Consider the following 67,663-nt stretch of genomic DNA (forward strand, 5'->3'; position numbering starts at 1 on the left):
CCCCAAAGACTTGGTTCTCTTGTAGAGGCCTCCAGCTATACCTTGGTCAAGGATGAACAAAGGCTGGTTGTCCATTTTCAATACTCTGCCTCTTGTTGGGCCTCTATGGATTGGGCTTGCCCATATGGCTAGTCCCTTTGGGCTGGGTTGTGTTCATCCTACAAAATGGACATTAACAACACATGTTGCCATAGGTTTTCATCCCTCATGGACTTTTATTATTAGTAAATATTTTGGGTTTTCATAGACACTTGTAATGGGCCTTTGGGCAATAAGTTGTAATATTTGAAATAATAGGATAGGTTTCAAAATGCATTTGTAAATAACATTTACTATTTTTGAAAGTGATGAATTCCACATCATAAGTAATGTTCATGATTTCTAATAATCACATCACAATTTAAATGGTGAGTTTGTGTGATTGAATAGTCACCATGAGCTCCGAAGATGCGACGTAAATGATGACCACATGTTCATAGGTTTATAATATGAGATGAATATCATAATTTTCAAGATAACTTTTTGTTGAACTTTTATAAAATGATTGCTATGGGTTTTTGCCATAGTAATGTTTAAGAAACATTGTTCATCTTTTAAATCAAATAAACATGATATTTTTTGCCAAGCGTTAATATTCTCGGGCTTTTGATAAAATAGTGTCAACGTAAATTAGGCTTTTGATATTGCCAGTGAGAACTAGGTTTTTGATGTTGCCAATGAAAATTGGGCTTTTGATATTGCCAATGGAAATTGGGCTTTTTGATGTTGCTAGCGAGAACTGGGCTTTTGATGTTGCCAATGAAAATTGGGTTTTTTGATGTTGCCAATGAGAACTAGGCTTTGGATGTTGCCAACGGAAATTGGGTTTTTTGATAAATAATTTGCCATAGGTTTAAATCATGGGCTTTGATTATGGGGTTGAATCCCATTGATAAGATAGTATTGCCATGAATTTGAATCATGGGCTTTGATTATGGGGTTCAATCCCATTGATAAAATAGTATTGCCATGAATTTGAATCAAGGGCTTTTTCCAAATATTGCTAAGCATAAAAATTCTTGGGTTTTAAAAAGAATGAGATTTTAACTTGCTCAATAAATAATTATGGCTTTATAAAAAATATTGGGTATTATAGTATTTTACATTTGTAACCCAGTTTTGTGATGGAAAGAAAAAAACAATTGCGAGCTAGCATGGTAATGGTAAAAAAAAATTTAGGTATGCCCAATAATTTGTTTGTTACGTTTGAAAATAAATAGGTCTTATGATGCTTAAAAGTGATATATATAAAAAAATGTACCCTAATAGTGTATTTATTTTTTATTTTTAAAGAAGGAGGTAAGGTAACCTGGAATAATGTTTAAAATTGAGAAAGAGAACTGTAAGAAGTTGAAACCCAATAGGACATTTGAATTTATTGATTAGGATAAGAATCGTGATAAGTAAAAAATTTTGAGATTTGAACAAAAGAAAAATGATATACGTTAGTGTGGATGGAAAGGGATTTGTGATAACTGTATAGACTTTGGATAAAAAAAAATTTTGGAATGTTTTAAAGAATTTAAAAAAAATAAATAAAAAAACCATAGAAATTTCGAGATAAGAATGAGTAGTTTTTAAGTGAGGTAGTGGATTTTTTTTTTCTTTTTTTTTTTGGAAGAAGTAATTTTGTCTTTTGTTTTTTGAATAAAGACAATTGAAATATTTGAATTCAAATAGATAACAAATATAAATAAAAATCAGACATTTGAATACAAATGTGATAGCCCAAGAATGTATTGACCCCTTGTGATAAATTAACCAATTAATTAACCAAGTGAATTAATTAAGTTAATTAACATGCAATACGCGTGGTAGCACAAACAAATCACCAACTAAGTTAAATGCAGCAGAAAATAAAGTTGACACGGTGATTTGTTTTCGAATGGAGAAAACCTCTAAGGCAAAAACCCCACCGGATGAATTTAAGGTCACCACTTCTGAGAATTCACTATTATCACAAAAAGCTATTATAAGTAAAGGAATCTTAATATCTTTTACCAACTTACAGTTGAACCCTAACCCCAATACACAATTGGATTTATTCTGTAGTGACAATCTCTCCTTTTCAATGCACGGTTCCCAGTACGTGACTAACCAATTGATGTACGAATCCAAGTATGTGACTAACACACCAACTTGAGAAGGATGTTCGCTGCAAATTTCTTCAGTTCATTCACACGATAAAGATCAAGAAGCTCCTTGATTACAAAACCCTACGACGTATAAATGCAGCAGCTTCTTCAAAAGAAAGATGAATAAGGGCAAATTGTCTCCGATCACAATATGCTTGCAACAACAAGTGCAACAACCTTATGACGACCCTAAAAATAATCCTTATATATGTTTAGGGTTGTGAGAAAAGAAAACTCAAACATCCCACATAGATATGTATGAAATCAGATCTAAAAAATGATTTTTGTGAATCTCAATAGATAGGTTATCTATCAAGCATCAGGCTAAAACAGCCTTTTAAGCATCATGTTTATTGAACAAATTTGCATGGTTTTAACTCTTAACTTGAACAACATGATTCTTGAAGACTTCAACCTATCCTAGATCTACCCAATTACAAATAAAGTGTATTTTGTCAAAAGATTAGTCAATTCTAAATGACATATGTTCTTAACATGTATAAAGCATTTTGATTCTTTTTGCTTTTATCGTTCCTTGCATATTTTTCTTTTGTTAAGTATATCATGCATAGGCATATAAGAAAGAGAAAAGAAATACCCAATTATGTTAAGCTTTTGACATTGTACTTTTGCTATGTCGAAGCATACAGATGTCATTTCATGATTGGCAGCCTGGCAAGCAACAGTGATGAGATGGTTATTTATGCATTTCTCTTAAAATGTCCTTCCTGTCAAAAAGAGTGATACGAGTGTTAAGTACAAAAGATTATTTAATCTTACTCATCACAAACACGAGCCACAAAGCTCACTTGTTTAGTTGTGCATAGAGATGTTCATCTAAACTACAAAAGATACAAACTTTAGAACACTTTGTTTCAATGGCCATCCAAGGTACACAAAACACAATTGTTTTTGTATTTTTTTAATTTTTCAAATTTTTTTTATTTTTATGAAAAAAAATTAAATGAAATTGAAAACAAACAAACAAAAACATGTTAAACAAAGCAAAGCATAAAACTAGACTGACTCAAAACTAGTAAGCAAAACACACAAGTAATGTAAGCAAAAAATAGAGGGAGAGAGAGAAAAGTGAAAAATTCACTTCGAGCCTTTTTCCTTTCACACCTTGGAAAAACTTTTCCATTTAGCAAACTCTTAATCTGGTGGTGAGGGGGAAGAATTGAAATCATTCAAGTTCGAAAGGACCATGAGGGCTTTGAGAAGATCTCCAAGAGGAGCAAAAGAGGATGGAAACTGATTTTAGTTTCCCGATGAGATCATATTGTTGCTCTGTTGAGTGGCTAACCACTTATAGCAATTAGGCCGAGTATGTCCAGTCACTTCACAGTGATAACAGAGATGTTGCTTCTTCTATTTAGATTTTTAAGTACTGCCCTTCTTAGCCCTAGGGTTTTTATTCTCTTTCTTATCAAGTTTAGGAGGTGCTCCTAAGATAGGTTTACCCTTGTCTATGTTCTCACTTGCTAAAACAGTTGTCACATAATTATTCTTAGATTCAACATTATTAGCAGGTGAATAAAAAACAAGAGTATTAGAAGAAGCAATATTAGGATAAGAGAAATCATACCCCAAACCGGTTCGATTAGAAGCAGATTTCTGGAAGCTAAGCATCTCGTCAATCTTTGCACTTGAAGTCCTCTCCAACTAAGCTCTGACTTGGAACAGCTTTGCCTTAAGCTTCTTGGTCTTCTCAGCCAAGAAATTGTTTTCAAACCGTAATACTCCAATAGTCTGATTAACTTTATCAAACTTTGTGGAGATTTCTTCTCGTTCAAGCTCCACATCACTAAGCTTCTTGGTGGCCAACCTATACAATTTCTCGTACGTTTATGAGACCTTGTACAATTTTACATAGGCTGTGTGGATGTCATCCTGTTCATCCATCTTCTCAAACTTAGATTACCCCAAGTCCTCTTCTTCATCCACTTCTTCATCAATCCCCTCATTAGGATTCACAGTGGCAATGAAGGCATTCAAGGTTCCATCATCGTTATTATCCAAGTCATCCTTAGGCGAAGTGTCACTCAAGGTTGCAGCAAGGACCTTGCTTTCCCAATGGTCTTGAGATATGTTGGGTACTCTTGTTTCATGTGTCCAAATCCTTGACATCCGAAACACTTAGGTCTGGAGGGAACAGTGTACTGACCGCCTTCCTTAGCATCCTTCTTTCCTCTGCCTTGGTTTTGAACTGAGACGAACTGGACTGCTTGCGGTCTTTATCAAATCCTCTTGTATTGGCATTCTTTATGAACTTTTTGAACTGCCTTGTAATATAGGATTTCATCTTAGAATCTTCATCATTAGAAGACTCATCAATATCACTGCTTTTGGCCTTCAGTGTCATGCTCTTGCTCTTACTCGATTTCTCGATCCTAGACAAACCCAATTCATAGGTTTGCAAGTTACCAACCAGCTCTGTCAAAGGAATTTGATCATTGTCCTTTGACTCCTCAATAGTGATGATCTTGGCATGAAATCTCTCAAGTAGAGATCTGAGCACCTTTCTAACAATCTTGGATTCGGGAATGATTTCCCCAAGATTAAAGGCTGAGTTCACTATGTCCTTGAGCTTGGCATAGAACTCATCAAACGACTCATCCTCCTCCATCTTGATCTCTTCAAATCTTGTAGTAAGCCTCTGAAACTTCGAATCCATAACAGCCTTAGTTCTTTCATAGGTTGTTTAGAGGATGGTCCATGCTTTCTTTGTAGTTTCAGTAGAGGATATCTTCTTAAACTCCTCATTCATGACCGCTTTGATCTTAGCATCATCCTAATCAGCCGACGCTTCCTTTGGCTTGGTCTAGCCTATCTCCATAACTTGCCACAATTTTTCATCTAATGACTGCAAGAAAGCTTTCATGCGTACTTTCAGTATGCATAGTTAGTGCTATCAAATAAAAGAGGTATAATTAGAGATTGTCCTTTATCCATGACAAACAGAGGTCAATGGATCACACAGCAAAGATTAACCCTAATCAGAGTATGCCTGCTCTGATACCACTTGATAGGCCAAGAATGTATTGACCCCTTGTGATAAATTAACCAAGTGAATTAATTAAGTTAATTAACATACAATATGCGTAGTAACACAAACAAATTACCAACTAAGTTAAATGTAGCAGAAAATAAAATTGACACAGTGATTTGTTTTAGAATAAGGAAAACCTCTAAGGCAAAAATCCCACCAGGTGAATTTAATGTCACCACTCCAGAGAATCCACTATTATCACAACAAGCGATTACAAGTAAAGGAATCTCAGTACCTTATACCAACCTACATTTGAACCCTTACGCTAATACACAATTGAACTTGTTCTGTAGTGACGATCTCTCATTTTCAATGCACGGCTCCCAATACGTGACTAACCAATCGATGCACGGATCTAAGTACATGATTAACACACCAACTTGAGAAAGATGTTAGCTGCAAAATTCTTCATTTCATCCACACGATGAAGATCAAGAAGCTTCTTGGTTACAAAACCCTATGATGTACAAAAGTAGCAGCTTCTTCAAGAGAAAGATGAACAAGGGAAAATTCTCTCCGATCACAATATGCTTGCAACAACAAGTGCAACAACCTTAATTATGATGGTCCTTAAAATAATCCTTATATATGTTTCAGGTTGTAAGAAAAAAAAGTCTAAACACATATACATAGATATGCATGAAATCAGATCTGAAAAATGATTTTCGTAAATCTCGATAGATAGGTTATCTATCGAGCAGCAGTCAAGCGTCGAGCTAAAATTTCCTTTTAAACCTCAATAGATGCAATCTGTCGAGCTAACTGTTGAGCTTTAAAATACAGCACTTCTTCACTTATTTCTTGAACAGATTTGCATGGCTTTAACTCTTGACTTGAATAACATGATTCTTGAAGACTTAAACTCATCCTAGATCTACCCAATTACAAGTAAAGTACGTTTTGTCAAAGGATTAGCCAATTATAAATGATATATGTTCTTAACATGATTCATATATGTCCTAACAAAATGGATGGTCAGAATAAGGGTTTTTTTTTTATTTTTTTTTTTTTCGTTTTGTACGTGAGATAGTATTACTATTTTAACATTTTTTTTAGGAAAAATCAAACTGAAGGGTATGTTATTTCAAAATTTATATGAGGATATTTTGGTATACCAAAAATTGAAGACGAAACAAGGAAATCCTCTTATTAATAGTATAGATGATTCAATAAAGAAATAAAATTAAGTTTTATAATTATGATTATTCTATAACCTTTATCCTTAGAACCAATTTTGAGTGCAAATCAAAACTAAGATAAACAAAATCAAACATGTTGGATAAATCAAAATTAAATAGACTAAGCAAAATGCAATAACTAAATAACCTAGTGAAGCCAGAAACTAGTAAGAAAAAAAAAAGTGTGGAAAAGGGAAAAAAATATGAACACAAAATTATGAATTTATTGGAATACACACACTATAGGAATTACTTGTCAAAAAAGGCACATCACACGTACACAACATACACTTCTATATATACCAAAAATATAATTATCAAATTATTCTCAACCTAAATCGATATCCATAATTTGTAATAACTGAGATTGCCTTAGTAATTCGCGGTTTTGGATGAAAAGGTTTTCGTCAAGGGCCATATATGATAGCTGATTGCAATGTGAAATCGTAGATGTCTTTCCTGGTGAAGAAATATAGAAACATATATTTTTCTCCTTTAACTACTAAAGCAAGACCAAAGGTCCAAAGGTTTGAAAAGAGATGATGAGTTGAAGAGGAAAAAAGAAAAGGTAAGGGCCCTCACTGGACTCCAGTTGTCGTAGAAGATAATATTGTGAAGAAATATTGAGAAATAAAGAGAAGAACCTATTTAAGAGAAAAAGTGAGATTTGAAAGGCTAAAATAGATGGAGACAGGAAAATTGGATTTTCCCCAACCAAAAAAAACATGGGTTGACCTGCGTTACATAGGTGGCCAATTTAACCAACAATCTTTAGTTTCAAAAACTGGTAATTGCTGGATTTTTTAGATAGAAATCCTACTCTAGTTTAATATAAGTGTATGAATCTCCTTTTTGAAGACTCAAACTCCGGCACCCTTACCCCTCCCTCCCCCCCCCCCCCCCCCCCCAACCCGCATACCACATGAACTTGGACTTGTAGAGTAACCATCACAACAATGATGCACAATGATGATTGTTGGTTTAGACCTATGATCACCAATTCAAACTGACAATCATGAAATTTTCACATAATCTTCCCCAAATAGGGATGAGTTGACCTTTTTGGCTAGATATAATTTTCCTACAATTTAGGGGGATTTTTGTGGTCCAAAAGATTTTAGAAAAGTCTAAAAATTGACAATAACTAACCAAAACATCCGTGATTTATTTGGACATTAGATTAAAATATAAAATCCTAATTGTTCAAAGAAGGCATGCTTCTTGTAAAAAAATGTAGGAGGATCTTCTGAAGAATGATTCTTTTTCAAAGAGGAGGGTACAACTAGGGGATTTCTGAAATTTTTTCCTCTTTCTTTCCCATTATTCTTCTTCTATTTTTCCTTGTTTAGAAATTATTCAACCTTGAAAAGAAAATAGGTAACTAGTTCCTAGTTCCTACTTTAGAAATTAAGTCAAGTTTGCAAAGAAAATAGGTAACTAGGCAAACTATACGTAACGTCTAAATTTGATTTGAAACTTCTTCTTTTTTTGTCATGAGTTGGATGATGGAAAGTTATGTCTATGGTGTCTTGTTCAAGCCTCCTTGAATATTTTGAGAATTATATGATTGTTGTTAATGTTGCATGTTAGTTTTAATTTAAATATATATTTTTTGATAATTCAAAAGTTGGGGAGAGGAAATTTGAGTCAATGACATATTCCTTGAAAACATCAAGAATTGTTAGTGAAATAACATGATGGACTCTTAACAATTTCAATTTATAGTTATTATGCAAGATTCCTAGTTTAGGTTTCATATTTAACATATTTAGGCCTAGATTTTTCATTGTTATTCAATTATATGGATGATTAGAATTAGGGCTTTCTTATTGATATATATATAGAGAGAGAGAGTTAAAGTTACACCACTCAATATTTTTTAATTGGATGCGAATATTGACAAATCCACCGTTAGATTACATTATCTTTATATAATCTCCATGCTTGCAAAATTTCAAGGTGATCAAAGATTAATAGTCATGTCATCAATCAATTGTTAAAATTCAAGTTTTTGTAGTTTAAAAGATGAGTTATGGATCAAATGGTAAATAACATCCAATTGATATGAAAATTGGTATGCATGTTAAGAATATATAGAACATATAATTCAACGGTTAGATTTTCAAAAAGTTAATTCAATAACAAGTTATTGAGTGGTGTAACATTACTTAGAGTTATACCGGGTGTAACTTGAACCCAACTCATATATATATATGTGTGTGTGTGTATGTGTGTTTTAGATTGGTACAAACTTTGGGAAATAATAATAATAATAATAATAAATAAATAATAAGGCCTAAATGCAAAAACACCTTCTAGGACTTTAATTATTCCTTTTAACTCTTGAGATTTTTATATACACCAAATTGACCCATGTGATTAAATTTTGTTAGCTTTTTTAGATGAAAATAAATCACATGATCATTACATGAGCAGAGTTACAAATTTGTTAGCGCATGAGTCTTCTTAATGTAGTCACATGATGGTCACATAATTTTTAGTCAAAAATCATGTATGTTCTAATAACTAGGAGTAATAAGTAATACTGTTTACTAAATAAATAAAAAAATTTAAAATTTTAAAATATACTATAAATTATGGCCAACTTTTGAATTTGACAAAGGGAGATATAATTGATACCCCCATTTTGAAATTGTTGTTTAACCTTACATTATCGACAAAAACATAATTTTACAATGAAAGGGCAAAATCAACATTTTAACCGTTGGATAAATAAGATCTTAAGTAAAAACAAAATCATAAGTCTTAACAATCAAAACGAAATATCTAGTTCTTATGTTAGACCTTCAGATTAAAAGATCACGCCATCACTACTTTTCAATGGTTAATATACATTCTCATGATTAGGATTAGCTACATGTAATTATCAGTGATTAATTATGATTGATTCTTATAATTGGTTTTGAGACTAGCTATGATAGATTTTTTTTTTTTTTTTTTTTTTGAGAAACTGTGATAGTATAATTCTAACAGAATTAATTTGTCATAATTGAAGTTTCATCAGGTTGCTACCTTCCAAGCACCAAAAATTAAATTCAAGAAACAATTATGAACATTAGAAAAGAATTTATTTACTTTTCACATGCATAGCTGATTGCACTATCTGAAGCAGTAATACTAATAATATAACCCAAGGGGAAAATAAATAAATAAAAAAGCTAGAAAAAGCAGAGAAATGAAAGTTGTGTCTTTTTTTTGCACTAAGTATCTAAACCATACTTCTCCGACGATCCCTTCCAACTACTGGACACGCTCCACTGGTCGGAGTTAGCCGCCGACGGGACCCCATTTCCGCACTTGGCCACCGTCCTTACGCTCTCAATCAACGCCTCAGTGCGAGACTCCTGTGACAAAATCTCAGACAACTGCTCAGGGCTAATCACCAGCTTCACCTTCCACACCCCACTGCTATTATACCTCGGTACAACTTCTGGGTCCGAGAACCGCTTCATGATCCCTTGGTTATCGCATGAAGACATGCGGTACGGCGTGGTTACATTGATAGACGAAGAAGAAGACATGTTGTTGTTGTTGATGGCTGTGTCAGATTGCTTGGCGTTGGTGTTGTTGGCTTTGTACGGGTTGAGAGGGAGGAGATAGTATAGTTGTCCCACATGGAGTTCTTCGTTGTGGAGAAGTGGCTGTGCAAAGAGGTCTCGGCTTCGGAATATGGCGTGGCCTGGGAACTCGTTTGTTATGCACTCTACGGTGATGGGTGCGTAGAGTTCCATGATGCCACCACTTGAGGTTATTACCTTCACCATCTCTTCCATTCCTCCAAACCCTTTAAACACACAATTCCCCATTGATAATTGAACAAAGCTTGTTATACTTTCTCCAAAGAAAGATCGATGGTGGATGGATTAAAAGAAAGACTCAATGACTGATATTACATGGAATATTAGAAGATTGTTGTGAGAACATAAATTATGAGGTAACTGTGAGAAGGGTATTTCTTGAGGGTTTCTTGTGAGGCCATTACCAGCCGACACAAGTATCCCTTTCTTTGTAATCTAAAAGACCTTCACGGGGGTTTTTAGGGTGTTGTGGCCCCACCTTTTCTATACTAGGATGCATGGCACATGGACCGTTTGATAATCACAATCACGACAAATTTGAGAGAGGGTGGCAACCTATGGTAATAGGAAATAGGCATCAACGCGCCCATGACCATGTGTGAGAATCAGGGGACTCAAACCAAGACCAAAGTTTTATAGGCCTAAAGCATTGCCGCTAGACTACTTATCGATTTGGTTGATTAAATATATTAGGACTGATACAACATTCCTTTTTATTTTTTATTTATTTATGAGTGAATAACTTTTAATTCAAGTGAAAATTAATATGATAAAACAACAAAACATACAACATTATCTAGAATTATTATTTACATTATTTTTATTATAAACCAATTGTAATAGGCTATTTTAAATTTTTAGAGGAAAAAAAATTAGGAAGTATATTGCGTATTTAAATATATGATTTACAATCATAGTTTTCATTTATGCACCATTGTTTTAATAAGGTGAAAGTTGAAGTTAAAGGTGATATATGAGTTATTTTAAAACTACAACATTTACTACACATTATTATAACTATCTTATGTGATACTTATAATAAATTGTGTATTATTTTTATATAAACCTGTCATTTTTTTATACTACTCAAAATCTATCACCTCACATTTGTCGTAAAATAAATTGTGCTCAAAATCTATCACCTCACATTTGTCGTAAAATAAATTGTGATCTCATTATATATGACTTCGAATTTCTACTTTTGTAGGTACAGTGCATTGGTCAACGATTTTGGAGGGCAGATGAGAATTTGACCATACTGGTGTCGATCATGATGGACATGGGGTTGATGGTCAATTGGCAACATCATGTGTCCACAACTTTTTTTTTTGTCTTTGCTTTAAAAAGTGGACCCACTTTTTGGGTCGACTCTCGCTTAAAAAGAAGGGATAAATTAGACTTTTACGGGTTGGAGGGGCCTACCATTGATTTCGATGTGCGGATCTGTAATCGTGTGCCAGAAGAGAAGAGTTATAAATGGACAAGACAATAGTAAACGGCACACGACGCCGTTTATTAACCCATCTGGAAACCCAATATTGAGTTTACAGTTCTGTATTCAGTGTATCGGACAAGCTAGGAGAGAATAGTACAGGAGAGAATAGTGCAGGAGGAGATACTGATTAATCTTAACAATACTCCAACACGCTAAATTTCACAACTTGTTAATTTATGTAATAGTAAGTGATGAATCAAAAATTGTGAGTCCATATAAACAAAAGTAGACAAAAAGTTTTAACCATTTACAATCACGCACATTAATATATTGTGAAATTGAGTATAGAATTAAATGTGTCCCTAAAGTTATTCATCCTAATGACAATGAAAGCTCAACAATTTCCTTTGTCCCATTTCTTTAGATACCAAAGCCGGGGATTAGGCTTAGGCAATAATCAATAATGTCCTTTCCCAGCAACCTCTGATGAATCTTGTTCCGGCCCATATGCAGGGCATAACCTACGACCTTGGGGTCACCATACCCCACTGAGCAGATGGGTCAGGTGACTTGTCCAAATTCTTTAGCAAATCATGGGGCAATTACAATATAATTCAGTGCTAGCAATAATTGAGAGTTTTTATTTTCCCCTAGCTTTTTATTTTGTTGAGGGGGGGGGGGGGGGGGGGAAACTATATATTCCACACCGAACACAAGCTTCATTGATTTTGGTATTTCACATGTTTGATATATTTGTATGGGAATCCTTATTGACGTATTGTGTGTATGTATGAACTATGAAACACTCTAGGTATACATATTGCAGTCTCCTTATTATGAGGCCCCCACCGTCACTTAGTGCTTTCGGTGACACTCAAGTTCATTTTGAATCCATGTTCTTTGTTTGTAATGATGTTTTGATCAGAAAAATACATAAAAATAGTTTTGGGATGGCTGGACCTAGCTAGCACGGGGTGAAGAGGAATATATTTGTTAACAACAATAGAACTTTAGATTACCGTTTGAGATTTTGAGTACATGACAAGAGGGTTAAAAGGAATCTATATTCCATAATTACATTGGCGTTTTAAGGATCATTTCTTACGAGATGGTGCTTTCAACTCAGTACAACGTCAAATTAGACACCATTCATTATGTCTATTTTAGGCTGTAAAAATAAAGTTGAGCAAAAATGATAATGCTAAAAACACAACAGTAACAACAAAAATCATAATTTTTTTTCCCCATAAAGTGTTGATAAAGTTTGTTAGGATTAAAACAATATTATTTTAACATTATTTCATCACTCATATTACTTTTATTATACACTAATCACGTAGATCATGATAGTAATTATGAAAAATATCATAAAATTTTTATGCTCATTTTGTAATAGTTTTCTTTAACCCTAATGAACACTGCAATTAGTTGATCCATGATAGATTGGATTTTCATCTATTCCCACGACCACTATCGGTTTGAACCACGTCCTTTCACTATAATTTTAAAATTCTAGGTCGAATGAAGAAGAAGCCTTTTGCAACCACTTAGAAATTTTATATTAAACGTAATGCCTCTAAAATCTACAAAGGGACTAGGTCGTGGAAGTTATGTGTAACACAAACCTAATGGGCGACATAGTATGATTTGGTTGTCTAAGATTCGAAACACTACTTTTTATGTTTGGCCAGAGATTTGACCCGAGAAAGAGGATCAAAAAGCAAAGTTTCGGCCAAGTGCAACTAATAATAAAATAAATTTTTTTTTTTAAATCTGTTAATTATATATAGATGGAAAAAGCAAAACTGTGCACCTTGCTACAAAAGTTGCTGTTTCATTAAATTATATTATTATATATGGTAATAATAGTGCATATGTTGGAATGTCACCTTCATAAAGATGTTTTTTTTTTTTTTTTTTTTTAAGGGACTTTGGAAAGAAGAAGAGAAAAGTGGGCAAGTGCAACTACTTAAAAATTTGCTGTTAATCATATATAGATGGGAAAAGCATAAAAGTACACCTTATCAAAAAATTATCATTTCTTGAAGCTAAAGATGAGAAATAACCGTGAATTTATATTCTTTCGCACTACTTTTTCAAACATTCATATATAATATTTACAATTACATGTGTTGTTATACACATTTTAAAAGTGAAAGGTAATGTTCACATTTAAAACGTAAAAGGTAAATATATACAAAATATATTAAATAAATTATATGGGATAATCATTACTCATGTTATGATTTTCACTTTTGAAAAAATAAGTAAAAACATTTTTAAAAAAGAAAGAGGCTTGAAAAGAAGAAGTCAAAATGAGTTTGGCAAATTATTAAGTAGCATGGCCGTTCCCATCCCGAAAAATTGGGTGACGTCTCCCTCATTCGGCCCATGTTTCACATCTTTTAATATCACCATCATGAACCTGATTGAAATACATGAAGATCCAAAAACCAAAACAAATATATGCGGATATGATAATTTTGAAGAAGTCTACGTAATTACAATCTTAGAAAGTGGGACCATCTTTAAATGCATGAGATTAGATATGTCTTAAAATAGCTGCTTGTTTATCTCTACAAATATCCATCTCCTATTTTACATTAATTAAACAAAATATGACTGGTTGTTCATTCATGCATTAACAAGAACAAAATCAGATGATGGTTTTGTGATTGTGAGTAATCTTAAGAGAAATAATATATAAACAATTTTTTTTATATAGACTACGAACTATATATTTAAAAACTTAGATATTTATAAAAAAAAAAATTAAAAACCATGTACTAGAAACCACATATCAAATACTTGAAATTCTAAACCCGTTTGATAAAAGATTTTTAATAATATTATTTAAGTTTTATAAAAATATGTACAAATAAAAAAATATATAAAAATACGTCTTTCTTTTCATATTTCAAATGAGCTCTATTTTCATGCTGCTGATTGACAAGAATTTTGTCAAATTGGTTACGTCAACCTTAACCGTGTATTTCTTGTGGGCCGCATGCGTATTTATTACGGTGTTGGTTTACGGTTTTAAAAAATGACATAAGCACACTCACATCCACATAAAATATATTGATTGAGAGCAATCCGAGAGAGTAGAGAGAGAGAGAGCTAAAGCTAGAGCTAGAGCTAGAACTAAAGAGAAATAGAATAGTAATGGGAAACTTTTTTGGGCGAAAAAAAGGGGTGCATCCAGTGGACCAAGCTGATGGAATAAGAGTCCCATCGAGTTACTTAAGAATTAGAGTGCGAATGAGTAAGAGGAAACTTAAGGAGATGATGGCTCAAGTGGATTTAACCCAAGGTAACTCAGACTTAGGTGGCTTGATCATGCAAGAGTGCTTGGAAGGTAGGTTAAACGCTCGTGCTCTTTTCTATGGGATTGAGTTTTAATTAACAAAGAAAAGTACTGTGATTGTAAGTTAACAAAATAAGAATTGTTCAATGGTTTAAGTTCTGTTTTTTATTTTATATATGCACGTATGTGACGTGTGTGTGTCTGTAATTATATATTGTGTAGAGAGAGATTTATAGATTATATATTAATATGAGATTTTAGTTACGGTGGAACCAAAATAAAAATTATATTGTATTGTATTGTATTGTATTGTATTGTATTGTTGTGTGTTCATCTTCTTTAAGGGATTATGTTGATTGTTTTACTTTGGCAAAGCAAAATTGTATCACCTGCGCAGTAGAAGAAGTTCTCATATTGCTTAAGTGTACGTGCAGGTTTTTTTTAAAAAAAAATTTTATGGAACTATAGATTTTTTATTTTATTTTATAATTTGATACTTACAAAATTGGTTGATGGCAATTTGAACCATGAAAGTTTCCACTATAAAGCACTGTTTTTTTTTTTTTGGATGAATGAACTATAAAGCTCTGTTAAAACTATATAGTCGGTGTTTGCGTAAATAAAATTATAAAAAATACATAAGTAGAAAAACAAACGGTTCTTTCAGACCAAAGGTTGATCAGTTGGTCCAACTTCCACCGTTCGCTCTAGGTATGCATAATTTAGGGTGCATGATCAAATTAGAGGCTCGAAATCTGTTGAGAATTTCTTCGTCAATATAGGCATAATGAAGTTGTGAGGTCCATGGGCTTACAATCCAGTAGCAACCTTCTCCCCATATTGTCGGCCCAAATTCAATTGACTGTGTTAGAAAGCACAAAACTTAGTACAACTGGTTTATATTCCTTGAATACGCACAAGTGCAATAAAAAAAGAGCCAATTAATATATATATACACACACACAAAGATGGAGCTATTGTTGGACGTAGGAGGCAGTGGCCCCCAGATTTTTTTTAAAAAAAAATTAGTATATATATAATATATTATTTTTAGCAATTTGTTTCAATAAAATTGCACTTTGCCACCCTCAACAATATTATTGATATTTTTTAAATCTATAAAAAAAAAATATTAGCCCAACAACAAAAATTAAGCCCAAACAAAAACCCAAAACGAACACAAGCAAAAAAAATATTCAAAGCCGATTCTAACTAAAAGGGGATTTCTAAGCCAACTTATAGCAAGACACACATATAATAAAAGGAAAAAAGAAGGGGATTTCTAAGCCACTAAAAAAAATTAAAATTAAAATTAAAAAACCTAACTTATGGTAGAAGACCTCAGAATTGAGGAATTGGGCAACGGCACGACAGTAGAACAGCAGTGTAGCAAAAGTAAAGGTAAATCAATGCATCACACCTGATGCCACTGGCCAGCACCAGTCCACCGCAGCAATCAGCACCACCCAAACCTAGTAACATTTTTTTCCTCTCTCATATCTTAATCTCTTATACTTGGTTAGTTAGTTGATTAACTTAGATTTAATCATATGTGTTGATAGTGTTGTGAAGAAAATTGAAAGAGAGACAAAGCTGAGAGACTCCACCACATCCAAAAATAGAAGAAGAGATTAGAAAGAAAGAGTCAAAAAGAGAGAGGTAGACTCTAACTCCATCTTTCAACTTTCTCTTTCAATCTTTAATAAGGCCTAAATTCTTCTTCTTCTTTTTTTATAATAAATGGTGGTCAGGTGGTGACTTGTCTCTATTCTAGTGACTAACAACTGTGAATTATGTAAAACAACACAATGCCCATCACTGGTGACTCTACATAGGGTCTAGGGTGAACCTGTAACCACTCTCGCCTGGAAAAAATTAATATTATTATGTATAAATTTTAAAAATTTATGATTTATTTTAGACAAAATTTGGTAACAAACTTGGTTGTAAGCTAAGGCTACAATTTCATTCAATATTTTTTTTTTTATTGGTTGTGAATTTAATAAATCCACCATTTAATTATATTTTCTTCTTATATCCTCCATACTTGTAAAATTTCAAAAAAATCAATAATCAATAATTATGTCATCAATCAAATGTTTAAATTTCGAGTTTTTGTAGTCTAAAATTATACACAAAAAATAAGTTTATAATCAAATAGTAAATAACATCCGATTGACTTGAACCTACATGTATTTTAAGAACATAGAGAACATGCAATTCAACGGTTAGATTTGCAAAATATGTAGCAATGTTAATTTGTTTAGTGAGAGTTGTAGTTTTGTGCTACAACTTAGTTTGTAACCAAATTTTGTCCTTAAACTTTAGTCCCCTTAACAATATATTAGGTCCTTACATAAATTATAAAATAAATAAATAAATAAAAGTCCAAGAAAAATTTTATTTAACTAAAATTTTAAAAGAGATGTAGCTTACAACATTGATAATGAGACTATCATATAATGATTTCAAAATAAGAAAATTCGTAGAAGGAAATTATAAGACTTTATGTGTTTGTATGTGGGTGTTTGTGTGTGTGTGTGTTTTTTGTCGTCAATATATGAAATTCTCCTTTTATTATATTTTTACAATTTAAATTTCTTAATGATCACCTTAAAAAGTATTTCTGGAGCCGCCATTAATGCCAATGTGATGTTCAGACCATTCTATGCATTTTATTGTAGATTTGTAGTTTTGTTTGTTATTGTTTTTGTCTATTAGTGTCTTTTAAAAAATTAAAGAGATTTTTTTTAGGTAAATAATTAAAAAGATTATTTGCAAATTTAAAATTTATTGGTTATTTGTTGACTACTTGTGTGCATAGTGCTTATCTATTGTGTGTAATGGTTGTAGATTTTTTACCATATAATGACATGATAATTTCAAATTATATTTTATTTATAGATTATGAAAAAGTCAACAACCATATTTGATTTTTTCAAAAAATAAGCTTCAAATGATTTAGAAGTTAATACTAGTGGTGCAACATTGAAAATCCTAATGTCCAATTTTCATAAATAATTGCATTGTAATATCTTAAAAAACAATAATTTTGTGTATTTTTCTTTGTTGATGGTTTATTATATGAATCTTTATTTGGAGTTTCAAAAATTTTTTTTTTTTTTTGTTTATACTTTTGCCCCCTAACTCCAAGTCCTAGTGGCTCCGTCCCTATGTATAAATATATATATATATATATATATATATAGACACACACACAAAACGTGTGTGTGAAGGGTTGGTGAAACTTTTCCATCTAATAAGCAATCAACTATATACATTCATCCAATCAAAAAAATAAAATTAAAAAATTGTATACATTCATAGTATTGCATTTTTTTTTTAAATTGAATTAATTTTTTTAAAATTTTAAATGCATAAATTTGTACGTAAATATAATTGCAATGACAATTGGCATGAATTGGAGTCGTTGAATTCTAAAAATGAAAAAACAATTGGCATCAAACTATAGTTTAATTAGGACTTTTTTTTTTTTTTTACGTGAAAGAGAGAAAGTTCAATTAAGACACTAGATAAAAAATTAGAGTGCAATTAAAATCTACTTTGAATTTTTAATTGAGTTTTCACTTAATATATTACATATAATATATAATTTTTGCTAAAAAATTTTGTAGGGGTAACATCCCCAAATCAAACAATGGGCCTTGAGCCCCATATAGAGTCCAGCCACGCCCGAGGAGAAAGTGGGGCGCCAAAAGGGCTCCCGGCCCAATTCTTATCGGCCCAAACTTATTTAAAAGGAGGTCTGAGGAGGAATGTCTCCTCGAACGTGCCAAGTACGACTTAGACCTACATCCTACCAACCATAAAGAATCGCTCCAACGAGTATTAGTAGCAGGGATAAGCCCCACAAACCAAGGAGAGGGAAGAGAGTATAAGATGTCAAGGGAGAGACTACAGTTGCCACATTGAATGCAGGGCAACTACTTTTCTGGCCGCATTAATGTGGAGAAGACATGCGAACAGTGTTACCTTGGCCACTACAACTCACAGAAAGACAGGGGAGATATCCGATGGGACGGGCACTTAAGTGAAGGTCCAAATGATCAACAAGTGTAAGGACCTGATGACTTAAAGGGGGTTATATAAGAGAAGGGAATCCCCGTGAAGAAGAGGACGAGAAAAAGTGGAAGAAAGAACAGAAGAGAGAGAGAAAGACCATAGCCTTTGATCAGGAACAGAAGTACACCCACACGTCTCCTCGGACCGGGTATCCAGTGGACATGAAGGAGATATTCTTACGTTCAATCGTTGCATGGCCTAAAGTTAACTAACACTCGCTTCGTTAGGGCCAAGTTCTGTAACCCGCTCTCTACAAATTCATTGTCTAGGGCTCCTTGGGCCCGAATCACCTACCTGTTGGGCCTGGGCCCCAAAGAAAGACCTTACAATTGGCGCAGTCTATGGGGAGTACTCGTGCCTTGACAAGTGAAACTGTTAGAAATGGAAGGATCAGGTTCGCACCAAACCGGACACACAGACTCCCAACGGCAAGACAACTTTTTGAACCTCGAACGGGAGAAAGATCAAGATAAGCAACGAGAGGGTAGTGTAAACACTTCCCACACGAGCAAAATTCGCTCGAAAGGGAAAGGTCATACATCCCATAAGCGAAACGATCACAGGGCTCTACAGCAAGAAATCGACGACTTAAAGAAGAAGTTACGCCGAGTGCAACGAAAACGTCCTTCACCCGGCTCAGATACTAGCGATGAGGAAGACAATGAGTACAGGTGGAGATCAAGAACCCCTCCAAGTGAAACCTTTTCCTATGAGGAAGAGCAACCTCGCAAACACGGCCACAGAAGCCCATCTTACCAAGGCCTGGCAAACGACGCCATGAGTAAGTCCTTGGACCGCATCTCCTAGTCGCCTTTCACGCGTAGGATAAAGGGGGCTGAGCTTCCTCGGCGATTCCACCAACCAACCTTTGCTATATATAATGGTCGGACGGACCCAGTAAAGCACGTAAGCCAGTTTAACCAAAGAATGGCCGTCCATTCTAGGGACAAGGCGTTGATGTGCAAAGTGTTTCCGTCCAGCTTGGGACCTATGACGATGAGATGGTTTGATGGCCTCAAGCCAAACTCCATAAATTCCTTTAAGCAGCTGACACAGGCTTTTGATTCCTGCTTCATCACCAGCAACAGAGTCCCTCGGCCCCTAGATTCCCTCCTATCCTTGTCCATGCGAGAAGGAGAGACACTGAAGGCCTATTCAAACAGGTACTGGGAAATGTATAATGAGATAAAGGGAAATTACAATGACGTCGCCATTAGCACATTCAAGAGGGGCCTGCCGACAGAGCATGGTTTAAGAAAGTCCCTGACCGAGAAGCCGGTCACTAGTGTGCGTCAACTCATGGACAGAATTGACAAGTACAAAAGGGTCAAGGAAGACCAACAGACGGGGAAGGGCAAAGCGAAGTTTGTCCCTCAGGAGAGGAGGGACTTCAGGTCGGACCACTTTAACAACAGTAATAAGCTGAGAAGGGATTACTCGGAGCAGTCCAGATCCACTGGGGCACAGGCAGTCCATGCTGTGTTCTGAGAACCATTACATAAGGTCCTAGAGAAGGTGAAGAACGAACCGTTCTTTCAATGGCCAAGCAGGATGGCAGGTGACCCCTCGAAACATAACCAGAATCTGTATTGCGCGTATCACCAAGAGCCGGGCCACACCACCGACAATTGCAGGAATCTGAAAAACCACTTGGATCGGCTTGTCCGAGATGGAAAGTTGAAACATCTATTGCATCACCCTATTGGATGGTAGGAGCAGTCAAACATCGAAACCAGGCAAAGCACATTGAGGCCACCCATTGGCACAATAAATGTCATTCTCGCCGCACCAGGAAGGACCGGCTCCAATCCTCTCAAAGTAATGTCGGTAGGCAGGCTCCTAGCTGAAGCTGACAACAGGGAATCCAAGAGGGCTAGAGGGATGGCCACGCCCCTAATCGGATTCTCGGATGAGGACAAACGGGGAACCCTTCAACGCCACGACAATGCGCTAGTCGTCATGCTCAGAATTGGGGGATACAATGTGAAGAGGGTGCTAGTTGATCAAGGCAATGCCGTGCAAGTAATGTATCCCGACTTATATAAGGGATTAAAGCTGAAGCCAGAGGACCTGCCGTCCCTTTGATCAGTTTTAAAGGAAAAACCGTCACCCCAAAAGGCATGATTAGGCTGCCTATACAAACAGACTCGGACGTGGTAGAGGTGGACTTCATTGTGGTAGATGCATACTCCCCCTACACTGCCATCGTGGCCCAACCGTGGCTTCATGCCCTAAGGGCTGTGTCATCAACCTTACACCAAAAAGTGAAGTATCCGTCAGAAGGTCGAGTGAAAGAAGTAATAGGGAACCAGGCGATGGCCCGGCAATGCATAGTGTCAGCAATCTCGCGACGACCGAATACTGAGCCCTCCACCTCAGCCGAGAACGGCTTATAGTAATTAACAACCCCGGCCCCAGCCTCAGGTAGTGGGGGACCAACCATGGAAGTGAGTTGCGAGGATTTGGAGAAAGTTCTTGTCGGATCAGACCCAAAGAGGTTTTTTTTGGTCGGCTCAGAATTACCACCCCAAGAGAAGGAGATGCTAATTGATTTTCTCAAACAGAATGTGGACGTGTTTGCCTAGGACGCCTACGAGGCCCCTGGGGTTGACCTAGATTTCATTTTCCATCACCTTAATATTAGCCGGGCCGTAACGCCTAAGAAGCAGCCTCCTTGGCAATCGTCGAAAGAACATGCAGACACCGTGAGAGAGGAGGTTACAAAATTGAAGAAAGCAGGGGCTATCAAGGAGGTATTATACCCCAAATGGTTAGCCAACACAGTCATAGTGAAAAAGAAGAGTGGGAAATGGCGGGTCTACGTAGACTTCATGGACCTAAATAAGGCCTGCCCGAAGGACTCTTTCCCCATGTTGCAGATAGACCGATTAGTGGATTCGACCGTGGGACACCCTCGAATGAGTTTTTTGGACGCCTTCCAAGGCTACCATCAGATACATCTGACTACTGAGGACTAAGTAAAAATGGCCTTTGTCACCGTCGTCAGAAATTATCATTATAAAGTAATACCCTTTGGCTTAAAGAATGTCGGGTCAACCTACCAAAGGATGATGACCAGGATGTTTGAACAGCAAATGGGTAAGAGCATCGAAGTTTATATAGACGACATGGTGGTAAAAAGAAAATTAGTGCCTGACCACGTTAGAGATCTCTGCGATGTCTTTCGAATTCTGAGAAAGTACAGGCTGTGCCTAAACGCGTACAAGTGTTCATTTGGGGTGGGATCAGGGAAATTCTTAGGTTACATGGTGACCCACAGAGGCATCGAAGTCAACCCCGACCAAATTAGAGTTATCCATAGCCTGCAGCCTCCTCGGAACCCCAAAGAGGTCCAAAAGCTCACTAGCATGATTGCCACTTTAAACCGTTTCATTTCCCGCTCCGCGAACAGATGCAGGCCTTTCTTCCTCCTATTAAATAAGTGGAAAGGCTTCGAGTGGACTAAAGAGTGCGCTTTAGCTTTCCAGCAGCTTAAGGAATATCTGGCCCGGCCACCAATTATGTCCAGTCCTAAGGCCGACGACATGCTATTCGCCTACATTGCTGTAGCCCCTCACGCAGTGAGCTTAGTGCTTATCCGAGAAGACAATGGCACACAACGACCCATCTACTACGTAAGCAAATCACTGTACGAGGCAGAGATCCGTTACCTCCCCCTCGAAAAGGTCGTCTTGGCAATCATACAAGCCACGCGAAAGCTCCCCCACTATTTCCAGGCACATACTGTTGTTGTACTCACCCAACTTCCGCTGAAATCCATACTCTGAAATGCCGACTACACAGGTAGAACAGCAAAATGGGGGACGATTCTGGGCGCCTTAGACATTAGGTACATGCCTCATACCGCTGTGAAGGGTCAGGTTCTCGCGGATCTAGTAGCTGAATTTGCAGAGCCCACACCAGAAGGAGGGGGAGGGACGCTAAGCCCTAATGGAAAACTGATCAGCGTAATCTCTCAGCAAGAGCCCAATTGTTGGAAAGCACACATTGACGGCGCGGCCAACCAAAAGGGCTCAGGGGTGGGGCTCGTTTTGGTCTCCCCCAAGGGGATCACCATCGAAAAATTGTTGAGGCTGGGTTTCTGGCCACGAATAACGAAGCAGAGTATGAGGCACTATTGAAAGGAATGTCAATGATCCAGAAACTGGGTGGAAAATCCGCGAACATGTTCTCGGACTCAAGACTCGTTGTGGGACAAGTAAATGGGGAATTGGAGGCGAGGGATGAAAGAATACAGGAGTACCTAATCCAAGTCAAGCGCTTGCGGGCCCATTTCTGTCACTTCAATCTAGTGCACGTGTCCAGGAGCGGGAACACCCATGCTGACTCTCTTGCAACGCTCGCCACCTCCTCGGCTCAGCCACTCCCTCGGGTTATTCTCGTAGAAGATCTCTACTGCCCAATGATGGCGAGGACCAACTCAGTACGGGTTCACAACATCAGAACAAGGCCTAGCTGGATGGATCCCCTAGTACTATTCTTAAAGCACGACACCTTGCCAGAAGATAAGAACGAGGCCGACAAGATTAGAAGAAAGGCTTCTCGATTCTGGCTGTCAGAGGACTCCAAATTGTACAAGCGCTCATTCTCAGGACCATACTTGCTGTGCGTACACCCAGATGCCACTGAACTTATCCTGGAGGAATTACACGAAGGGATTTGCGGGAGTCATACGGGGGGTAGGTCCCTGTCCCATAGGGCCATAACGCAAGGTTATTGGTGGCCAAGCATGCAGAAAGAGGCGCAAGAATTTGTAAAGAAGTGCGATCAGTGCCAAAGGTTCGCCCCGAATATACATCAGCCAGGCGAAACTCTTAATCCGCTGTCCAGCCCTTGGCCATTCGCACAGTGAGGCCTAGACATCCTAAGGCCATTCCCTAAAGCAGCGGGGAACAAGAGATTTCTCCTTATCGGCACAGATTATTTCACAAAATGGGTCGAAGTTGAGCCGCTGGCCAACATTAGAGACATCAATGCCAAGAAATTTGTTTGGAAAAACATCGTCACTAGATTTGGAATCCCTCACGCCCTGATCTCGGACAACGGTCTCCAATTTGATAGTAAAGCTTTCAGAAGATATTATAGCGAATTGGGAATAACCAATAGATATTCCACACCGGCTTACCCGCAGGGTAACGGGCAGGCTGAAGCCATCAACAAAACCATAATGAATGGGTTGAAAAAGAGGTTAGATGACGTGAAAGGAAGATGGGTAGAAGAGTTGCCCCATGTCTTGTGGACATACCACACCACGCCTCGCAGGTCCACAAGGGAAACCCCCTTTTTGATAACCTATGGGGCCGAGACTGTTATACCTCTAGAGATAAACTTCCTAACACAGAGGACCAGCACATTCTGCCCCAGTGCTAACAACGGACTTCTGGAAAAGAGCTTGGACCTCATCGAGGAAAGAAGGGAGAGTGCAATGGTCCAACTCGCCTACTATCAGCAAAAGCTCAAGCAAGGTTACGATGCCAAGGTGAAGCTAAGACCCCTGGCACCCGGGGATCTGGTATTGAGGAAGGTCCTGGGTACTGCAAGAAATCCTGCATGGGGAAAACTCGGACCAAATTGGGAAGGCCCATATCGTATCACCTCCATAGTCGGCATAGGGGCCTAATTTTCAAAAGACTTGGATGAACGTGTAGTGCCACGCCTTTAGAATGTAAATAACCTGAAAATGTACTACTATTAATGAAAGTTGTAATTCTTGGCACCACACTACTGTGCAATTAACTGCTATACAATTTCAACTAAGGGTTAAACAGAACCTAAGCCTTGTCTGGCTCCTCGGACCACAGGCTTGAGGGAAATTAACTACCGTGCCATTTCAACTAAGGGTTAAACAGAACCCAAGTCCTGCCTGACTCCTAAGACCACAGGATTGGGGGAAATTAACTGCCATATAATTTCAACTAAGAGTTAAACAGAACCTAAGCCCTGCTCGGCTCCTCAGACCACAAGCTTGGGGGAAATTAACTACCGTGCCATTTCAACTAAGGGTTAAACAAAACCTAAACCCTGCTTGGCTCCTCGAACCACAGGCTTGGGGGAAATTAACTACCGTGCCATTTCAACTAAGGGTTAAACAGAACCCAAGTCCTACCTGGCTCCTCGGACCACAGGATTGGGGGAAATTAACTGCTTAACAATTTCAACTAAGTGTTAAACAGAACCCAAATCCTGCCTGGCTCCTTGGACCACAGGATTGGGGGAAATTAACTACCGTGCCATTTCAACTAAGGGTTAAACAGAACCCAAGTCCTGCCTGACTCCTAGGACCACAGGATTGGGGGAAATTAACTGCCATACAATTTCAACTAAGGGTTAAACAGAACTCAAGTCCTGCCTGGCTCTTAGGACCACAGGATTGGGGGAAATTAACTGCCATACAATTTCAACTAAGGGTTAAACAGAACCTAAGCCCTGCTTGGCTCCTTGGACCACAGGCTTGGGGAAAATTAACTACCGTGCCATTTCAACTAAGGGTTAAACAGAACCTAAGCCCTGCTTGGCTCCTTGAACCACAGGCTTGGGGAAAATTAACTACCGTGCCATTTCAACTATGGGCTAAACAAAACCCAAGTCCTACCTGGTTCCTAGGACCATAGGATTGGGGGAAATTAACTGCCATACAATTTCAACTAAGGGTTAAACAGAACCTAAGCCCTGCTTGGCTCCTCGGACCACAGGATTGAGGGAAATTAACTGCCATACAATTTCAACTAAGGATTAAACAGAACCTAAGCCCAGCTTGGCTCCTCGGACCACAAGCTTGGAGGAAATTAACTACCGTGCCATTTCAACTAAGGGTTAAACAAAACCTAAGCCCTGCTTGGCTCCTCAGACCACAGGCTTGGGGGAATTAACTACCGTGCCATTTCAACTAAAAGTTAAACAGAACCCAAGTCCTGCCTGGTTCCTAGGACCACAAGATTGGGGGAAATTAACTGCCATACAATTTCAACTGAGGGTTAAACAGAACCCAAGTCCTGCCTGGCTCCTCGAACCACAGGATTGGGGGAAATTAATTGCTTTATAATTTCAACTAAGTGTTAAACAGAACTCAAATCCTACTTGGCTCCTCGGACCACAGGCTTGGGGGAAATTAACTACCGTGCCATTTCAACTAAGGGTTAAACAGAACCCAAGTCCTGCCTAGCTCCTAGGACCACAGGCTGGGGGGAAATTAACTGCCATACAATTTCAACTAAGTGCTAAACAGAACCCAAATCCTGTCTGGCTCCTCGGACCACAAGCTTGGGGGAAATTAACTACCATGCCATTTCAACTAAGTGTTAAACAAAACTCAAATCCTGCCTGGCTCCTCGGAGCACAGGCTTGAGGGAAATTAACTACCGTGTCATTTCAACTAAGTGTTAAACAAAACTCAAATCCTGCCTGGCTCCTCGGAGCACAGGCTTGAGGGAAATTAACTACCGTGTCATTTCAACTAAGGGTTAAACAGAACCTAAGCCCTGCTTGGCTCCTCGAACCACAGGCTTGGGGGAAATTAATTACCGTACCATTTCAACTAAGGGTTAAACAGAACCCAAGTCCTGCCTGGCTCCTAGGACCACAGGATTAGGGGAAATTAACAATTGTGCAATTTTCTCCAAGTGTTAAACAGAACCTAAGTCCTGCCTGGTCCCTCGGACCACATGCTTGGGGGAAATTAACTTCGACGCAGTCTTATCTAATTATTGAATATCATTTTTCTTACACATTCATTCGTGCTTGACCACATTGTTTAAATCTCGAATAACGTTTGTTTCTCAACAGTTAGTAGCATAGCAAAAATTCATTCATAATGAACGCAGAAAAGTGAGCAGTGCAACAAAATTCAAAAGAAACTGACATCATCCATTGAATTCCAAAAACGTTCTTTTACAAACTTTAGCAGAACAAAATGTAAAAGATAAAGAAGGCAATTACAAATAAAGTCCTACACTAATGTCCTAGGCTTGGTCCTGAGTAGAACTCTTTACAGGGGCTGATGGCTCAGGTTGATCATCTCCTGCCTTGGGCTCGGGAACGGCCTCTTTGGCTTGCCCAACAACGTCCCTAATTGTGAGAGTGTCCTCGGGCGACTTGTCCTTTGCAACCGGATGCACCTCCTCAGCTTCAGGTATATGGGAATCCAAGGTTGTGACCTTCGTAGGGAAGGGCTCCTCAGGAGGAACTGAGTCTGGAATCTCACGAATATCTTCTGGGAAGAAGATATTCTCAGCTTTCCTGAGTTCGGAGTCCGCTGGAATTGCCGCCCGGTCCAAGGCCACCTCCCAAGACATAGTAATGTAGTCCCTACATACTATAGCCACCTCCTCGGTCAGCCTAGCCTCGGTGTCTATTACTCCACATTCATATGAGGTTACCACCGCAGCCTCGGCCGCCTCCCTGGCCACGCGAGCCGCCTCTTTGGCCATTGATAACTCGGCCTTGAGGTCTAAGACCATCTGCTTCTCAGTCGCGAGGTTTATCTCGGACTGATGAAGCTGTTGGCGCAGATCGTCAGCCTGCTTGGTAGTGGTCTTGAGTCTGGCCTCGGCGCTAACGCAAGCCTTTTGCGCATCCTTCACTTCCTTATTCAGGCGATCCCTTTCCAGCCTGAGGACGCCAGTAGCCTTCTCCGTAACGATGCGAGACTGAGCCTCAGTAAGCAGGTCTTCATGAGCCTTCTTGGCCCACTCCTCGGCTACAAAAATTTGTTGAGTGGCCTGCATTGGAGTAATGGAAAATTGATTAAAAAATAATAAATAGGTAGGTGCAGTAGGAAGAAGCTGAGTAGGGAAGAGTCTCGGCTCACCATGGCCATATCTCTCTTCAGCGACATAAAGAGATCCGACTACCAAGTCTCCCGGAGCCCCTTCATGTCACAGGGCAGGAAAAGGGGCTGCTGCAAAACCTTAGCCAGATAGGACGCCTGTCCTCGTTGGGACTCCCACAGAGTCGCGTCCCACGAGATAGGGGCGCCGTCCAACTCCAAGCGTGAGGACCAGGATCACTGCTCCCTCCTCAGAGCCGCCTCATCTCGGCTGTCAACGGATTTTGTTCTTTTCTCTTTGGGCTCTTTGCCCTTTTTCTGCTGCTTGGCCTTCTCGGGGTCGACCTCGCCGTCTTTCAGCTCTTCCACTGGCCTCTTCCGCCTCAAATTGGGAAGAAGTTGTAGCGCTGGGTCAGTTGTAGAAGCAGGAGGAGGAGGAAGCTTGGATGTAGCCTGCTCCTTGGGGGCATCCCTGGAAGATTGCCCCTTATTTCTGTTGGAGAGGAGGCCCCTGAAACCAGACATTGGCTTCAAATCCATGCCTTCTTCCTCGATCTCTTGGCTAGTATCAACTTGTGCAATTACCAAACCAAGGTTAAGAGCCGCCGAGGCACGGTCTATGTCCGAATCGGAGTCCGAGAGCTCTACAGGCCTAGCCGATGCCTCTCCCTCCTCGACGAAGTGGAATTGGTCTATCTGATCCTCAAGGGACGAGTGCGAGGAATCAGCTCCTTCTCCTGGGACAACTGCTACGGGAAGAGCACGTTGAGCAGGCAGTTGGACGAGAGGTAAGTCTCTCCGAGCAAGAAAACCTGGTATAGAGACGTCGATGCGTGCTAATCGGGGACTTCCATCCCTAATGGCTTGACCAGCATCCACTAGAGCGCGTGAAAGAGGCTCGTAGTCCAAGATTAGAGGAGCAACACGCAGTTGCCTGTCCTCGCTCACAAAGATTTGAGACCTTAGGAGGAAGTTAAGTGTCGGGGCGTTAACCAAACTTAGCCGAGGAGTTGTTCGCTTTTTGTCTATAAAGCCGAAAGGAAGGCTTACGTTAGTCCGAGGAGACAAATAAGTAAAGCCAAAACTGAAACAAAGAAAGGAAAACTCAAGACTAAGATCCCCTCCAAGGAATCTAACCCTACAATGCCCCACCTGGTGTTCCTGCCCTAACTGGGCAGTGAATATCATCGTGCCATGCTCCGGAAACAATCAAAATGTCGTCCTTCAAGCCTTTGTTGGACTTAGGAAGGCAGGATATCCGCCTCACCTCGTCAAACCTGGATTTCAGGTAATACGACTCATTGAGGCTTGTGAGAGACCGCGCCCCCGGCCCGTTTTTATAGGAATGTTGGGCCAAACCCACGTGAATGGGTGAAGTCGTGTTATTGCCTCTCAAAATGGAGATTCGACTAGTTATATTTTCCCCTTTAGATTAAGGGTTTTACAATGGAGTCGCCACTTATTTAATTATTGGAATAAATAAGAAAACCAAAAATTAAAAAAATTCCTCATTTTATTAATCTGTAATTCAATTTACATTGATCGTAGGAAAATTACATAGTTTTGGTCCTAGATACAATCTAAGATAAAGTACATGACTTTGTTTCCTAGTTACAATTTAAAAATAGAAAATTACATGGATAAGCATTTGATCTACTAACCCTTGATCTAAACTCGGAGGCTATGTTACAAGATGGGAAGGTGTTAGGCACCCACCTTACCCGGTGAAACCGGTCTTCTAGACTATGGTGGCCAACATTCATATCACATCATCCAATATGTCAATCAATTTGTATGTTGAATTTAATGTATGTACTTGTGATAAATCTTAATTCAATTTATTAAACATGGCATTTGGATTGAAAAATAAACTCTAGTGAATGTGTGTGGATAGTGATAACCTAGATTCAAGGATTTGAAAGAATTACTAAACAAACATGTTTTTCATATTTTTGATGTGGATTTAAGATTAAATCTAGTGATATGCATGAACATGTGATGAACAACTAAGAACATGTGAAGAACACATAAGAACATTCAAACATATTCAAGGGAATTATCATGCTTTAATCTTAAATTCTCATCATGGCAATATAAACAAACAGTTAGGGAATGGATTATACCTTCATGCAAGATCCATATAATGGAAGAGGGGATTCTTGATGGAGGTCCTAAGGGTGGAGGAAAAGAAGAGCTAGGAGAGGGAGAATGAGTCTCACTCAATACCTTGAGTCTTAGGAAGACCAAGATATGACAAGACTACTCAACTTCACTAGAACTCAAGAGAAGAGAAGAGAGGGGGATTTTTTTGTGCCTTGGAATGAAAGAGAGGGGGGTTTATATAGTAGTGGTGGAGGAAATATGAATGGAAGGCCATTTAATGAGAGTTGACAAGGAATCATGAACCTAGACCTCATTTTAGCCTTTGGGAAAATCTGGTGCATTAAATGGAAAGATTAGTGGGAGTGAGGAGCAAGCAAAAATTCGGTTTTCCCGTAGCTGCTGTCACAGCCTATAGAGCCAATTTTGAAAAATCATATCTGCCTCAATTCTGATCGGAATTGTCTCATTCTTATGCTCAAATTGAAGCCCCGGATGTCTAGTTTCTAGGAAAAATAATCTCATTCACAGATTCAAAATATTTTGAGAGATATCAATGAAATAGTAAGCAGAGGTCATTTGTTAGAAAATGGTCTCAGCACAATTAACATTAATAGGTCCCCAAATTAGCTCCCAATTAACATTAAATGGCTCCAATTACTCCCATTTCAGACTTAATTGGATCTAAATTTACTCTAATTAAAAGATAATTGCACAAATTAATATTTAACTATCTAGTTAATTAGGTGTATGCAACTCTACCATAAAATGTAGTCCTAACCAATCAAATTATGACACATCATCGATCTCGAATTGATTATATTTATAACCAATTGAAATCAATTATTCATTATCACATATAGTCAAACTCAATTTGTAATGGTGCATCTCAGCCATTAAAACTTGATTTGATAATAACTTTCAATCTAATGGTCCGATTAGGGCTCATGACCAGTCGATTTGACCGTTACAACATCAAGATCATTTTGGTGAAATGAGATTAAGGATCTAATGACCAAAATCAAGATGCATATTTCCAATGTGAAATTACCCTTTTACCCTTCATGTGAGGTTAAATACGGGTTGCAAAATAGGGTGTCAACAAGGCTATGACATCCATATAGGTGAACTACGTTGTGCCATGAGAGGTTGAGGTTCATCTATTCGTTCAGAGCATCTATACACCCCAGGATCCGGAACATGTTCGTGGCGCACTAGTGGGGGGCCAACCTATGACCACGCAAATAATCCCTAGTTATTCTCCCTATAGGAATCATCATTCCTCCCTCCACAACGGCTATCATTGGAATGGCGACCTGCCCCGTCTTTCTCTTGATCAAGATCTCTTCCAAAGAGCAATACTCTAGACCTACTCCCGGCGGAATACGGTATTTAGCCCTGAAGCCTTCCATACCAGCCGGAGAGTCTACCAGTTTCTCAAGCTTACCCTTCCCACTAACCCTAGGTGATGCGAAGAAGATTTACTTAAGGAAGAATGCCGAGAAAGGCAACGAAAGGGAAATGAGCACTTACGGGTGAGGAGCTCGCTGGGAATCTTCGAGGGAGTGTATGTGGAGTTTCAAATGCTTTGCAAAAGAGAATGTCGGATTGCTCTGGGACGCTTAAGTGTTTTTTAAAAAAAATGGGAGTAAGTCCCTTGGAAATCTTATATACCAGGGAGAAACTGAACGGGCTTACTCTCGCCCAGAGAAATAAAAAAATATATATATCAGCCATTGATCTGGCGCCCCGCCGTTGGATTAGAAGGACATAAAGCCGCCAAGCACAATAATTAGTGCCTCATGGGTTACGAAGCGCCATTAGCAGTAATGAGGCACGTGGGGGCGTACCTCCACACGGGTGAAACAAGAATACACAATAAATAACCCCATAAATGTCAAAATCCCGCCTATTCTCCTCGGATAAGAGAGAAAGAACCAGAATTTTGAGGGGCTATTGTAAGGGTAACGTCCCCAGATCAAACAATGGGCCTTGAGCCCCATATAGAGTCCAGCCACGTCAGAGGAGAAAGTGGGGCGCCAAAAAGGCTCCCGACCCAATTCTTATGGGCCCAAACTTATTTAAAAGGAGGTCCGAGGAGGAATGTCTCCTCGGACATGCCAAGTACGACTCAAACCTGCATCCTACCAACCATAAAGAATCGCTCCAACGAGTATTAGTAGCGGGGATGAGCCCCACAAGTCAGGGAGAGGGAAGAGAGTATAGGATGTCAAGGGAGAGACTACAGCTGCCACATTAAATGCAGGGCAACTACTTTTCTGGCCGCATTAATGTGGAGAAGACAGGCGAATAATGTTACCTTGGCCACTACAACTCACAGAAAGACAGGGGAGATATCCGATGGGACAAGCACTCAAGTGAAGGTCCAGATGATCAACAAGTGTAAGAACCTGATGACTTAAAGGGGGTTATATAAGAGAAGGGAATCCCCGTAAAGAAGGGGACGAGAAAAAGTGGAAGAAAGAACAGAAGAGAGAGAGAAAGACCATAGCCTTTGATTAGGAACAGAAGTGCACACACACATCTCCTCGGACCTGGTATCCAGTGGACATGAAGGAGATATTCTTACGTTCAATCGTTGCATGGTCCAAAGTTAACTAACACTCGCTTCGTTAGGGCCTAGTTCTGTAACCCGCTCTCTACAAATTCATTGTCTAGGGCTCCTTAGGCCAGAATCACCTACCTGTTGGGCCTGGGCCCCAAAGAGAGACCCTACAGCACTAATCAATGGGAAATTAGTTATAAGTGAGACTCATCAAGTTGTCAAAATGAATTTTTTTCACTTAAATGAATTACTTCAAGAATGTACTATTATTTTATTTTATTTTTTGTATCATCTTTTTTTCATTTATCCTAAAATATGATGTTGATTGTTTTAATCTTGTTTTAATGTAGCACAAATGGATGACAATTTAATTGCGAGTGAGACCCATCAACTTGTTCCAATGAATTACTTTGACTTAAATGAATTGCCTCAAGAAAGTACTATAATTTTTATTTTATTTGTAATCCATATTTCATTTATTGTATAATATGATATTGATTTTATTTTTAATTCTTGTTTTAATATAGCACAAATTGATGATGATTTAATTGCAAGTGAGATTCATGGAAGTGTTTCAAGGAATCGTGTTGAGTTAAATGATGTCCCAAATGATGGAAAAATAATAACACTTGTGGAGGGGAAATAATTGATTGGAATGAATGTCCATTAGATGAAATGAGGGTTATTGAAAATTTGAGCCTTTTGTTGGTTAATGATTTCTTAGTGAAGAAGAAGATTTCATTTTCTATAAATATTATGCAAATCGAAATGGGTTTACAATTCGAAAAGGCCATTTAGAGAAAAAAATTGGAAAAATAGAAAGACATAATTTCTTTTGTTATCAGGAAGGTAGACAACCACTTAAAATGGTGGATCCATCAAAGTTCATCTAACTATTGTATTGCGAAAGTCAATAGACATTTTTCCAAGAGAAAGGTATGTCACTATTTTTGTTGTAGATCACCACAATCATTAATTGTTGTCTCCTTCGGGAGCACGATTTCTTTTGGCCAATCAAGTTATATCACTGAAGATGATAAAAATTGCATTCTCTTATACAAAGAAGTTAGACTTTCATTTAGAGAAATAATACGTGTTATGGAATTTAAGAAAAATGTGAAATATGGACATCTTCCTTTTTTTTTAACGGGATATTCATAATATTTATGTGAAAATGAGAAACAAAACATGGAGTGAATAATGCCATGGATCTCTTACAATTTTGTAAAGTTGCTAAAGAAATGAATTCTAAGTTTCAATATGCATTCACAACCGATTAAAAGAAAAGATTAGAGCATATATATTTTTTGGTCACTTCCTCATAGTTATGATTGACACCAAAAATATAGAAACGTTGTTTTTTATACTACTTACAATGTAAATGCTTATGATATGCCTTTTGGTATTTTTGTTGGTGTCAATAATCATGAAAAGATGATTCTCTTTGGTTGAGCAATTCTTCGAAATGAAACAACTAGCGCTTTTCGGTGGTTAATGAAGGCGCGCTATTTCTTTTATAAATTTGTACAACTATTTTTCCATTTTATTTAATTAATTAGTGGAATAATATTAATACATATCATTTGAAATGTTTACATATTCTAATAAATTTTTGTTCAATTAGCAAAATTTTGCATATTTAATGAAGAAACAACCCAAGGCAATTTTGGCGGATCAAGATCCACGGATTATGGAGGCAATATCAAAAGAATTACCAATCACAAAACATGCCTTTTGTATATGGCATATTACCGCTAAATTTAGTGGTTGGTTTACATCAATTCTTCGTAATCAATATTTAAATTGGTGCATAGAGTTCTACAAGTTAGACTCATGTGAAGAATTTGAGGGTCAATGGACTCAAGTTATGGAAAAATATAACATGCTTACTAACAAGCATCTAATTGGTTTATATCAAATCAAGCACTTTGGGTACCATCTTACTTTCGTGGACATTTTATTGGTGGAATGACAACAACTAGATGATCAAAAAATATAAATGCATTTATTAAATGGGTTTGTTAGTTCTCACATAAACTTGATCCAACTCATTAAACAAATTATAAGTCAATACTTACCGTTGATTTCTTTTGTTGTATAATTTTTTTTTTTTTTTTTTGGTTAATATTTGTAATCTTTATGTGTCATAAATTTTTTTTTTTTTTTTTACTATTTATAATCTTAGGTTGATCTTCCCATTGAAGATATTGAATTTTGGGGTATACTTTGTCGTCACATTCTTAGTGTATTCCTTCACAAATATTGTTACCATATTCCACCCTTGTATTTATCATCATATTGGTGTTGTGAAGCTTCATTAAGTGAAAAATAATTGCTAGTGTTGGATGATGAAAATTTAGTAGGAAGGAAAAAATGGTTGATGCCAATGTTAATGGTACAATTGATGGAAATTTTTTCATTAATTGTCCTCCATTATCAAAGACAAAAGTCATCCAAAGCAAAAATAAATGAAAGACGGAAGAGAATTAGGAAGACAAAAGAAGACTTTTGGGCTTTGCAAACATATTGGTCATAACATCTCTGTATGTTCGGAGAAAGAGAATTGTACTTCCTCAAACAATGCAAAAAAAAAAAAAAAAAAAGTACTTCAAGTGAGATGGAATTGAATTCAATATTTTGTTTCGAATGTTAGGTAGAAGCACTTATGCCTGTAAAACAAAAATTATGACAATATTATTTTTGTTATTGTTGAAAATATTATGCTATTGTACTAAAACCCTCCGCCCACTCTCCCCCCAATATGACAATATTATGCCATTGTTAATTGATGCTTTTTTTGTCTTCTTATTTCTTCTTCTTTTTTTCTTTTCTTTTTTTTTTTTGGTGTTACATTTTCATTTTGACAATATTATTTCATTTTACTTAATTTTTTTTCATACATTTTAATGAATTTACCTAAACTTACTTCAATAAATATGGGGTTGAACTTTCGAAATTGGTTAGCTAAGTACTCCTATTGATTTTGACCAATTGTGATCATGATATTTTAAATTATACTAATTATGATTAAGTATTCTTAAAAAATGAGCATCAAAATTAAAAAAGAAATTAATTTTAATAAATGTAAGACTACAATTGCAAATTAACCCTTAAATTTTATATTAAATCAACAACACTGAAAGAAACAAGGAAATTTTAATAAATAAGAAAGGACATTTGATAAAGTCACTATCTTCAAGGAATTTTTCCCTTGCACAAAATTGTCAAGGGGATATCAAAAAGCATATGATAGGATAGAATGAAATTTTCCAGCTCTTAGTGTTTGTGGCTCTTAATTATCATAGTTTACTGGCTAGCTAGCTTTTGCTTTTCATTGCTTTGATGTTGCTATTTTTGTGTATATTGTTGTTGGGTATATTGTTGTAGCTTTCTCTGTATTGTTGAATGATATCTACGTTTAAGAAAAAAAAAAAACAAAAAAACAATTCACCTCTTTCCTCTATACTACATCTCACCAAACACAAACACAACAAAAATCACAAACTAAAACCATTTCATCCTCCGTCGGTAAAATTTGGTTTGAGACAACAAAGACCATTTTATTATGTGAAATGTAAAATTACTTTTTAAGCTTTGGTTACTAGTCACACTCTACAAATTTTAAGTTACATTGAATAAGTACCAGTCTACTCTTAATGATTGCTCTTTATCATTAGGCTAAGATACCAATTGATTTTTTGAGCAAGCAGGAGTTGAACCACAAATCTCTTTATCATTAATAGATGAAGTTTAAAGGTTAATCTTCCAACAATGAAATTTCGACGTTAGATTACTGCTAAAAAATCTCATTATTTAAGGGGGTGGGATTAGAAATTTCTCCCCCTTAACCCCTAACATCATCTATGTTCAAGGGAATAATCAAGTATTTGAAAAGCTTTACATGCATATGTTAATAATAAAAAAGATTAAAAAAAAAAATACTACTTGAGTTTATTATACTAATTTCAATGTGAACTAAATATTTGCTTTGTAGGGGTGAACCTCCTGACTTCTAAATTTTCTCCCCTCTATTTCTATCAATCTTGTAGAATTGCACCTCATCATATCAATTTTGTAGGATTGCACCTCTTCATATTTAAAAAGAAAAATTATACAAACACTCATTCAAGTATTATTGTCTTTTTTTTTTTTTTCCTTTTAATATTTACTTTACACCACTTATGTTTTCAAGATACAAAAAATATTTTTAATGATATAGTTGTAAATAAATTAAAAACAGTGAAACCCACTAATTTTTCTAAACTTTTTTATCTTTTAAATTAAGGAGAGAACTTTATCACAAAAAAATGATCACACTTCAAATTTTATCATTGTCATAAATATATAATAAAAAAAAAGGTATATGAGCTCTGTTGTTTTATCAATATAAAAAAAGAAATTAATCTACACTACTTTTCATAAAATTAAAACAAAAACAAAACAAAAAAATTCTTAGAATTGGCCTTCTAAACACAATTTTTTTTTTCAGCATTTTGAAAATTGTTCTTAAAAATAGGAGCTAAATACATATGATGTAAAAATTATTATCTAAAAACTAGTTTCAATTTCAATTTTTTTAAACTTGTTTTTGTACTGTTAAAAAATAAATTCATTCTACCAAACAAACCCAATCTTATAAAATTTGTTGTGAAAAAACAGTTTTCATAATACTTTTGTTTTAAAAACGGTGGGAACCTAACATTAACGAGGGAAGGGAAAAGATTTTAAAAGTTAAAAGTTAAAACCAAAAAATAAAAAGTCAATACTCAAGTTAAGATAAAGCTTTTTTATCTTAGAAGAAAGTCAAGACAAAGTTAAAGGACATTTTGGTTTAATTGGAAATGATCCGTTTAGATTAAAAAGAAAAATATGAAAATAGAATAAAATAAATTTAACCCAAAATTAACAATTTTTTTTTTTTTTCTTTTGCTCTCCTACCATGCAAATGGTCCACAAATGATTTGATTTTTCCCATGAAAACTGGTACACGCCTAAATAGTAAATACCTTTTCCCATCTAGCTTTTTCCAAATCCCAAAATGCATGAATATTTTGTACTTGTTTAAACCACATTAACGGGTTTTGTTCACCACGGCCCGTTATTAATAATAATAACCTCTATATATATATATATATATATATATATATAACTCAAGTTTCTGCTAGCACTATAATTTTTCACGTCAGTACAATATTTAAAAAAAATATATATATTATAATTCCTCAAAATTTTTGTTAATTGAAGGCCTTAGAGAGATAAGTGTTGCAGTTTGGAACAGTAATACAGAAAACGATTTCATTGGCAGCGGAAAGTAATTACTTTGTCTCATATTTTTGTTTTTTGAATTAATTTTGTGTGCTTTTTAGACCCTTTTGGATCAATTTTGTTAATTGGGTGTTTTTTTTTTTTTTTTGATAGGGTCCAATTGGGGAAGGTTCTTTCAAAGGGTTACGACGACCGTACTTGGTATCTGTATACTAATAGTGGGGGGTAAGTGCTATAAATTACTAAGCATTTTAAGTATATAATCTGTTTCTAAAATTTAAGTGGATGGAGGGATTTAAGTTTGCTCAAATTAACAGAATCTTCACATGTTCTTGTAGTGGAAAGGCTTTGATAGTTTTATTGAGTTAATTCAAAGTCCTGATATATTAATAAGTTTGGATTATATAGTAACACAATCAAATTAAATTCGTTGCTACCCGTAGAATAATGTGCGAAGAAGTTGTTACAATGCTCAAATTTTAACTTCATTTTTGTTCACCAATGAATACTCATATAATCAATTTTCAATTCAGTGTTCAAGAATTAAACCAAAATTCTAACTGTGTTATCATAAAATATTATTAGTAGTATGAATTTTATGGAGTTGCAATGTTCAGGAATTAAATCAAAATTCTTTTAAATTATCTATAATATTTTGTCGTCTGAAAATTTTCTCTCTTTAATTTTAGTATATTGTGTTTCTTAAACTATAGAGAGATTTTCTTTGTTTCTTATTTTCAATAATAAATCATTTTATTGCAATACCAGTAATTGTTTGAGAAATCCAATATGTTCATATCTCTATAGAATAGAGAATAGTAGAAGCCAATTTTATTACAACCACTTAAATTGAGTTGACTTAATTCCGTACAATTACAAAGTATAGCATGAAAGATAATGGAATTAATTGTTGTAATTTTTATTTTCTTTCCATGTTTTGAATTTCCTCTATATTATTATTGCAATTGAGCAAAGATTGAGAAAGTAACATTACTACTCTAATTTGAAGTTTAATGCGTCCTTCTCAAGTCATGGTCTTTATTTATATATTTGCAGTTTATATTTTTAACCGTTAATGAGAAATTAAGGCTCAGTTGTATAATATGTGTAAATTTTTCAGAAGACTACTTTAAATAGTAAGTCAATGTACCTCTTACATTTGGGTATTAGTTAGAATTATTTTCAAATGATTGTACCGATAAAAATGAATATGTATAAATTTTGTTTAACTATCCCATGCATCGCACGGGTTAGCGACTAGTAATAATAATAAACAACATAAGCACATGTGAAATTTCAAAAAGTTGTTTCAAGTTTCAAAACTCTTCACGTGAGGGGCGGACTGAGAAAACTTGAGTAGTCAGAGAGGGAGATCACCAGCGACGTGGGAGGACAATCGAAAATGTAATAACGACGGCAACGACGTGAGTTCTGCTACTATTTTTTTTTTTTTTTTTTTGTTCACTCTGTTGCCCTCTTCCCTTCATTCAAAGTGAGAGGTGGGATGCTTTGTTCAAATGCAAAGAAGTTGTATGGATCAACCTCGCCCTTAACAATCGCCAACCTCCTGAAATTATTCTTATAGTACTTGAGGCCCCATCTTGCAGCTTGTGAGTAGGTTGTGTTTTCATTATCATTCCTACCCAAATCAAGATCCCTATAATTAAGATAAGCAGTCCTTGGAGAGTGTGATACGCAGGGAGTCATGTGCTTATACACCCTTCTTATCCATTCTATGTGCCTCTTTGATGGCCCAACTCCTTCATCTTTCCATTGGATAAAGTACTGAATATTATACAAATTTCCTTTTCTATGTGGAAAAGGAATTTCAGATTCTGAAATCTCATTCATTCGACCACCATAAGGGTCCATGATCAAGACCGAGTTCTCTTCTTCTAAACACACTTTCCATATCTGTTCCCATGCCGCTTCTGGTATGGGTTTCTTGACATAGTCTGATGCACCCTTGAAGTAGACTATTTCTTGTGGAATCCTATCTCTCAGTGCTTCAATACTCGTTCCTTCTGGGTAATATGAAAAATAAAGTAAGGATTCAATCCAGATCATTTCCATGCAGTTACTCAGCTTCAAACCCAATTCAGTGAAGCTATTTTCCATTATCTTAAGGAGCTGATCAGCTCTCCCAAGAAACATGGAATTAAATGTCAATTGTAGTATGTTATTCCTGAATCTTCCGTCAGTCGTACTCGTTGCTTGAATTACGACTCTAATGAAAAGATTTGTATCAAGTTTGTGCCCAATATGTTGCCACTTGTGAACAAGTTTAGTAGCATTTCGGTCTAAGATTTTGGCTATGCTGAACACAGTTACCGTGCGTGGTACATCAACAAGCTTGATTTTCCATGAAATAACGACACCAAAACTTGCTGCTCCACCACCTCTAATGGCCCAAAAGAGATCTTCTCCCATGGATGCTCTATCGAGAATTCTGCCATTAACATCAACAAAATGAGCATCAATAATATTATCAGCAGCCAGGCCATATTTTCTTAACATGGTACCAAAGCCGCCCCCACTTAAGTGCCCACCGACCCCAACTAGTGGGCAAAGCCCAGCTGGAAATCCATGGATCGGACTTTTCTCTGCAATTCTATAATACACTTCACCTATGGTTGCTCCAACCTCAACCCAAGCACTGTTATCTTCAATATCAACGTCAATGGATCTAAGGAATTAGAGGTCAAGGAGGACAAATGGGAGACCAGCAGTGTAAGAGAGGCCTTCATAGTCATGGCCACCGCTTCTAATTCTGACTTGCAGTCCAAGTTGTCTGCAACAAATGACCGTGGCCTGTGCATGGGAATCAATGAAGGGTGTGACTATAATAAGTGGTTTTGAGGTTGTAGGGGAAGAAAATCTGAGATTCTTAACATTGGATTCAAGGATGGATAAGTAGGAAGAATTACTTGGGGAGTATACAATTGAGGAAACTGGAATATGAGGTGGGGAATTCAGGGAAAGGCATTGGATGAATTTTTCATAGAATGAATCCGAGCATGATGATGAAACTGAAAGGATGAAAATGGAAAAGAGAAAAAGAAATCTAGTCATTTGTGTTTCCACCAATTCTTATTTGGTTTTATTGGGTTTTGGGCTAATATGAGGTGGGGAATTCAGGGAAAGGCATTGGATGAATTTTTCATAGAATGAATCCGAGCATGTTGATGAAACTGAAAGGATGAAAATGGAAAAGAGAAAAAGAAATCTAGTCATTTGTGGTTCCACCAATTCTTATTTGGTTTTATTGGGTTTTGGGCCTTTGGCAATAGTTTTCAAATGTGTCTGAAGTCGGATTAGTGTGCTTTTCTAATATCAAGACAAGTGATATATTTATTCTCAAAAAAAAAAAAAAAAAAAAAAAAAGACAAGTGATATATAAAAAAATAAAAATAAAAGTTAGATAGAGCTAACACTAATACACTATCTACTCATCAAATTATCTCCAGGTCAATCACAGAGAAAGTTTGGTGCATTTTCTGGTGACTTATTCTATATTTAATTCTACTACCCACATTTTTATACAATTGGCATAAATGTTAACTTGCAAATTGGATGACACTACGTATACATGAAACTTACATGCCTACTTTGTTGTTGTTGTTTGTAGATGGAAAAACGTGGATCAAATTTGCTCAGGACAGTGGCACGTTAAGGCCAGGGTGGTCCTACCACCACGTTAAGGCCAGGGTGGTCATAGGACCACCCTGACCTATATATATATATATATATATATATATATATGTATATATTATATTTGTTTACCCTTCAAAAAAAATTAGTGAACACCTTCAGGTTTTTTTTATGCTAATAAAATTAAATTTTGCTCCATAATTTGTTCAACTTAACAATATATTGGGGCTTTCAAGCAAAAAGAAAAAACCCAAAAAAAAAAATTTGAACTAAAATCTGGAAAAAAAAAAAATATATATATATATATATATATAACATAGCAAGCCCAAATGCCCAATAGACCCAGGGAAAAAAGCCCAAGATTAATCCTCACTCACTACTCAGACAGATTTCTAAATCAACAAAAATAATAATAATAAAATTTTTATAAACTAAATACCCAATATGCAATACACCGATTGATCAAATTTTAAAGCAAAATTGAGATCCTAACCTAAAGGGAAAAAGAACCTCATCATCAACCCTCAATAATGAGTAGTTAGCGTCTCAGGCTCTCAACGAGTAGCACCTCTACCTCAGACTCAGCAACAGCAACAGAGCAACTCAGTAAGACCCCACCCCTGGTCCTAAAGCACATCGGCAACGGCAAGATCGGATCGGAGATAAGAGATTGCCTTGGCCTTGAGCAACAACAACAAAGCAACTCAGTAAGACCCTGCCCCTGGTCCTAGAGCACATCGGCGATGGCGAGATTGGATCAGAGATTGCCTTGGCCTCAAGTCCTCAACGTGCTGCCGCAACGCTGTCCCTCAAGGTATTTCAATTCTCTCTCTTTTTCTCTATCTCATCTCTGCTATGCTCTGAGAGTGAGAGCAGAGCTCTCTCTCTGTTTCTCTTTGAACTGAAAAACGAGATTCTCTTTGTCTTTGGAATTAAATAACTTTACCTAATGTCTAATTGCCTTTATTTGACATTTTGACTTTATCGGTTTTGTGAGTTTGTCATTTTGTGTATTGTGAATGTTTTATATTTCTTTAATGTTTTGTGTAATGTTGATTGGCTCTTGTCTATTGAGTGGGGGGTGGATGGGGGCCATGGGGCCATGGGGTTGGATATTTGGATTAGGGAAGTGGACAAACAGAGGCAATAAAGGCATTAAAAGTAATTGAACAAGACATTATAAAAGACAAACAAATTAAATTATGTTAGGTAGTGGGTTAAGCCAAGTGGATAATACACAGTGGGGTGTATGCTAGATTGCTAGTAGTCAGTAAAGAAAAATAATGAAACAACTAAACAACAATAATTAATAATGTTATTAATATTTCAAATAAACTTATAGTTTATTGTTTATTCTTTTGCTAAAATTATGAACAAATATTTAATAAGAAAACCACATACCCAAGATTCATCTCCTGTGCAAGATTTATCTTCATCTTCTAAGCAAATTCGTGTTGACTTTAACTTAGAAAATATTTGTTCAGATCCTGGGCTACTAGAAAAGATATCATCTTATCATCCTAATAGTCATGATGAAATAAGAAGATTTATTTACAAAAAGGCCCTTGTCAACCTGTTCTCCATGAATACCCTCCAACAGATTTTTCTGGAAAGCCTCGTCGATTTAGATTTGATTAGTATGTAAATAGAAACTGGTTGGAATATAGTATAGACAAGGATGCAGTATTTTGTTTATATTGCTACCTATTTAGGCAAGATGTTAGTAAGCAAGGAGGAGGAGAGACTTTTGTAACGAAAGGATTCAAACTTTGGAATCATAAAGAGAAGTTATCATCCCATGTTGGAGGAGTTAATGGTGCTCATAACCAAGCTGTCAAGAAGAGTGAAGATCTAATGAAGGAAAAGCAACACATTCAAAGTGTTTTGATTAAGCAATCAAATCAAAATAAAATTGAATATTGGGTTCAATTAAATGTAATAGTTGATTGCATAAAATTCTTTTTATGTCGGGGGTTAGCTTTTCGTGGTTCAAGTGATAAAGGAAATTTTTTTGAGCTTTTACAATTTTTGGCGGATCATAATGAATCTATCAATGAAGTGTTGCAAAAAGCTCCGAAAAATTGCAAGCTTACCCACCATGGAATTCAAAAAGACATTGTGAATGCAGTTGCATGTGAAACATCTAAAGCCATCATCAAGGATCTTGACAATGGGTTCTTTTCAATATTAGTTGATGAGTCGCATGATATCTCAATGAAAGAGCAAATGGCCCTCGTTGTTCGTTATATGAACAAAAAATTAATTATTATAAAGCGGTTCTTTGGTATTATACATGTAGCAAGTACCACCACTTTGTCACTCAAATATGCTGTTGAATGTTTACTTTGTAAACATAATTTGAGTTTATCGAAACTACGTGGGCAAGGTTATGACGAAGCTAGTAATATGCAAGGTGTTATCAATGGTCTCAAAACTTTAACTTTGAAAGAGAATAAGTCAGCATTTTATGTTCATTGTTTTGCTCATCAACTTCAATTGAATCTTATTGCCGTTGCTAAAAATCACATTAACATTGCTGAATTTTTTTATGCGGTTAGTAATTTAGTAACTATTGTTGGAGGCTCTTGTAAGAGATGAGATGCTCTTCGAGATGCACAATTTGCCAAAATTAAAGAATAATTAGAGAAGGGTGTATGTAGAAGTGGGATAGGTTTGAATCAAGAGACAAATCTTAAATGTCCTAGTGATACACGTTAGGGATCATATTATGGGACTATTCTCAACTTGATTTTAATGTTCTCTGCTGTTGTTAATGTATTTGAGATTATTGAAGAAGATAGCCTCTCTAACCAAAAAATTGAAGCTCGATCTATTATGAGGTCAATTCTATCTTTTGAATTTGTCTTTACTCTACACTTGATGAAAAACATTTTATGGATCACAAATGAGTTGTCAATAGCATTGCCAAAAAAAAATCAAGATATAATGAATTCTATGGATCTTGTTAAAGTATCTAAGTAACGATTGCAAGTGACGAGAGATGACAAATGGAAATCTTTATTGACTAAAGTCTCTTCATTTGTACCACACATGATATTTCTATCTTGAACATGAATGAAATATTTGTAGTTAGTGGGAGGCTGCAATGCAATGCAGCATTACTTTTATTTTTGTTAAACCCAAATTCTTGTGATTCTCAAGTCAAGGTGTTCAATATTATTATTAGGGTGATCAAAATATGTTATTTTAGTATAATTTTTTTAATTTCAAGTATATATATAATTTTTTGGCAATTAGGATGGTCTTGTGACCACCCTAAAATATATGTGGAGCCGCCATTGTTGGAAGGTTGTTAAGCTTCAATGGCAGTATGGCGTGCTGCGCGATGAGTCGCCTCCTACTTCACCCTCTGACTTGATCGTGGTGGCCTGATAAGGCTCATGCTGTGATGCTTGTAGAGGTATTCTTCTCTGAGGAGTGAGGACCCTACTTTATTTTTCAGAAGGAGAAAAACAAAACAAATAAAAGGCCACTTTTATTTACTTAATGCATTTAGGTCTACGAAATTTGAATTTTAAAATATTACAAATTAGAGATTACAGTTGGATTTGGATCTCCCAACTCCCAAGCATTTCTTCAAAGTTCAAACGGATTTATTAATCGTGTACCACTTTGTAAGGATATGTTTCACTTTATGCTTCACTAATCGTAGTCTTTCACAAGTCTTTTCTCTCTAAAATAACCAAAGTTTGGATTTCAGATTTTGATTTGGTATTATCTGTTACTTATCGTGTCAAGTATTTTAGTATTAATAAGTTTCTTGCGTGGAAAATAATTTTTTCATTAAAAAACGTCACACTTGAGGGAGATAACATTTCTGTTATGAACTCAATTTCCTCAGCAGGTATTAATAGAGCTAGGCTTGGGTTTGCGTATGATGATATCAGATGTATGGGGAGGGGCATTAGAACTTTTCATGCTAACCATATGAGGAGGACAGCCAATACTGTGGCACACTCGCTAAGTATGCTGGGTTGATAGAGGGTGAAATGGTCTGGTTGGAAGAAGACCCACCTCCAGCCAAAGATGCTTTGTACTTCGGCTCTTGTCATATTTCTCTTTAATGAATGAATTGATTCCAGTTTCAAAAAAAAAAAAAATAGTCACTTCATTAAAAAAAAATGCGAATTCATTATTCTATTAGCCACGTAAACAACACCATTTTCAGATTTAGACCCCTGAGACAAACAATGTTTAACCAATTTTAAGGCAAAGTTGTTAATTAGATCAATTATGAGAGCCTTAGGTTAAACAATCAAGCATAGTTGAAAATAAAAATAACCAAGATGTGATAACCTAGGAAATCAATGAAACCAAACCAGTTTCACAAGGAAAAAACTAGGGGGGGACTTAACCTAATCAATCTTGAGGTAACAGTTTCACTATAAGCTAGAGATTTATAAGTAATCAAGAATAACAATTTGTAATAAATCTAACTTTAGTTACCAAACTAAGATCTGAATCTCACAAACTTTCTTTACAGTGAACTGCTGCAACGTGAATCTCCAATCCATGCACTTTAAAATCCCATTGAAGATTTTCTCCAACATAGACCTCCAATCTATAACTCCAAGATCACACTTGAAGGTTTAAATCCGACACATTTGATGACTGATTTGAGGTAGCAACTTCTACAATACCTGATCTTGAGTTTCTTCAAAGAATATCATCGGTAGAATATATGAGAGAGCTTTAAGTACAGAAATCCCAATCTAGAATAGGAGGCACAAGAGGCACTTCTCTCTCCCTATTTTTCCAGTCTTATAGAGTCTCTTTTATAGTGTAGAATAAAGGGCATGAAACCCTAGTAGATTGGGTGATAGGCTAGGCTTTAAATCTGCAAACTAATCTAATTTGCGATTTTCAATCAATCGAACTTCAATTTTGATCAGTCGAAACTATGAGAAATCCAAATCCTTGAATCAGCTTCTTTCTTGCTCTTACAAACTGAATACCAACATCTTGAACATTGTCTAATAAATTCTATAGACTCTATAAGTTATATCTAGAGAAGTTTGTGTTCACGTGTTTGCCAACAAAACTATACAAGTATAGAACCTAACAACCACAAACGGTGGTAAAGATAAGGACTTATTCCACATATTTTTAAAACTTGAGAGACCAATAGCGCCCATTTAAAACTTGAGAAATCAATTGTGCTCATAGAGTAAACTTCAATGACCAATAGTATAGTTTTACCTAAAAAGAAATAAAGTAATTCTCCAAGTTGCTTGATATGAGTTAAAATGTGTGTATACTATATATTTGTTTGGAATGAAAAAAATCTGAATGTATCTTTTAAGAGACATTATTCTTATTAATTTAAATTGTTCTATATATTACTTAATGTTCTTTTGTAATTGTACTCTGTTTGGATGATGTGCCTAGGAAAAAAAATGTTACTATTTGTTTCTATCACTTCTATCAAATTTTTATCCTTTTCTTTTTCTCTAATATTTTATAATTTTGAAGCTTTTCTTTGGGTTATGATGCTTCTTTTTTCTTTTTCTTTTTGTCCATGTGCATAAACTCAACATGAAAATGTTATGTTATATTTAGAGTTTTCAATTCTTTACATATGATGGAATTTTCAAGAATGGTTTAGATTTAAAAAGCTTATTTACAATATAAAATAATTTTTAAAAAATGTGCAAATAATGAAATATTAAATCTGTTTAAATCTCAAGACTTACATTTCTTAATTTTAAATTGCATGTTTAAGGATCAAGTTTTTTTTTTAAAATGGGATATAAGGTAGGTAAAGTTTTATAAACTTTAAACTAAACACTTTATAAATAAAAAAAGCTGTGCGAAACACGGGTTAAGAACTAGTAAGGCTATATAAGCAACAAATACACATTCGCATTCTTTGATATCACTAGTTAAGGCAACACGTGCCTTGCCATGGAAAAAAAGTACTGTAGTAATTAAGGTCAATTTTAGATTTTATTTGTATTACAAAATAAATATATGAATCATTTGATTTTTAAAGTATATAGAGATTTACATTAATTAAAAGATACATTAATTTTAAGAATTTTGATAATTATGTCATAAAAAGTTAACCTCATTCGTTTAAGAATTTTGATCAACCACAAAGTTAAGGTAACTGTAGGGACATGTTTTTCAAGCTCGGCCCAAGATGTTTGGGACCTTAGACCTGTGAGCCTGGTACAATGAATTTGTAGAGAGTGAGCCAAAGAGTTAGGCTTTGGGCTTATGAACAACGATAATCGTGGTGTTCTTCATGGATTGCTCTTCGGCACGGTCCAGGAAGCTTTTTCCGGTGCCTTTGGTGGGATGGGGGGTCTCAGCCCCCTCCCCTTCATCTCTCTCTTTTTTTCCTTTTTATATTAGTTTTCTTCCTCCTGAATGGGGTCCCTGGAGTAGGTACTTGTCCCATCAACCCTTCCCTCCAGTTGTTGAGAGTGGTTGTAAGGACAGACAAATATAGCCGTGTCAGACACAAGGTACTGAATGCAATAACGACAGTCTTTCCCTTGGACACTTCCGTTTTCTCCGTTGTCCTTTTCTGCTTTAGTGTTTTTCCTGCTCTGTGAAACGATATGGAGTGTCACTACTAGTGGCAGGTTGCCTCTTTTATCCTCGGCTATATCCATGCCGAGGAGGGGTTTTTTCCTTGGGCTGGGCCCCTGGCCCAGTATAGACATCGACATGGGCCTATTAATCTTTTACCTCCCCACAGTAACTATTTAACATATAAATATTTATTTAACTATAATACTTTTTTAGGACCTAACTACTTGCTAAAAACAATATATCTATTCTCTAAAAACTCCTAAAAATAATAACGAATATCATCATCTTCCAACAATAAACAACTGAGTTTTGCTAAGAAATTTAAATTAAAAAATAAAAAATAAAAAGATAACAAAAGGCTTGTGTCATCAAATATCATCATTCTAACTTTCTAAAAAATTTTATCATTTAAAACTCAAAATACGTAAAGAAAATTTTTAGGATGTTAAAATTTATCAGGAGTAATTTAGACATTACACAATAAAATATTTTAAGAATCATAAACTTTTGTAGGGACACGATTTTTAACGACCCAAGGATGACGTTGGGCTCGTATGTAAAAGGCTCGAACAATACGATTTGTAGAGAGTGGGTTTGGAAATGCTTGCCCTTGGGCGCTGGGCAGGGGTCTAGTCCTGATTTCATGAGAACTCATACAAAGGTAGGGTTGGACTGTATAGCTGAGCCTTACATCGATGTGGTTTGAAAGGTTTGGCTCCTCGGAATTAGTCCGAGGAGCATTACATTCTCACCATTCGTCCTCCTTTTTCGTCCCCCCTTTTTCTGGGGGACTCTTACATATAATATAGGCCCTCCCCTATCATCTGGGCCCTACACTTGTTGATCATCCAAACATCCACTTGAGCATCTGTCCCATCAGACGCCCTTACCAGTTCTTTGTGAGTTGCAGTGACCAAGGTAACACTGTTCAGGGGTCTTCTCCCTATTAATGCGGCCAGGAGAGTAGTTGTGGTGCATTTAATGTGGTGATGACAGCTTTTGCTAGGATATTTTGAGCCTTCTTTCTTTTTATGTGTTTGGAGTGAAGGCTACAGTAACGGGAGTGCATCATTGATCTGGACTTTGGGATGTCCGAGGAGGAATTACTCCTCGGACGTGTTTTCTTTGCCCAGTTGGCTTGGGCAGGGATCTACGGGCCGCGCGTCTCTTCGGACAGGATCGTCCTCGGACGGGCCCAAGGCCCAGCCAACTTGTTATTCTGGGCCGGTCCCCACAACTTTCATTAGGGTTTAACTGAGAGAATAACAATATGACATATTTGCTCTTTTCCAAAATATTAAGGGAAAAATTGCTTGATTTTAAAGTTTAAGGAAGAATTATAAACTACCCCAAACATAAAGGATGAAAAAAAAATTCCTAAGTTTTTGTTTTTGTTTTTGTGTGCAAAACTATGTGTTTTTACTTAAAATAGTGTGTAAAGAAAAAAAAATATAAAAATTCAACCCAAGAAAATTATATGTGGAATAGTGAATTTTGGCTCAACAAAGTTGATTAAACCAATAAAAAATTTCTAAAAATACAACAGAATGACGCAACATTTTCAAAATAACTTTATAATTTTGTTATATTTTAACTTGTGAAGAATTTACAACTCAGCAGTTTTGAAAATATTGTGACAACATCTAGATGTCTTAACATTTTTCACACAAAAAAATATTATGTCCAAGACATTTTCACGACAAATCTTAAGTAGTAAGTTATTACAAGTTATTATTAGTAGGCAAAAAAGTAGTTTCATTGGTAAGTTTAAATTAGAATTAATAAAAATTTACCATATTTGATTTGTTATGAAAGTGTTGTGAAAATTATTGTGGACAAACCAAAAATAATATAGCAAATATACTACAACTTTATGCATTCACAAAAAAAAAAAAAAAAAAAAAAAAAAAAAGAGCAAAACAGTAAAAGTTAAACAAACCAAAACTACTGTAGCGAAATTGCTGTAATTTTTCTCATTTACTCTTTATATATATATATATATATATATAGAAATATAAATTGCATTTACAATGTAAATTTATATTGTAAACACATAAAAATTGGTAAATGTTGTACACATTTGCAAAATTTGTACAATTTTTTTTTGCAAATGTATATAATATTTGCTACTTTTTGTGTATATACAATGTAAGCTTACATTACAAGTAAAAAGTAAACATATAAAGATCCTTTAAAAAAAATAATCATAATAAAAAATAAAAACCAAGTTGGTGAACTTGAAGGAAAAAAATGGAGGAAAAAGGCAAGTCACTAAACCAAAAATACAGTAACACTATTCATGAGCCTATTCGCTCTTTTTATATATAGAAAAAAAGAGCATAAACCGATGACTGCAAAAAAAAAAAAAAAAAAAAAAAAAAAGGATTAATAGTACATATTGAACAAACCAAAAGTATTGTAGCTTTTATACATTTATCCAAGAAGTGTCATAACATTTTCACAAAACATTTATTTTCAGTTGTGGTTGGTCACAGTTTCATATTTTATTATTTTGACTTATAAGAAATTGACATTTTAATAATTGTGAAAATATTATAAATTTGTTGAATCAGTATAATAATATATATAAAAGGAAAAAAAAAAAAGTACAAACGGAAGACTGAAAAAAAGAGCACAAACCGATGACTAAAAAAAAAAAGATTAACAGTAAATATTGAACAAACCAAAAGTATTGTAGCTTTTATACATTTATCCAATAAGTGTCACAACATTTTCACAAAACATTTATTTTTAGTTGTGGTTGGTCACAGTTTCATATTTTATTATTTTGACTTATAAGAAATTGACACTTTAATAATTGTGAAAATATTGTGAATTTGTTGTATCAGTATAATAATATATATAAAAGGAAAAAAAAAGTACAAATGGAAGACTGAAAAAATAAATAAATAAATACAAAGTGGTTCAATAAACCAAAATGGCACTGTAGAGGCATTGAGGAAAAATAAATAAAAATAAATAAAAAAGTGTACAAACAGAAGACTGAAAAAAAGGAAGACTAAAAAAAATGTAGCTACTGTAGCTACAATGCTGGGGGTGTCAATTCGGGTTAGCGTATTGAGTTCATGTCGTGTCGAGGTAGGGGTATTCGACTAAATGGCTCAACCCTAATCCGACCCATTTAATAATCGTGTCATGATCCTTCAACCCTAACCTGCCCTGTTAATAAGAAGGGTTGACCTGACCCAACCCATTTGACACGCTTAATAAACGAGTAGTGTTGGGTTGACACGAATATAACACAACTCATTTCAACCTGCATAATATCAAATATAACATCCATCTAAAAATAATTTATTTTGCATCCCAAAAAGCAATGCATACGCTTCAAGTCTTCAACCCACATTCAACAAAAATATAACATTCATCTAGAAATAAGTTCTTTACACTCCAAAAGAAGTGCATATACTTCAACTCAAATTTAAAATAACAAAGTTTAACAAAAATAAAATAACATAGTTCAACAAAAATATAATATCCTTGGAACTCGCCAAATACTAAGTATCAATATTAAAAGAATTTGAGCAAATAATAGACTAATCCTGATTATGACCACGATTATTATCTATAGATTCTTTGTTGATGGCCAAATTCATAACATCTTCCACAAGTTCATCCAATTTCATTTGTGCAAGTTCTATGCCAAAATATATATATATATATATATATATTAGTAGTTCTAGGGTCTGTAAAGTTTTAATTTCCAATTATATCCCTTGTAAATTTTTGTAATTACTCACTTTTCTTTTTTAATTTAAAATATATGTTGGATGTAAAAGGTATTTGACAAATCTAAAATAAAATAAATATTTATTTGTTATACGAGTTAAACAGGTTGTGTTAATTGGCGTGTCAAACGTGTCTACTACGAGTTACGAGGGTTGACCTGCTTATGACACGTTTCTTATCGTGTTACTTTCTGGTTGACCCAAACCTATTAAGACCCAACCTTAACCCGAAAAAACCTATGTCAGATTCGTGTTGTGTTTGTGGGTTGGGTCAAACATTGACACCCCTATACAATGCTACTTGGTACTGTAGATAATGTTCCCAAAAAAAAAAAAAAAAAAAGTGGCCCAATAAACTAAAATGGCACTGTAGACTTGTTAAAGTTATTAGGGGTTGACGACACTTTGGGCTCATCAATAAAAAGGCATGTAACCCATTAATATAGCCTATGAGTCACCAACCACTCATATCAAAGGCCCATAAATTTGGGCCTTGGAATCAAGAAGTAAGACCCACATCTTGGCCCAGACAACAACCCATAAATTCAGACCGAGCTGCTAACTAAATAAGCACTTGGACCAAATTTAAATTGGATCCACAAAGCCAGCAAGCACAGCCCACAAGTTTGGGTTGAACCAGCACATAAGGATGACCAAAGGAGCCCCACGAAGATAATCTCAAGGCCCATTAATATGGTGCAGCAACACATCTAAACCAAATTGATGAAGTCGGCCATCTAAAACCCAAAAAATTAATAATAACCAACCTAAGACCCACAGCTGGAAGCCTGAAACAAAACCAAAATTTATGGGAGGGCAAAAGGGTCATTCCAAATCAACTTGGGCCCAGCTAAATTCTAACAAATGAGTTTAGGACACTCGTGAAACCCCACGGCGGAGTAGACGAAGTAAAAGGAGAGCTACCTTTTCCTTAAGTGGAGTTCATTATTTACATTTGACAAACCTCATTTACTTTTTTATTGTTATTTTTACTTTTTATTTTATTCATTTATTTAAGGTAAGGTTATAAATGAATTGAGTTCTTAATAAACAACTTTGCCTTTAAAATATATATTTATATTCATTTATTTTGGAAAAAAAGTCAATATCAAGAGTCCATTTTGGAACAATTTAAAAACTTTTTGCTAAAAGCACTATAAATAAAGCTAAAAAGTAGTTGAAATTATACAGTGTAAATCATGAATAGAACCAAAAAGTGCAATGAGACTCATAAATAGTAGCAAAAATAAGTTAAATAAATAAAAATAAAAAAAACTAGCTTTTTAAGCCAATGTCAAACGCAACCCAAGTCTAAATTTAGACTTAACTATTAAACGAGTAAACATAATGTGTATATGAACAAGCTCATGAGTATAAAGTTCAATAGATTTGAATGCATATAATATTATATAGGCTAAATTGTAAACTATACCCCTAAATTTTGGGGGGGTTTTTGGATTTTACAACCTTTAAGTTTCAGAATTTAAATTTTACCCCACTGAAGTTTTGAGATGTTTGGATTTTTCACATCATTTTTGTAACCTAAAAAAATTAAATAATTAAAAATGGTACAGCATAATAAAATGACATGGTATTATTTTTTTTAGATGAACTAAATACGTGTAGCAAGTTTATGTAACATTTAACAAAAAATATAGACAGAGGGGCTGCTGATGCAAATATAATAGAACTTCAAAGGATACTGTAGTTGCACGATTTTCCTGGTCCAAACCCTACTGATCAGGCCTTGGCCCAAGGCGCAACACACAATAAATCTTTGTAGAGGATGGGTCAAAGGACTTAGCCTCAGTGGACTTAGTCGGTCTGATGCATGGACAATATTATTGCAGAAACAAAAACACAAGAATGGATATCTAACAGAAGATTCTATTTCCTGAGTACCGAATACATTTCTTCGTCCCCTTCTATGAGGGACTCCACTACATTATATAGCTCTCTCCTTCTTATCTGAACTTTACACTTGTTGATCATCTAAGCCCCCACTTGAGCACCTGTCCTATCAGACACCCTTATCACTCCCTTGTGAGTTGCAGTGGCCAAGGTAGTACTGTTCAGGGGTCTTTTCCTCATTAATGCGGCCAAGAGGGTGGTTGTGACACATTTAATGTGGTGGTGGCAGCTTTCCATGAGATATTTTAGGTTTTATTCTTTTTTATATGCTTGGAGGATGAATTGCAATGGTTGGGGCGAGCTCTCGGTCCGGACTTCGTAATGTCCGAGGAGGAGTTACTCCTCGGACAGGTTTCTTTTACCGCAATTGGGTTTGAATGGTGTTTTGGCTATAACTTCTCCTCGGACATGATGCTTCTCGGACGGGCCCGTAGTTTAACTAGCCCATTATTTTGGGCCGGGCCCCACAATAGCCCCTCAAAACTCCGGTTTTTATCTCCTTCCGAGGAGAAAAGCAGGGTTTTGATGTTAGTGAGAGGATGGAAGTAAGGAAGGCTTGGGGCGCGCGTGTGGGCAGTTACTTTGGACGCGCTACAATTTACGAGGCGTGGCCATTTACTTCCGGAGGCTTTCTGTCCCCTTCATCCAACGATGAGGCGTGGATCGAACGGCCATCATTTTTTCTTGAATTTTTAGGCAGGAGCGATCTTTTCTCTCTCGTCCCGGCTATATAAGATGTCAGAGAGGTTCAGTTTTCTTTTTACCGGCATCTCATAAACTCCAGAGGATTCCAGAGAACTCCATCGAACTCCAGAGATCTACGAATATTTGCGTCCGCTAAGCCTCCATAGCCGTTTTTCGTGAAGCGTCTCCTCCAAGAGAGATTTCCAGGCATCCCATTGAGCGTTTTGTGAAGGTATCAGTAAATTTCGTTCATTTCGCCGTTTCGATTCCCTCCTCGGACTTTACTTTTCTCCTCGGTCTTTATTTTCATTCCTCCAGTTCAGCTCAGATGGGTAGATTCGAAAAACTAGTAAATACTCCAGCCGCTATGGAGGCCTTTAGGGCAAAATACCACATTCCCCTGGGGGTGGGGCTGCAATACTGTCCTCTTGAAGGAGTATTGACAGATAAAGGCGAGGGAAAAGTTGTTATCCCCATGATTGCTTTCATAGAGGGAGGGATGACACTTCCCATGCGTAGGATTATAAAGGAATACCTGTTCAACCATAGGTTGACGCCGCATCAGTGTGCCCCAAACATGTTCAAGATACTAGGCTGTGTAGATGTCCTAGACGAGCGGATGAATCTAGGCCTTACCTGGCACGATGTGGTTTATCTGTATGAGTGTCACCACATCGAGAACGGAGGGTATTATCTTAAATCCCGATCCGAGGTCGTTAGGTTGATCTCTTGTCTCCCAATATCCAATAAGACCGTGAAGAAGGATTTCCTTATTGCTTCGGGGGAGTGGTTCGATGGTATTCATTGTCCAACTCGGGCAGGAATCCCAGGTGCAGCGTCTTTAGGGCCAATCCTTTTCGGGAAAAGGTTTAGTATTGGGGGGTTATTTTTCTCGCTTTCTTTACAATTGGAAAATTTCATGAACTAATCCCACTTTTCTTGGTTGCAGATAAAGTTTATGTCGCTCCTCGGCTAAGCCTCGTGAACGTGCCGGCGTTGAACTACCTTCTAAGGTCGGAAATTTACGTTACTGAGGACTGACAGTTACGTGCAGCTCATCTAGTTCTGGGCTATCAACCTCTAAGCCGCTCTTTCCAAGCTATCAGTCACGCCATAAGGGCTGGCAGTCCGAGGTTGGCTAGGATTGACGTGTCTAAGACCGGGTTCCTAGCTCGACGTGATCTTCCACCAGTCGTACTACCCGGCGTTCGAGATCCCTATCTAGCAAAGCAACTACCTCCGCCAAACGAGCCTGGCGTTGCTGTTCCGGTTGAAGGGGAAACCAAATCATCTCGTCTTTCCCTTGAGGAAGAGATAGACGAGTTTTATTTTGAGGAGGAGGTTCAGCAAGCCCCCTTGGTTGAGCTTTCTGATCCTGAAGGAGAGCGGGACCAACACTCTGCAGTTGGTGCTCCTTTAATCATAACCTGCTCAGACGACCCCTCGGACGAAGAGATAGAACCTATGGCCGGGAAGGGAAAAACTTTACGGGAATTGATGGCCTCCCGAGGGAAAGGTCAATTATCAGAAGGTCAATCATCAAAAGGACCAAATCAGTCACAGGCCCAGACCCTTCCCCCTGTGGTCTCTCAAATTCCCTCGGACCTAGGCCTTAAGGTTAATCCGGACCTGAAGAAGAAAAGGCCGGTTGACACTCCTGAGGAGGGTGAGGTGGTTGCCCAGCCAACCAAGCAGCAAAAAACCACCCGGGCACCAAGGAGCAGAATGGGTGACTCCGCGAAAAGCCGGGATGAGGAGAACTGTGCCGAGGTGCGCGCTACCCCGCGTACATGGAGCCCCAAGTTGGAGCTAGATGGGGTTGCCATCCCCTACAATGCGTCGACCCGAGAGTATAACCGGGGCCGAGCAGGGTACGTAGCTGATGCCTTGGAGCAACCCCTACTCCTTCCTCGGGATATGGAGGCCTACAGGCGGTTCTCTCAGCCCGAGATTTTCCTAACCCTCAAAAGGAATCTCGCGATGGTAAGTGACCCTTTTACCATTTTATTAATTTATTTAACCCTGTCAAATTTTAAACCAATCTTGTTTCGTTCGCAGATTACTCAGCAGGTATTTGTGGCGGAGGAGTTTTGTCGTGATAATCGCAGTCGGGCTGAGGCTGAGTCCCAGTCTCGGACGGAGATGGAGAAAGCCTTGGGGTCCCTCAAGCACAATCACCTTGAACTCACGGAGAAGTTCAAGGAGTCGGAGAAACGGCGCAAGAGTGCAGAGGCCGGTTTGAAAAGTGCTGAGACCCAGGCGGAGGATCAGCGCAAAGAGCTGTACGCGACCCAGATCAACCTTGCCACCGAGAAGCAGGCAGTGCTGGATCTCAAGATTGCCCTGCAAAAGGTCGAGGATGAGCTGCGGCGGGTCAAAGAGGAGGCTCAGCTGATCCGAGAGGCTGCAGAGGCTGAAAAGAGTGCTTCTCGCCAGCTCAGGGTCCAAGAAACGGAGGCCAGGCTATCCGAGGAAATCCCCGAGATGTGCAGGGACTACTGCAGCATCTCATGGGCTCATGCCCTTGATGCTGCAGGAATTCCTGTGGATTCGGCGTTGAGACTGCCCGAGAACATCTTCTATCCTCAAGAGATCCGAGAGAATCCTGATGGCGCCCAAGCGGCTTCGGAGCAGGATCTGGCGGTGCCTGATGCCGTCCCTGTGCCTGATAAAGCGAAGGATCCTGCCACGGACCCTACCATCGAGGCTCCTCCTCCTCAGCCAGAGCAGAAAGAAGATCCTCCCGCTAAGGCTTAGCTTTTAGGCTTTTAATTTTTGTATTCCCTTCCCTTTTTTTTTTTTTTTTTGAATGAGAGTCGTCCTATTTTTGCGCTCTTTTGTGAGGACCTCTCTTTGTATTGACCTCGGAATATTAATATAGAATGTTTGCTTTGCTTTCTATGGATGTATGCTAGTACCGCTCTTTTTTTTTTTTTTTTAACGTTTGCAACAACATAAATAAATGTAAACGGTCGAGATAAAAAGGATGCTGGGCAGCGAATTTGAATGAGGGTTGCAATGGTGCTAGACTGCGTGCACGCCTTAAAATGATTTCCCTTAAGTAATAATTTCCCAATCTGTCATAAGTAATAATTTCCCCTAAGTCTGTGGTCCGAGGATCCATGCAGGACTTAGGTTCTGTTTAAAACTTGTATAGATTATCATGAGTAATAATTTCCCCTAAGTCTGTGGTCCGAGGAGCCATACAGGACTTAGGTTCTGTTTAAAAGAATGAATAGTTGCCATAAGTAGTAATTTCCCCTAAGTCTGTGGTCCGAGGAGTCATGCAGGACTTAGGTTCTGTTTAAAACTTGTATAAATTGTCATGAGTAATAATTTCCCCTAAGTCTGTGGTCCGAGGAGCCATGCAGGACTTAGGTTCTGTTTAAAACTTGTATAAATTGTCATGAGTAATAATTTCCCCTCATGAGTAATAATTTCCCCTAAGTCTGTGGTCCGAGGAGCCATGCAAGACTTAGGTTCTGTTTAAAACTATGAATAGTCGTCATAAGTAATAATTTCCCCTAAGTCTGTGGTCTGAGGAGCCATGCAGGACTTAGGTTCTGTTTAAAACTTGTATAAATTGTCATGAGTAATAATTTCCCCTAAGTCTGTGGTCCGAGGAGCCATGCAGGACTTAGGTTCTGTTTAAAACTATGAATAGTTGCCATAAGTAATAATTTCCCCTAAGTCTGTGGTCCGAGGAGCCATGCAGGACTTAGGTTCTGTTTAAAACTTGTATAAATTGTCATGAGTAATAATTTCCCCTAAGTCTGTGGTCCGAGGAGCCATGCAGGATTTAGGTTCTGTTTAAAATTATGAATAGTTGTAAATAGACCAGTAGGCAGAGGATAATCACGAAACAAAACATGGGCTAAGCCATTTTCATTAATAATAATATCTTCTGAGGTTATTTACATTCCATGGTCGAGGTACAGTTTTTTCATCCAAATCTTCTAGATAGTAGGCGTCTATCCTGACCACGGATGACACGGTATGGTCCTTCCCAACTGGGCCCCAGCTTGCCCCAAGAGGGGTTTTTTGCGCTGCCGAGAATCTTCCTCATCACGAGATCACCCGGACCTAGAGGTCGCAGTTTAACATTGGCATCATACCCTTGTCTCAGCTTCTGGTGATAATAGGCCATATGGATCGTTGCTTTTTCCCTTCTTTACTCGGCTAGGTCTAGACTTCTTCCCAATAACTCGTCGTTACCGTTTGGGGTAAACGAGTTAGACCTCAGTGTGGGAAAGTTGTTCTCGATTGGGAGCATAGCCTCAGCCTCATAAGTCATCGAAAAAGGGGTCTCACCGGTTGACCGTCGCAGCGTTGTCCGATAGGTCCATAAGACGTGCAGGAGCTCTTCTACCCATCTCCCCTTTGCCTCATCCAGTCTTTTCTTCAGTCCGTTCACTATGACCTTGTTCACGGCCTCGACTTGCCCGTTTCCTTGGGGGTAGGCGGGGGTGGAATATCGGTTAATGATCCCAAACTCGCGGCAATACTCCCTAAAGCTCTTACTGTTGAATTGAAGACCATTATCGGAAATGAGTGTACGTGGAGTTCCGAAGCGGGTGATAATGTTCTTCCAGATGAATTTCTGGGCATCCACGTCCCTAATGTTGGCCAAAGGTTCAGCCTCCACCCATTTAGTGAAGTAATCGGTTCCGACTATTATGTATCGCTTGTTCCCCACAGTTTTGGGGAAAGGTCCGACAATATCAAGACCCCCTTTTGCGAACGGCCATGGGTTAGAGAGGGGGTTGAGAACCCCTCCGGGTTGGTGGATATTTGGGGCAAATCTTTGGCACTGATCACACTTCTTAGTGTATTCTTGGGCCTCTCTCTGCATGTTCGGCCACCAGTATCCTTGGGTGAGTGCCCTGTGCGCCAGCGACCTTCTTCCGTTGTGACTTCCACAAATTCCCTCATGTAACTCTTCAAGTAGAGACTCGGACTCTTCTGGGTGTACGCAGAGTAGGTACGGTCCAGAGTAGGAGCGTCGATATAGTTTGTGGTCCTCTGATAGCCAGAACCGGGGAGCATTCCTACGTATCTTCTCGGCCTCTAATTTTTCCTCCGGTAAGATGTCGTTTTGGAGGAAGTTCTTTATGGGGTCCATCCAGCTGGGACTCTTTCTGATCTGATGGACTTGGGCCGGGTTTCTTCTAATGGGACTTGCCTGGACTAGATCTTCAACAAGGATCATTCGAGGCAGATTATGCGCCGAGGACGTGGCGAGAGTGGCCAGCGAGTCTGCATGGGTGTTTACACTCCTGGAAATGTGCGTCAGATTGAAGGACTCAAAACTCGTCTGTAAGCGTTTGACTTGTCCTAGATACTCTTGCATCCTAGCATCTCTGGCTTCCAGCTCACCCATCACTTGTCCGACGACCAACCTGGAGTCCGAGAATGCTTCTATTACTCTTCCGCCCAATCTTTGAACCATCGTCATCCCTTGAAGTAAGGCTTCATATTCGGCTTCATTGTTCATAGCCGAGAACCTGAGCCTCATTGATTTTTCAATGGCAGCACCGTCTAGCGATACTAAAACTATTCCGACTCTGGATCCTCTCTGGTTGGCTGCGCCATCCACATAGACCTTCCAATGCAAGGTTCCTCCTGCTGAAATTGTGCCAACCGACTTTCCATCCATGTCTTTTTGCTCGGTTATTGTTTCTTCAGAGGGTTCAGCAAACTCTGCTACCAAGTCTGCGAGGACCTGACCTTTGATGGAGGATCTGGGCATATATTTAATATCAAAGGCCCCCAAAAGCGCACTCCACATGGCGATCCTTCCTGTGTAGTCAGCGCTTCGAAGCACTGCTCGAAGAGGGAGCTGAGTTAGAACGATGACCGTATGCGCCTGAAAGTAATGAGGGAGCTTCCGGGTGGCATGTACTATCGCCAGAATTGCCTTTTCTAAAGGTAGGTATCGCATCTCGGCCTCATGTAATGATTTGCTCACATAGTAAACCGGTCGCTGCACCCCATTATCATCCCTTATCAATACCAGGCTTATAGCATGGGGAGCTACAGCGACGTACGCAAACAGCACCTCGTCTGCCTCAGGGTTGGACATGATGGGTGGTCGTGACAGGTATTCTTTAAGCTGCTGGAAAGCCCGAACACAATCCTCCGACCATTCGAACCCTTTCCACTTGTTTATCAGGAGGTAAAAGGGTCGACATCGATCCGCTGATCGCGATATGAACTGGTTTAATGCTGCAATCATGCCAGTGAGCTTCTGCACTTCCTTCGGATTCCGAGGAGCCTATAGGCTATTAATTGCTTTGATTTGATCGGGACTTACTTCTATTCCCTTTTGGGTTACCATGTACCCTAAGAATTTTCCAGACCCGACCTCGAATGAACATTTGAAAGCATTCAGCCGCAACCGGTGCTCCCTTAAGATAGCGAAGACTTTTTCAAGGTCTTTCACGTGCTCGGACACCCTTTTACTCTTCACAACCATATTGTCTATGTAAACCTCAATGATCTTGCCCAACTGTGGCTCGAACATCCAGGTCATCATCCTTTGGTAGGTTGAGCCTACGTTCTTCAGCCCAAACGGCATCACCTTATAGTGATAATTTCCGATGAGCATCATGAAAGCTGTCTTCTCTTGGTCTTCCAACGCGAGGGGTATCTGGTGATAGCCCTGGAAGGCGTCCAGGAAACTCATTCGAGGGTGACCCACGGTTGCATCCACCAATCGGTCAATTCTGGGTAAGGGAAATGGGTCCTTTGGGCACGCCTTGTTCAGGTCCATAAAGTCCACGCAGACTCTCCACTTCCCTGTCTTCTTCCTTACCACCACCGTGTTTGCCAACCATTCGAGGTAAAAAACCTCTTTGATAACCCCCGCTCTTTTCAGTTTTGCCACCTCGTCTCTTACAGCACTAGCATGTTCGTTTGAGGGGCGTCGGGGTGGCTGCTTCTTCGGAGTAGAAAAGGGGTTAACGTTCAGGTGGTGACAAATAAGGCTAGGATCAACTCCCGGGGCATCGTAGGCGTCCCATGCAAACACATCAACATTTCCTCTAAGAAATCTGACCAGTTCCTCTTTTTCTTGAGAAGGCAACTCGGAGTCGACCTGAAAAACTTCTCCGGATCGCTGTTGACAGCGAATTTATCTAAACTTTCACACCTTATCTCCTCGGCTAGTCCATCATCTTGCTCTGCCGAGGCGGCTGGTTGCTATAAACTTTCAGGGGCCGAGGACTCGGCACGAGGCCGATATAAGATGGTGGCCACCATACACTGCCTGGCCACAGTCTGATCTCCTCGGATCTCTTCTACTTGTCCTCTGGATGGGTATTTTACTTTTTGGTGAAGTGTGGAGGATACGGCTTCTAGGGCGTGGATCCATGGCCTGGCAACTATTGCGGTGTAGGGTGAATAAGCGTCGACCACGATAAAATTTACCTCCACCACCTCCGACCCAGTCTGTATGGGTAGTCGGATTTGCCCCTTTGGCGTAACAATCCTTCCCTCGAAGCTGAGAAGGGGGGAGTCATAAGCTGTCAAATCTTCCGGCTTCAGGTTCAGCCCCTTATATAAATCAGGGTACATTATCTCTACCGCACTTCCCGAGTCTACTAACACCCTTTTCACATCGAAGCCTCCAATTCTTAACGTAACCACCAAGGCATCGTCGTGAGGTTGAATAGTTCCTCTCTTATCCTCGTCCGAGAATCCCAGTATCAAAGAGCTTCCCTTTTTTGACCTCTTGAGTTCCCTTTGCCTGCCCTCGAAGGGGAGCCGATCAACAGCCAGTACCCTGGGGAGGGGTGGCCCAGTTCTTCCTGGTACGGCAAGGATGACATGTATCGTTCCGGTGGGGAGTCTTAAGAACACATCCTTTCGAGACTCTTGTATTGCTTGACCGGGATGGCCGCTCGAGGGGTGCAGAAGGTGACGTAACTTCCCTTCTCGAACCAACTGATCTAGGTGATTCCATAGATTCCTGCAATCCTCAGTGGTATGCCCATGGTCCTGATGATAGTGACAGTACAGGTTCTGGTTACGTTTAGAAGGGTCTCCAGCCATCTTTCCCGGCCATCTGAAATAGGGCTCGTTCCTTACTTTCTCTAGCACCTGCTATACTGTCTCCTTGAAGACGGTATTTACTGTCTGCGAGTTGCTCTGTCCAGCCTGTCGCGAAAAATCTCTCCTCGGCTGGCTAGGGTTATACCGTTCCGACCTAAAATCATTTGCTTTGGGGGGGATGACCTTCTCCTTTCCCCTTCCTTGCAGCTGATCTTCCTCCACCCTTTTGTACTTGTCGATCCTATCCCTCAACTGATGAACGTTGGCAACTGGTTTACCAGTGAGGGATTTCCTTAAGCCATACTCGGTGGGGAGACCGCTTTTGAACGTGCTGATAGCAACAGCATCATGGTTGTCATCTAAGTCGTTATACACCTCCCAATATCTATCCGAGTATGCTTTCAGGGTCTCTCCTTCGTGCATGGATAAGGACAATAGCGAACTGAGGGGTCTGGGGACTCTGGTGTTGGTGATAAAGCGGGAGCAGAAATTCTGAGTGAGCTGCTTGTATGAGCCTATGGAATTTGTCTTTAGGCCGTTGAACCACCTCATCGTCATTGATCCCAAGCTGGATGGGAAGATTTTGCACATAAGGGCTTCATTTTGCGAGTAGATTGCCATTTTTTGGTTAAACTGACTCACATGCTCTACCGGGTCCGCTCGGCCGTTATAGATGGCGAACGCCGGTTGGTTGAAGCGTCGAGGCAACTTAGCCCCTTCAATTCTATACGTGAAGGGTGACCTTGAAACCTGGTCCAGGGCCTTCTTCATAGCATCGTTTCCCAAACCCTTGGTGGATGGGCTCTCATACTTCCATACAGGGCGTGGTTCCCTTTCGTAGGAAAAGGTTTCACTTGGGGGGGTCCTTGACCTCCGTCGGTAACTCGCATCCTCCGCATTAGAGGACTCGTCTGAGTCAGAGGGAGATCGTTTTCGCTGCACACGTCGTAACTTCCTTTTCAGGACATCTATCTCTCGCTGCATGGCCTGATGACTATTTCGCCTCTGGGACACGTGACTACCTATCTGAGTGTGACTCTGGCTCGTCCGGATAGTATGCACACTTCCCTCAGAATTCCCTCTGCCGCCTGGGTTGGCAGGGTTATTTTGCCTCTAAGACTCAGCGGGTTGTGTCTGTTGGGAGTTAGCCTGGTGAGGATTCTCCTGGTGTGGACCTAGTTCTGCCATGCGCCAATTGTAGTTGCACGATTTTCCTGGTCCAAACCCTATTGATCAGGCCTTGGCCCAACGCGCAACACACAATAAATCTTTGTAAAGGATGGGTCAAAGAACTTAGCCTCAGTGGACTTAGTCGGTCTGATGCATGGACAATATTATTGCAGAAACAAAAACACAAGAATGGATATCTAACAGAAGATTCTATTTCCTGAGTACCGAATACATTTCTTCGTCCCCTTCTATGAGGGACTCCACTACATTATATAGCTCTCTCCTTCTTATCTGAACCTTACACTTGTTGATCATCTAAACCCCCACTTGAGCACCTGTCCTATCAGACACCCTTATCACTCCCTTGTGAGTTGCAGTGGCTAAGGTAGTACTGTTCAAGGGTCTTTTCCTCATTAATGCGACCAAGAGGGTGGTTGTGACACATTTAATGTGGTGGTGGCAGCTTTCCATGAGATATTTTAGGTTTTATTCTTTTTTATATGCTTGGAGGATGAACTGCAATGGTTGGGGCGAGCTCTCGGTCTGGACTTCGTAATGTCCGAGGAGGAGTTACTCCTCGGACAGGTTTCTTTTACCGCAGTTGGGCTTGAATGATGTTTTGGCTATAACTTCTCCTCGGACAGGATGCTTCTCGGACGGGCCCATAGTTTAACTAGCCCATTATTTTGGGCCGGGCCCCACAGATACAATCTAAATTTTAAAATTTTAGGGTATAAAATCTAAACACCCTCAAATTTCAATAGATAAAATTCAAATTCTGAAATTTCAAGATATAAAATCCAAACACCCTCAAACTTTAGGGATGTAATTTACAATTTAACTTATTATACATTTATAGGTTTATAAGTATTAAAATATACGTATATAGATTTGTGTGGGCGGGACTTATCCATATTTTGCCCACCTACAATCTGATTGTGTATTGTCTGAACTTGTAAATAAGTTAATAAGATATTAAATTATTATTTATAATTTACTGATAAATATATATATAGCACATTTCTTAGTAAAAATATAAAATTTCTTTACAAGACATTGTTGGCGAATCAATTTTTTCATAAGTTCATAAATGAAAATTTATCTCATTAACTCTAATAATATAATATTAACTATAATTTAGACATATATTAGCCTATTAGGATAGGCCTAAACCTAATTTTACTTTGTGTGCAAGCCAAGTCTCCTACTTGTACTAAAAGCCTATTAGTTCAGGGTTTAATATACTATATATATATATATATATATATATCCATGTTATGGTTCATTGTAACACAAATTTTGTACTACACTCTTATATAATAAAAATGTAACCTTTAAGGATTTCTTCCATGAATGTAAGTTGTAAGGCTAAACCACGTAACCCTTATATTCTTGTGTTCCTATTTTATGCCTCCCTCTTTCGTATCTATTCAAGCATATTCAACATAATGTATCAATGCTAATATTTAACAACTTAAACTATAATAATAGATTATTTTTTATATTTCACCTAAGTAGACATCAAATACTCTACTATTTAATTATTTGTCTATATTTACTTCCTGGACAAAATTCGGCGACAAACTTGGTTGTAGCATAAAGCTACAACTCCAACTTAAAAAATAAAAATGTCTACATATTTTGAAAATCTAACTATTAGATTGTATGTTCCTTATATCCTTAATACACATGTAAAATTTAATGTCAATCGGATTTACTATTTGATCTATAAACTTATTTTTTATACATAATTTTAGACTACAAAAACTTAAAATTTAATGATTTGATTGATAACATAGCTATTAATTTTTGATCTTTTAGAAATTTTGCAAACATAAAAGATATAAAAAAAAAATGTAATTCAATGGTTGATTTGTCAAAATTCACATTCAATAAAAATATATTGAGTAAAGTTGTAGGCTTATGGTATAATCAAATTTATTACCAAATTTTTTTCTTACTTTTTTTTTTTTAAGCCATATAAATGACATTTTTAGGGGTATTTTTGAGATCATCTGTGGAAACCAATGACTTATATTCTAATCATATGTATAGATGTACATTCAAATTCAAACGCAATATGTGACACGCACAAACAAGTTGTCAAGTTTTGTCAAAGGCGATCATTATTTTGTTTGTAATTATTATAAAAGCTGGTACAAACTATTTGTACATGTGATGCTCATATGATGATATGAAAACCATCTTGCACCTGTTTAGGAAGTCTGATAAAGTTAATATCAAGAGAGACATTCTCTGTAATAAGAAAAGAATGAATTATTAAGTTTTTTTTTTTTTTTAAGACATACATGTAATTAAACTGTTATTTAATTGGATTAACAGGTTTGGTAAAATTATATGTCCATCCAAACTTTCAGTGTGTAAGTTACATGATCAACTGCGGGAAATGATAAGTACTTTTCAACCTTTTAGCACTAAGCAAAACAAAAACAAACAAAAAAAAGAATTCAACCTTAGAAATGGTGGCTAGAAATGATCGAGGTATATATGATCATCAAAGCCTGAGATCGATAAAGAGCAGTCAGCTATGGATCCTTTAATGGAAAAAGCAATTGTTGTTCTCTAAGCTCTTCAGCTGGCTACGGGAGAAGGGTTTTCCTGAGATCGTGCTGAAAGGTGACTCAAAGTTGTGCTTTGATACCATTTGCAACATTTTCTCAAATGTGCAGGACTTGAGAAAGTAATTTTCCATTTGCTCTTTCATATGATTTGTAGAGATTTTAATGGGGTCGCCCATGTCCTTGCTAAATGTTGGTTTTTGATGCTTTTTATTTCTTACTTTGTAAAGTTCTTTCTTCCCTCTCAGTGTATGTGGAAATTAGACCCTGTTGTCTGTTCTTGTTTTTTCTTAATGAAAGTTTGGTTTAGAAAAAGAAAAAAAAAAAAAAACAAACAAACAAAAACAAAAACTAGAAATTAGCAAACTCAATTCTCACACAGTCACACCCACTGTCCGAAGCCCAGCTAGCTAGTGGTTGTAGTAGTAGAACAGAAAAATAGCCGCCAAGAGAGCCGACAAATGAAAAGAGAAAAATGTGAATAAACAAAAAGAAAAGCTCAGCCAAGAAAATAAAAAATAAAAATTAAAAATTAAGAAAAAGGAAGAGAGAGTTGTTAAAAATATAAAATAAAATAAAAAATTAAGAAAAAGGAGGGGAGAGTGTTAAAAATAAAATTTAAATAAGGAAAAGGAGGGAAGAGTGGTAAAAATATGTATATAAAAATAAAAAAAGAGACTAAAAGAAGAAGAAGAAGATGAAAAATGATGATTAAAAAAAGGAGAAGTTTGACCGATCTCTTCGACAGTCCAAAGCCGTTGTGTGGTAGCGACAGTCATGATTCGGTTTCAGTGTTTTAATTTATGTCTGGTGGAGAGAGATCTCTCTTCTCTCTCCTCCCCCCCTCACTTTAATCTTTATCCCATTTCACCATTTTAGATGCCGCATACCACGCTAACACGCTTACCACTTGTTTTTCCCTATTTTTTTTATTTGATCATTAAATACGCTACTCCTTTTCTTACTATTTTATTCCAAAAATTCATTTTTAAATAATCAAAATGGGTGCCCCTATATTTCCACCACCGTCTTCAAAAAGACAATATTCTCCTTCCTCCTTATATTATTGCTTCTCTACTTGCCTTCAATACAATAATATGAGTTTATTGTGAATTATAGTTTTTTTTTTAGAAACCCATTGTGAATTATAGTTAGCTTAACTAATTGAATAACGGATTTGAAATTCAATTTTTCCTTACACTAAAATTCAATTGTGGTCTTGGTTTGATGGATAGAGAGGGCAATTATCAGAAGCGGACAATATAAGTTAAAACACTACCCAAAAAAAAATGAATATGTTAAAAACCATTAAAAAGTGTCCATTAAGCTACATATTTGTTAACAAGGTCTATAATATTTGTTGAGATTCAGAATGGTATTACTTAGGAGTGTTCACCAAATCGTTCAAGACCGCACCCAAACCAACTAAATTGAATAACCACACTACACCGCAAGTGGTAGTGTTGTGTTGTGGTGTGGTGTGCGGTTTTATGATAACAAAACTATACCACGCTACACCCATATATATTTATTTTATATTAAATTATTGTTAATAATTTAATATTATAGTGATCAGCTTAGTTTTAGTACATTCAAGTTTCACGTTAAAAGAATATCACCGTGCACCCTTGGTGCAGTGGTTACTCCGCTAATATAAATGCTTGTGGAGTGTGGGGGGTAAGGGCTGGGGTTTAAATCTCCAAAAAGGAGTTTCACACACATATACACTTAGATTAAACAATAGTAGAAATTCTATCTTATA

General features: G+C 37.5%; 3 protein-coding genes across 4 annotated transcripts; 1 reads left to right on the forward strand and 2 right to left on the reverse strand.

Annotated features, from left to right (window-relative positions):
* Positions 1-9,453: 9,453 nt before the first annotated feature.
* On the reverse strand, positions 9,454-10,427 carry LOC115957723. Its single transcript, XM_031076035.1, has one exon. It carries the CDS (start codon positions 10,229-10,231, stop codon positions 9,626-9,628), a length of 606 nt encoding a protein of 201 aa, XP_030931895.1. The 5' UTR covers positions 10,232-10,427; the 3' UTR covers positions 9,454-9,625.
* A 28,405-nt stretch (positions 10,428-38,832) lies between these two features.
* Positions 38,833-42,077, reverse strand: LOC115958114 (berberine bridge enzyme-like 23). 2 transcript variants are annotated; one of them, XM_031076480.1, is made up of 2 exons: positions 41,689-42,077; positions 38,833-39,993 (listed from the first exon to the last, which is right to left on the reverse strand). In XM_031076480.1, the coding sequence occupies exon 2, from the start codon at positions 39,972-39,974 to the stop codon at positions 39,006-39,008; it is 969 nt and encodes a 322-aa protein (XP_030932340.1). In that variant the 5' UTR covers positions 39,975-39,993; positions 41,689-42,077; the 3' UTR covers positions 38,833-39,005. The 2 variants fall into 2 exon arrangements, with proteins under 2 accessions (XP_030932340.1, XP_030932339.1); XM_031076479.1 differs by lacking the exon at positions 41,689-42,077 and having other exon boundaries at positions 38,833-40,852.
* On the forward strand, positions 40,131-56,660 carry LOC115956977 (zinc finger MYM-type protein 1-like). The gene is made up of 4 exons (XM_031075232.1): positions 40,131-40,378; positions 42,908-43,748; positions 56,159-56,452; positions 56,637-56,660. The coding sequence occupies exons 1-4, from the start codon at positions 40,131-40,133 to the stop codon at positions 56,658-56,660; spliced, it is 1,407 nt and encodes a 468-aa protein (XP_030931092.1).
* The last annotated feature ends 11,003 nt before the right edge of the window (positions 56,661-67,663 follow it).

The sequence above is a fragment of the Quercus lobata genome, chromosome 8, assembly GCF_001633185.2.
Source record: "Quercus lobata isolate SW786 chromosome 8, ValleyOak3.0 Primary Assembly, whole genome shotgun sequence".
Classification (NCBI taxonomy): domain Eukaryota; kingdom Viridiplantae; phylum Streptophyta; class Magnoliopsida; order Fagales; family Fagaceae; genus Quercus; species Quercus lobata.

What these genes read in the sequence shown, in the direction of transcription:
- LOC115957723 (XM_031076035.1), bottom strand. Translation starts at nt 10,231, where the DNA reads ATGGGGAATTGTGTGTTTAAAGGGTTTGGAGGAATGGAAGAGATGGTG.
- LOC115956977 (XM_031075232.1), top strand. Translation starts at nt 40,131, where the DNA reads ATGGATCGGACTTTTCTCTGCAATTCTATAATACACTTCACCTATGGT. An exon ending in TGCATGGGAATCAATGAAGG is followed by an intron (nt 40,379 to 42,907) that starts GTGTGACTATAA and finishes CTACCTATTTAG; the next exon opens with GCAAGATGTTAGTAAGCAAG. An exon ending in TCAAGATTGCCCTGCAAAAG is followed by an intron (nt 56,453 to 56,636) that starts GTCGAGGATGAG and finishes TTGATGCTGCAG; the next exon opens with GAATTCCTGTGGATTCGGCG.
- LOC115958114 (XM_031076479.1), bottom strand. Translation starts at nt 40,061, where the DNA reads ATGTTAAGAAAATATGGCCTGGCTGCTGATAATATTATTGATGCTCAT.